At 38.4% G+C, this 72089-nt stretch overlaps 1 protein-coding gene and 2 non-coding genes across 3 annotated transcripts; 1 reads left to right on the top strand and 2 right to left on the bottom strand.

Annotated features, from left to right (window-relative positions):
* The first annotated feature begins 3270 nt into the window (after window positions 1-3270).
* LOC112761183 (small nucleolar RNA R71) lies at window positions 3271-3378 on the top strand. The gene has a single exon (XR_003181591.1). It is a non-coding gene; the product is annotated as a small nucleolar RNA R71 (small nucleolar RNA).
* Window positions 3379-19931: 16553 nt separating this feature from the next.
* Window positions 19932-20240, bottom strand: LOC112757108 (uncharacterized). Its single transcript, XM_025805712.1, has one exon. It carries the CDS (start codon window positions 20238-20240, stop codon window positions 19932-19934), a length of 309 nt encoding a protein of 102 aa, XP_025661497.1.
* A 6102-nt stretch (window positions 20241-26342) lies between these two features.
* Window positions 26343-26450, bottom strand: LOC112760931 (small nucleolar RNA R71). Its single transcript, XR_003181345.1, has one exon. It is a non-coding gene; the product is annotated as a small nucleolar RNA R71 (small nucleolar RNA).
* Between the last annotated feature and the right edge of the window lie 45639 nt (window positions 26451-72089).

A 72089-nucleotide genomic window follows, 5' to 3' on the forward strand; every position in this document is an offset into this window, starting at 1 on the left:
GAGGTATAATCTCATGAACCTTCACTTCCTCCCCAATCATGATACTCTGGATCATGATGGCCCAGTCTACAGTAATTTCAGACCGGTTGCTAGTAGGAATGCTTGAGCGTTGAATGAACTCCAACTATCCTCTAGCTATAGGCTTAAGGTCCAATCTTCTTAATTGAACCGACTTGCCTCTTGAGTCAACCTTCCATTGAGCTCCTTCTATACATATGTCCATGAAGATTTGGTCCAACCTTTGATCAAAGTTGACCCTTCTAGTGTAGGGGCGTGCGTTTTCTTCCATCATTGGCAAGTTGAACGCCAGCCTTACATTTTCCGGACTGAAATCTAAGTATTTCCCCCAAACCATGGTGAGCCAATGCTTTGGATTTAGGTTCACACTTTGATCATGGTTCCTAGTGATCCATGTGTTTGCATAGAACTCTTGAACCATTAAGATCCCGACTTGTTGAATAGGGTTGGTGAGAACTTCCCAACCCTATTCTTTGGATCTCAAGTCGGATCTCTGGATACTCATTCTTTTTGAGCTTGGAAGGAACCTCAGGGATCACTTTCTTCTTGGCCACAACTTCATAGAAGTGGTCTTGATGGACCTTTGAGATGAATCTCTCCATCTTCCATGACTCAAAGGTGCAAGCAATTGCCTTCCCTTTCCTCTTTCTTGAGGATTCTATGGCCTTAGGTGCCATTGATGGTTATGGAAAAACAAAAAGTAATGATTTTTACCACACCAAACTTAAAATGTTTGCTCTTCCCTGAGCAAAAGAAGAAAGAAAGAAGGAGAAGAAGAGAAAGAATGGAGGAGAGAGAGAAAGGTGTGTATTTGGCCAAGGGTAAGAAGAAAGGGTTATGTTGTGTGAAAATGAAGAAGGAATGAGGTGTTTATATAGGGGTTGGGGAAGGTTTAGGGTTCGGCCATTAGGGGTGGGTTTGGGAGGGAAAAGAGTTTGAATTTTGGAGGTATGTGGGGTTTATGGGGAAGAGGGGATGGATGTGAATGGTGAAGAGGTGATGGGGAAGAGTGATTGAGGTGATTGGTGAAGGGTATTTGGGGAAGAGAGTTATGAAAAGGTGTGAAGAGGAGAGAAGAAGTGGTGGGGATCCTGTGGGGTCCACAGATCTAGTGGGGCCAAGGACTTAACATCCCTGCTCCAATTAGGCGTGTAAAACGCCCTTGCTGTGCAATCCTGGCGTTTAACGCCAGACTGCTGCTTGTTTCTGGCGTTAAACACCCAAATGTAGCCTGTATCTGGCGTTTAACGCCAGGTAGATGCTTGCTTCTGGCGTTAAACACCAGCTTGGTGCTTGTTTCTGGCGTTAAACGCCAGACAGATACTTGTTTCTGGCGTTTAAATGCCAGGATGCTCCTCCTCCAGGGTGTGCTGTTTTTAATGCTGTTTTTCATTCTGTTTTTGATTTTTCAGTAGTTTTTGTGACTCCACATGATCATCAACCTAATAAAACACAAAATAAAAATAAAAATAAAATTAAATATAATTAAATAACATTGGGTTACCTCCCAACAAGCGCTTCTTTAATGTCAATAGCTTGATAGTGAGCTCTCATGGAGCCTCACAGATAATCAGAGCAGGGTTGGAACCTCCCAACACCAAACTTAGAGTTTGAATGTGGGGGTTCAACACCAAACTTAGAGTTTGGTTCTGGCCTCCCAACACCAAACTTAGAGTTTGACTGTGGGGGCTTTGGTTGACTCTGTAGTGAGAGAAGCTTTTCATGCTTCCTCTCCATGGTTACAGAAAGAGATCCTTGAGTTTTAAGCACAAGGTAATCCTCATTCAGTTGAAGGATCAACTCTCCTCTATCCACATCAATCACAGCTTTTGCTGTGGCTAGGAAGGGTCTTCCAAGGATGATGGATTCATCTTCATCCTTCCCAGTGTCTAGGATTATGAAATTAGCAGGGATGTAAAGGCCTTCAACCTTTATTAACACGTCCTATACTTGTCCATAAGCCTGTTTTCTTGAGTTATCAGCCATCTCTAATGAGATTCTGGCAGCTTGCACCTCAAATATCCCAAGTTTCTCCATTACAGAGAGTGGCATTAAGTTTATTCCTGACCCCAGGTCACACAGAGCCTTCTCAAAGGTCATGGTGCCTATGTTACAGGAAATTAGGAATTTACCAGGATCCTGTTTCTTTTGAGGTAAGTTCTGCCTATCCAATGCATTTAGTTCATTGATGAGCAAGGGAGGTTCATCTTCCCAAGTCTCATTACCAAATAATTTGGCATTCAGCTTCATGATTGCACCAAGGTACTTAGCAACTTGCGCTTCAGTAACGACTTCATTCTCTTCAGAAGAAGAATAATCATCAGAGCTCATGAAGGGCAGAAGGAGGTTCAATGGAATCTCTATGGTCTCTAGATGAGCCTCAGCTTCCTTTGGTTCCTCAAAGGGAAACTCCTTATTGGTCACTGAACGTCCCAGGAGGTCTTCCTCACTAGGATTCACGCCCTCCTCCTCCCTTGTAGGTTCGGCCATGATGGTCAAATCAATGGCCTTGCACTCTCTCTTTGGATTTTCTTCTGTATTGCTTGGGAGAGTACTAGGAGGAGTTTCAGTGACCCTTTTACTCAGCTGGCCCACTTGTGCCTCCAAATTTCTAATGGAGGACCTTGTTTCATTCATGAAACTTACAGTGGCCTTAGATAGATCAGAGACTATATTTGCTAAGCTAGATGGATTCTGCTCAGAATTCTCTGTCTGTTGCTGAGTGGATGATGGAAAAGGCTTGCTATTGCCAAACCTGTTTCTTCCACCATTATTAAAGCCTTGTTGAGGCTTTTGTTGATCCTTCCATTAGAAATTTGGATGATTTCTCCATGAGGGATTATAGTTGTTTCCATAGGATTCTCCCATGTAATTCACCTCTGCTATTGCAGGGTTCTCAAGATCATAAACTTCTTCTTCAGACGTTGCCTCTTGAGTACTGTTGGATGCAGCTTGCATTCCATTCAGACTCTGAGAAATCATATTGACTTGCTGAGTCAATATTTTGTTCTGAGCCAATATGGCATTCAGAGCATCAATTTCAAGAACTCCCTTCCTCTGAGGCATCCCATTACTCATTGGATTTCTTTCAGAAGTGTACATAAACTGGTTATTTACAACCATGTCAATGAGTTCCTGAGCTTCTGTAGGCGTTTCCTTTAGGTGAATGGATCCACCTGTAGAATGGTCCAATGACATCTTTGATAACTCAAACAGACCATCATAGAATATATCCAGGATGATCCATTCTGAAAGCATGTCAGAAGGACACTTTTTGGTCAGTTGCTTATATCTCTCCCAAGCTTCATAGAGGGATTTACCATCCTTCTGTCTAAAGGTTTGAACATCCACTCTAAGCTTACTAAGCTTTTGAGGAGGAAAGAACTTGGCTAAGAAAGCCGTGACCAGCTTATCCCAAGAGTTCAGGCTATCCTTAGGTTGAGAGTCTAACCATATTCTAGCTCTGTCTCTTATAGCAAACGGGAAAAGCATAAGCCTGTAGACCTCGGGATTAACCCCATTGGTCTTAACAGTATCACAGATTTGCAAGAACTCAGTTAAGAACTGAAAAGGATCTTCTGATGGAAGTCCATGAAACTTGCAATTCTGTTGCGTCAGAGAAACTAGTTGAGGCTTTAGCTTAAAATTGTTTGCTCCAATGGCAGGGATTGAGATGCTTCTTCCATGTAAGTTGGAATTTGGTGCAGTAAAGTCACCAAGCATCTTCCTTGCATTGTTATTATTTTCGGCCATGTCTCCTTCTTTTTCGAAAATTTCTGTCAGATTTTCTCCAGAGAGTTGTGCTTTAGCTTCCCTTAGCTTCCTCTTCAGAGTCCTTTCAGGTTCAGGATCAGCTTCAACAAGAATGTTCTTATCCTTGTTCCTACTCATATGAAAAAGAAGAAAATAGAAAAGAAGAGAAATCCTCTATGTCACAGTATAGAGATTCCTTTATGTGAGTAGAAGAAGAAAAGAATAGAAGAAGAGAAATTCGAACACCAAGAGGAAGAGAGGGTTCGAATTTTTAGATGAAGAGAAGTGTTAATAGATAAATAAAATAATTAGAAAGAGATGAGGGGGAGAGAATTTCAAAAATTAAATAAATTAAAATAAAAATATTTTTTGTTTTTAAGTTAAAATTAAAATTAAAATTCGAAAATTAAGAAAGAAAAATTAAATCAAATTAAAATTTAAAACAAATAGTTAATTAAAAAGAAATTTTGAAAAAGAGGAAGGTGATTTTCGAAAATTAGAGAGAGAATTAATTAGGTAGTTTTGAAAAAGATAAGAATCAAACAAAAAGATAAGATTCGTTTGAAAAAGATTTGAAAATCAATTTTAAAAAGATGAGAGGTTAGAAAAGATTTTGAAATTGATTTTGAAAAAGATGTGATTGACATTTAATTTGAAAAAAGATTTGAAAAAGAAATTTTAAAAAGATTTGATTTTGAAAATTAAAGTTGATTAGTTGACTAACAAGAAACAAAAAGATATGATTTTAAATTTTAAAGATTGAACCTTTCTTAATAGGCAAGTAACAACTTGAAATTTTTGAATCAATCACATTAATTGTTAGTAAAGATTTTGAAATTATGAAACAAAATAAGAAAAAGATTTTTGAAAATCAAATTGAAATTTTCGAAAATATGAAAGAAAAAATGAAAAAGATTTGATTTTTGAAAAAAATTTGAAAAAGATAGGATTTTTAAATTGAAAATTTGATTTGACTCATAAGAAACAACTAAATTTAAAAACTTTTTGACTAAATCAAACCAAATTTTTGAAAATTTATGGGAGAATGAAGGAAAGATATTTTTTTTTATTTTTGAATTTTTAATGAAGAAAGAGAAAAACACAAAAAGGACACAAGATATAAAAATTATGAATCAAAACACACAATGCATGCAAGAACACTTTGAATGTCAAGATGAACACCAAGAACTTTATTTTTGAAAACGTTTAAGAAAAAAGAAACATGCAAGACACCAAACTTAGAAATTGACAATGTTTAGTCACTAACAAATTGAAAATGCATATGAAAAACAAGAAAAGATACAAAACATGAAAACTAAAGATCAAACAAAGACAATCATCAAGAACAACTTGAAGATCATGAAGAACATCATGCATGAGTTTTCGAAAAATGCAAGAAAGAGATAAACATGCAATTGACACCAAACTTAAAAACTGACATAAGACTTAAACAAGAAACATCAAATTTTTGGTTTTTATGATTTTATAAAAATTTTTTGTATATTTTTCAAAAATTATTTTGAAAAGGAAAATAAGGATTTCAAAATTTTTAATAGGAATTCCAGGAATCCTTGCAGTGTTAGTCTAAAGCTCCAGTCCAGGAATTAGACATGGCTTACTAGACAGCCAAGCTTTCAGTGGAAGCTCTGGTCTAAAACACTAGACGTGGCCAATGGCCAGCCAAGCTTTAGCAGACATTGCCTACCTCCCATGTATACAACAGCTATGTGTGTAACTGCCAAATGGGTAAAGATAAACGAGCTCTTGTGATGATAAGTTGAAACCTCGGTCCAAAAGATTAGACATGGCTTAACAGCCAGCCAGGATTCAACAAATCATCATGAAACACTAGAATTCATTGTTAAAAATTCTGAAGCCATAGAATAAATAATTTTTTTTCGAAAACAGAGGAAAATTTTTGAAAGATTTTTGAAAAATTTTTGAAAATAAAATAAAAAGAAGATTACCTAATCTGAGCAACAAGATGAACCGTCAGTTGTCCAAACTTGAACAATCCCCGGTAACGGTGCCAAAAACTTGGTGCACGAAATTGTGATCATCAACAATGGCACCAAAGACTTGGTGCTCTCAAACGTGAATCACACTTTGTCGCAACTTCGCACAACTAACCAGCAAGTGTACTGGGTCGTCCAAGTAATAAACCTTACGTGAGTAAGGGTCGATCCCACGGAGATTGTCAGCTTGAAGCAAGCTATGGACACCTTGTAAATCTCAGTCAGGCGGATTCAAATGGTTATGGTGAATTGATAATACAAATATAAATAAAATATAAACTAGGATAGAGATACTTATGTAATTCATTGGTGAGAATTTCAGATAAGCGTATAGAGATGCTTTCGTTCCTCTTGAACCTCTACTTTCCTGCTGTCTTCATCCAATCATTCCTACTCCCTTCCATGGCAAGCTTTGTGTAGGGCATCACCATTGTCAATGGCTACATCCCGTCCTCTCAGTGAAAATGGTCCAAAATGCGCTGTCACCGCACGGCTTTTCATCTGTCGGTTCTCGATCATACTGGAATAGGATTGAGTCATCCTTTTGTGTCTGTCACTACGCCCAGCACTCGCGAGTTTGAAGCTCGTCACAGCCATCCCTTTCCAGATCCTACTCGGAATACCACAGATAAGGTTTAGACTTTCCGGATCTCAAGAATGGCCGCCAATAATTCTAGCCTATACCACGAAGACTCTGATCTCATGGAATGGAAGGCTCGGTTGTCAGGCGAGGCAACCATGCATCATGAACCAGAAGGCTAAGAGATATGCACTTAAGCGATTGCAAGTAGAACAGAGGTGGTTGTCAGGCACGCCTTCATGGGTGAGAATGATGATGAGTGTCACGGATCATCACCTTCCTCAGGTTGAAGAACAAGTGTATATCTTAGAAAAGAAATAGGCTTGAGTTGAATAGAAAAACAATAGTACTTTGTATTAATTCATGAGGAACAACAGAGCTCTACACCTTAATCTATGGTGTGTAGAAACTCTACCGTTGAAAATACATAAGTGATAATGGTCCAGGCATGGCCGGATGGTCAGCCCCCATAAAGGTCTAAGATAGCATAAAACTGATTAAAGATAGATCCGAAGATGTAAATACAATAGTAAAAAGTCCTATTTATACTAAACTAGTTACTAGTGTTTACAGAAATGAGTAACTGATGCAGAAATCCACTTCCGGGCCCACTTGGTGTGTGCTTGGGCTGAGCATTGAGCTTTACACGTTTAGAGGCTTCTCTTGGAGTTGAACGCCAGTTTGTAACCTGTTTCTGGCGTTTAACTCCACTTTGCAACTTGTTTCTGGCAGTTAACTCCAGAATAGGGCAGAAAGCTGCCGTTGAACGCCTGTTTGCATTATCTAAACTCGGGCAAAGTATGGACTATTATATATTTCTGGAAAGCCCTGGATGTCTACTTTCCAACGCAATTGAGAGCGTCCCATTTGGAGTTCTGTAGCTCCAGAAAATCCACTTTGAGTGCAAGGAGGTCAGAATCCAATAGCATGTGCAGTCCTTCTTCAGCCTCTGAATCTGATTTCTGCTCAAGTCCCTCAATTTCAGCCAGAAAATATCTGAAATCACAGAAAAACACACAAACTCATAGTAAAGTCTAGAAATGTGATTTTTATTTAAAAATTAATAAAAATATACTAAAAACTAACTAAATCATACTAAAAACTATGTAAAAACAATGCAAAAAAGTGTATAAATTATCCGCTCATCAGCAGTGCATATAACTTGCTAGATGAATGCTTGTGAAAGCCAGGAACAAGGAGTTGAGCATCGAACCCTCACCGGAAGTGTGTCCACTCTATTCGCTCAAGTGTATAGGGTTCGTCACTCAATCCTCTCCTAATCATGCTTTCCAAGATTTGTCTTTCATCTAACAATCAACAATTACTTAATGCTTGCATACAAGTATCATGAGGTCTTATTCATGGGTTGTAATGGGGCTAGGGTGAAGGTAAGGATGTATATGGTCAAGTGAGCTTAAAATTCGAATCCTTGATTAACCTAAGTTCTCACTAAACACATAGAACAACCTATATAACTCTAATACAATACCTAGCTACCCATGGGTTTCACTTTTTCGCATACTCATGCATTCTTTTCAATTTACATCCCATACGCATTGTTATTATTACTTTGTCTTGGGGCATTTTTGTCCCATTTCATTGCTTTCTCTTTTATCCATATTTTTGTTTCTTCTATTTTTTCTATTTCTTTTTCTTACATTCTCATATATACACATAAAATTTTTCTTTTTGGTCCCCTTTTTCTTGGGGTTTCATGTACAAAAGTTTCAATGCGTATGGTTCAATCATTCAATACATGATTATGTTCCCAAATCCCAGAATTCTCAATTACAACTACAAATACACACCTTTACATCTACCCAAGTTCCCAAGTATACCCTCCCATTTGAATGATACACACCCTCACTTACCTAAGCTAATCAAGGATCCAAATCTAAGGACATTCATTGTTTTTCACTTAGGGTTATTGATGTGCTCTATTTAAGAACAAAAAGGGTTTATCATGGGCTCAAAATTAGTTAGCAATGGTAGATAAAAGGGTTAAGGCCATTTGGGCAAAGTGACTATTGAAATGATGGCCTCAATCATGTAAATACATTCATACACAAAGTAATGGACATATAGAATCAGACAAAGCAAGGATTATAGTCATAAAGAGAGAATAATGCACACAAGAATGGAAAATAGTGGTTAGAAGATATAACTACACAATAGGCTCAAAAATCACATGCTTGTGTTCTTAGCTCAATCACTATGTTCCAAAATACATTCTTGAAGCAAGTTTGCCGCAAAATTTTTTTCAAAATTGGTAGGGTATCCCAAAATTACAGTTTCTTGGGGAAGAAGTCATTATTTTGACCAAGTAACTCTATAGGAACTAACTATCATGCAAGGGGTATGTACAAGCAAGACTAACTACACATGCAATGTACTAACTACTAAGCAAAAGATAAATCCATGGGTGTTGAAAGGAAGAGATTGTTACACATGGAGATCGGTCGAACGACCTCCCCACACTTAGAATTTAGCACGGTCCTCCGTGCTACCAACAATGCGCAAAGGGCGGTCAGGACCGGAACCTTCACTATCCCCTTCATCAGAGCCCCCATCACTTGGGTTTGAGGTGGACGTGAATATCTCGGGTTCCTTCATGCTAGGGGTAACACAACGCAAGAGCTTCTTGATGTAAGTGTATCAGTGTTGGTTACGCCACTCATATCTATCAATCTTCTGGTGTAGATCTTCTATTCTTTGATGGGTGGATCTTTGCTGTGGTGGTGACGATGAGGTGGGAGGAATAGTAGGCTGAGGGGCTATGTCAAGGCTTGGGTTGTTCATAGGAAGCTGTAAGTATTTTCTGCTTGGGACCACATCACCCTTAGCCGGAGTGATAGCCTTCATGTCGATGGCCTCCCAAGGAATACCCGCAGCAGCAACTAAATCAGATACCAATGCTGGAAATGGCAAATTACCCCGAGCGTGGATTTGACCCATCGCTTGCTTGATAAGAAGCGGAATGTTCACCGGTCTCTCCGTGAGAACACACCAAACAAGCAAGACGAGATCCGCCGTGAAGGACGACTTGTGGGTGCTAGGTAGCACATAGTGGGATAGGATCTGGGCCCAAGCTCTAGCTTCTAGAGTGAGGGAACGTGCGTCAATGCACTTGGGCCGCATCCGGAGTCGACCTTGGGTCCAAAATGTCTCTGGTTTAGCAATGACTCGGAGAATCGAGTCCCAATCAAACCCAAACTCTTCTCACTGACGTAAGACCTCTTGGTAGCCATCCATTTCACTTGGTACCGGTAGGACATTAAGCACTTGCTGAATAGCCTCTTCTGAAATTGGGACTTACTTCCGGCGTACGTATACCGATTGAAGAGAGGGAAGATGGTAGTTAGTGTAGAATTCTACCAACCATGAGAGGTTGACCTCCTGTGGTTTTCTCAGAAGAAACTCCCATCCTCGCCGTTCAATGCGGGGTGGAATACAATGAGCAACCTTGTCCGGCGGGGCGAGTAGATGCTCGGTGATGATGAGATTTTGTCGTGTCGGTTTAGAATTTCTCTTATAGAAATAAGAACTTCGTTGTAAGCATAGCTCCAAACCAACAAACAATTCTCACATAAAAAATTTTGGTTGTCACTAGTACAAACCCCAAATAAGAATTAACCAAAGTATTTGAACTCCGGGTCGTCTCACAAGAAATTGCAATGAAATGAATGATTATTGGCTATGAAGGAACAAAGGGGTTTGATTTTTATATTTTTACAAGAAATTAAATGACAAGAAAGTAAAATAACAAGAACTAATAAAATAAGGGAAAAATTACTCTTGGCTAGACATAGGCAATTGAGATCACCATCCTTGTCTACAAACCAAATATTGATAATTATGAAGAACCAAGCTCATTAAGTTTACTTCTATACTTGAAGTATATCAAATGGCTTAATCAACATCAAACCATGAGTCCCAACCTATCTATTAATTAGATTAGTAGTGGGTTAGTGTCAATGGGTATCAAATTGACCACCAAGGGTTCTCAAATCACCAATTCAATGAGACCCAATGACTCAAGGTCACTCAATTCCCTTAGCCTACGCCAAAAGTCAAGAAAACTACTCAAAAACTAAAGGAAACATTCTATCAAACACCTAGTGTGCAATAAAAGTAAACATCACAAAATGCTAAAATTAATGAAACCCATAACTATCATAAGCAAGAAATCAATAATAGCAAGCAAGATCAACAAAAAAGAAACATAGAAACATGAAATTGCATTAAAAGGAAATTAGATCCAACAATATTCATCAACATAAAAGAGAGTAAAATAAGAAATTAACAAGAGAAACTAAGAAGATTAAGACAATAGAACACTAAAACATAAAGAGAATTGAAATCAAAACAAGATTTGAAAGATGAATCTGAGATTGATTAACTTAAACTATCCTAAATTCTAGAGAGAAGGGAGAGCTTATCTCTCTAGAATTCTAACCTACAACATGATGCAAAAACTAAACTATGACTACTTAGTTTATTCCCCCCTTAATCCTTGGGTTCAATAGCATAAAAAATGAGTTGGATTGGGCCCAAAATGAGCTACAAATTGCCCCCAATAAGTTTCCCAAAATGGACCCACGCTGATCCTTCAGCGCGTGCGCGTCATGTGCGCATACGCACCCCTATACGTCAGGAAACTATGAAAAATTTTGTATCATTTTGAAGTCCCGGATGTTAGCTTTCCAATGCAACTGAAACCACCTCATTTGGACCTCTGTAGCTCAAGTTATGGTTGATTGGGTGCAAAGAGGTCAGACTTGACAGCTTTGCGGTTCCTTCGTTTCTTCATGAGTTCTCCCACTTTGCATGCTTTTCTCCCCACTTCTTCCATCCAATACTTGCCTTATGAACCTGGAATCACTCAACAAACATATCAAGGCATTCAAATGGAATTAAAGTGAATTGAATTTAGCTATTTTAAGTTCTAAAAAGCATGTTTTCACACTTAAGCACAAATCTAGGGAGAATTGCAAAACCATGCTATTTCATTGAATAAATGTGAGAAAAGTTGATAAAATCCCCCAAATTAAGTACAAGATAATCCACAAAATCGGGGGTTTATCAAATCTTCCCACACTTAAACTAAGCATGTCCTCATGCTACGAATAAAGAAGGACAAGAAAAGGGGTATGAACATTTATTCAATGCAAATAAACTATATGCTCCTATCTACATGCATGCAACTAAATGCAAGATGATTCTACCTACTTGGTCAAAAGCAAATCAATCTCCAAGAGCATGTATGGACAAGTAGGGCTAAGTAGTATGATGATTCATGAATCCTACCAATTTGAATATCAAAATAAAGCATAAATAGACTTACAAGAAGAAAGCTCATGAAAGCCGGGAACAAAGAATTGAGCATCGAACCCTTACCGGATGTGTATCCACTCTAGTCGCTCAAGTGTATAGGGTCGATCCACTCAATTCTCTTCTAATCATGCTTTCCATGATTTGTTTTTCATCTAATAATCAACAATTATTCAATGCATGCATACATTCATCATGAGGACTTATTCATAGGTTGTAACGGGGCCAGGGTAAAGGTAGGGATGTATATGGTCAAGTGAGCTTGAAATTTGAATCTTTGATTAACCTAAGATCTCACCAAACACATATAACAACCTATATAATTCTAATACAATACCTAGCTACCCATGATTCTCACTTTTTCACATACTCATGCATTCTCTTTAATTCACATTCCATATGCATTGATTTTTATTGAACTTTACTTTGGGCATTTTTGTCCCCTTTTTATTTCTTTTTTCTTTTTTTTCTTTTTCTATATATTTTTTTCGTATATATATATATATATATATATATATATATATGTTCTTTTTCTTTTTCTTTATCATTTTTTTAAAATTATATACAAACATATCAATGAATATGGTTTTACATATAGTACATGAATATGTACCCAATTTCCAATATTTTTAACAAAAATAAAAATTACACTTTTACCTCATCCAATGTCCCAAGTTTCCCATACCCAAATGATACACACCCTCACTAGCCTAAGCTAATCAAAGATCCAAATTAAGGGACATTTATTGTTTTTCACTTAGGGGTAGTGATGTGCTAAAGTTAAGAACAAAAGGGATTAAATAGGCTCAAAATTGGCTAGCAATGGTTGATGAAAGGTAGGCTACTTGGGTAAGTGAGCTAGATGAAATGATGGCCTCAATCATTTAAATGCATGTATTCATGGAACAATGGACATAAAGAATCAAACAAATCAAAGATTACAATCATAGAAAGAGAATAATGCACACAGGAATGGAAATAAGTGGTTATATGATGTAACCACGCAATTAGGCTCAAAACTCACATGCTTGTGTTCTTAGCTCAAAAACCATGTTCCAAAATAAATTCTTCAAGCGAGTTCACACAAAAAATTTTTTCGAATTGGTAGGGTGCCCTAAAACAATTTCTTGGAAAATAAATCATCATCTTAACCAAGTAGTCCTAAAATAAGTAGGAGTGGTAAAATATGTACAAATTTTAACTATCATGCAACCTATCATGCAATGCAACAACTAACTAACAAAGATAAAAATTGAAAAATTGGTGTTGAAAGGAAATTGTTATCCATGGAGATCGGTCGGACGACCTCCCCACACTTAGAAATTTGCACCGTCTTCGGTGCATGCAAAAAAAGAGCAAGGTGGATGGGTTGCTACAATTGATGAGCTCCTTCAAAAGGTTGTGCGAGTGAACTTGTTTGTTGCCCCATTTAGAAGATTTTCCCGCCCTTTCCTTCTTGGTGGCCAACCTAAAAGGAAAGAAAAAGAAAGAGAATTAAGCCTACAACAAAGATAGCAAAGCAAGTAGAACATAGGCGGGGGCTAATGCCAAATAAGAGTAAGATTCTCACTACATGTTAGCTACGCATGTAAGTGAGAGAGCAATATAGGCAAAGGGCATATCAATTAATACTTGATGCAAGAGTAATGTCAAAGCATGAAGAGAACTCAAAAGCATCAAGTTCGACTAGAAAGAGTGGGTAATGAAAGACATGCAAGTTCATATCAATGCGCAAAGAATATTAGAGTCATACAAGATTAAGCATTGATTTTAAAATTTCATCACCCAACAATATCAAACAAGTCAAGAAGCACCAAGATTAACCAAGAAATTCTCAACAATTGAGTAAGAAAATTCAACACCATTATTCAAATAAGTAGCTCAAAAAAAAAAAAAAGAAGGTAAAAACAAGCTATAAAAACAAAATGAAAATGCAAAGAATAAAAGTATGCGAATGCAATGGACAAAAGAAAATGGAAGATGAGAAAAAAACTCTTTTATTTTTATTTTTTTTTTGCGACGCAGACGCGTTATGCACGCCCACGCGCCGATGCGCAGATTGGCAGAAGGACGCGTACGCGTCATGCATGCTTACACGCGGATCACCTGGCACAAAGTAGGCATAAAGTGGGCACAACTCTCGGGTTTTAGTACTAGGAGATGTGAAACCACGCCGACGCGCGCGCACACAGCGCGCTTGCATGCCAATGCCCCCTTTTTTTTTAAATGCTTAGAACAAAAACAGGGTACTTTCCTAATCTACAAGAATTCTAAAACAATCAAAAATCAAATTTAACAACAAATCTTTTTGGTTTTTGAAAAATTTTTAAATACACTAAAAACAAAACTTATACTAGAAGCAAAATGCAATCTAACAACAACTATTCTAATCAAAGCATGAATGCAACAAACAACCTATCAATAAAAGCAAAATGCATAAGAGTGTAGAAAATAAGAAGAACTACCTATAATGGCAACTCAATTCATTCATTGATTATATATACAAGAGAATGGAAAGAGTTTACCATGGTGGGGTGTCTCCCACCTAGCACTTTTAGTTTAAGTCCTTAAGTTGGACATTTGAAAAGCTCCTTGTTATGGTGGCTTATGCTTGTACTCATCTTGAAACTTCCACCAATGCTTGGACTTCAAGTAAGCTCCAAAATTCAAAATCAATGGCACCAAGCTTTGATGAAGTTCCACACAAGCTAAGGGCTTCCAAAATCGGTCTTCATATATTCCCGGATCCCAAATCTTGTTTCTACACCCATCTTCAAGTTGATCATCACAATTCCAATTGGGTGAGAAGTGATCCGAATTCTCAAGTAAACACCAAAGCATCTCCCTAGACCCCTTTAGTTGAGAACTATACCAACCATTGCACTTAGACTTTAAGCTTCCAACCATAAGGAACCTTGATTGGCATTTCCACCCACTACTCAATTTCCTTTTGTTCTTAACCCCACAAAGAGCTCTAAGTTGCCCATCATTTTCAATCAAACCATATTCAAGTGGGAAAGTAAAGATTAGAGATAAGAATTTTCCCCGGCAATGGCGCCATTTTGATGATGAGATTTTGTCGTGTCGGTTTAGAATTTCTCTTATAGAAATAAGAACTTTGTTGTAAGCATAGCTCCAAACCAACAAACAATTCTCACATAAAAAATTTTGGTTGTCACTAGTACAAATCCCAAATAAGAATTAACCAAAGTATTTGAACTTCGGGTCATCTCACAAGGAATTGCAATGAAATGAATGATTATTGGCTATTAAGGAACAAAGGGGTTTGATTTTTATATTTTTGCAAGAAATTAAATGAAAAGAAAGTAAAATAACAAGAACTAATAAAATAAGGGAAAAGTAATCTTGGCTAGACATATGCAATTGAGATCACCATCCTTGTCTACAAACCAAATATTGATAATTATGAGGAACCAAGCTCATTAAGTTTACTTCTATTCTTGAAGTATATCAAATGGCTTAATCAACATCAACCCATAAATCCCAACCTATCTACTAATTAGATTAGTAGTAGGTTAGTGTCAATGGGTATCAAATTGACCACCAAGGGTTCTCAAATCCCCAATTCAATGAGACCCAATAACTCAAGGTCACTCAATTCCCTTAGCCTAGGCCAAGAGTCAAGAAAACTACTCAAAAACTAAAGAAAACATTCTATCAAACACCTAGTGTGCAATAAAAGTAAACATCACAAAATGCTAAAATTAATGAAACCCATAACTATCATAAGCAAGAAATCAATAATAGCAAGCAAGATCAACATAAAAGAAATATAGAAACATGAAATTGCATTAAAAGGAAATTAGATCCAACAATGTTCATCAATATAAAAGAGAGTAAAATAAGAAATTAACAAGAGAAACTAAGAAGATTAAGACAATAGAACACTAAAACATAAAGAGAATTGAAATCAAAACAAGAATTGAAAGATGAATTTGAGAGTGATTAACCTAAACTGCCCTAAATTCTAGAGAGAAGGGAGAGCTTCTCTCTCTAGAATTCTAACCTACAACATGATGCAAAAACTAAACTATGACTACTTGGTTCATTCCCCTCTCAATCCTTTGGTTCAATAGCATCAGAAATGAGTTGGATTGGACCCAAAATGAGCTACAAATTGCCCCCAATGAGTTGCCCAAAATGGACCCACGCTGATCCATCGGCATGTGCGCGTCATGTGTGCATACATGCCTATATACGTCAGAAAACTATGGCAAAATTTATATAATTTTGAAGCCCCGGATGTTAGCTTTCCAACGCAACTAGAACCGCCTCATTTGGACCTTTGTATCTCAAGTTATGGTTGATTGAGTGCGAAGAGGTCAGGCTTGACAGCTTTGCGGTTCCTTCGTTTCTTCATGAGTTCTCCCACTTTGCATGCTTTTCTCCCCACTTCTTCCATCCAATACTTGCCTTATGAACCTAGAATCACTCAACAAATATATCAAGGTATCAAATGGAATTAAAGTGAACTAAATTTAGCTATTTTAAGGCCTAAAAAGCATGTTTTCACACTTAAGCACAAATCTAGGGAGAATTACAAAAGCATGCTATTTCATTGAATAAATGTGAGAAAAGTTGATAAAATTTCCCAAATCAAGTACAAGATTAACCACAAAATCAGGGTTTATCACTCGGCATGATAGTTCCTCTCAACCATGGCGGAGAACACAAGTTCACAGAAGCGGTTGGGGAACCTTGAAGAATCCTTTGCCGGTTTGCGCTTCTCTTTTTCATCAATAGGAGCGGATGCCTTCACCTTCTTAGATAGGGGTTTGGCTCGTAGTATAGGGTGTGCCTTGGAGGTTGACTTTTGGGGTGCCCTCCTTTTGGCCGATTTCCTTGAAGCTTTCTCCTTGCCTTTCTTGGTGGCCATCCTGAAAAAGGAAGGGAAAAAGGGAAAACATTAAACCCAAAGAATCATCTCAACGAAAATATACAAGTGAGAGGTAGTTCCCAAAAGAAATTGTGCAACAAAATGATTATAGAGGCATGGGTCACAACACTTGGCATGGGATGCAAGAGTGAGTAAAGCATGCAATTTGGCATGAGAAGAATAATCTCAAGCATCCATAACAAAGAGCAAGTCATGTTCAATGAGTATCTAATTAGCAAGCATAAAGCAAAGTGGATTCAGTGCACTTAGAAGAGAGCAAGTGAATGAGGATGAAGCACCAAATTGAAGGTATATGACTAAAATAAACCAAAATGGCATTCGTGCATTTCCTCGAACACTTGGCGTGCAGTTATCAAGCAATGAGCAATTTTAGAGGCCCAAAATAAAATATTAATCATCACACAACATCACCTACTTACAAAGATAATGAAAGAAAACAAGAAGATCTAACAAAGCAAATTAAAACTCAAGTCCAACGTCCATGGAAAAGAAAGAAAAGGAAAAGTAAACAAGCGAAAAAGCAAGTAGTATAATCATGCAACTAAAAGAGAAATTACGAGAATCAACAAAAAGAAATATGTAACTAGAAGAAGAGAGCAAGAAATGAGATGTAGAAGAAGTAGAACCTTGAGAAGTGTAAAAGAACAAGGTGGAGTTTTCTTTGTGAAAAAAAAAATAAGAAGGAGAAACATGAGATGTAGTGCCACCGGAGGTGGTGGTGGTCGCCAGTGGGTGGCCGGAGACGGTGGTGGTGGATTATGGAAGAGGAAGAAGAGAGAAGAGGTGGTGGAAGAAAGAAGAAGAAAGGAAAAGAGGTGAGAGAAGGAAAGAAGCAGGGTGCGCTAGCTTTAAAACTAGTTCGCGCAACAGACGCGCGCGCATGGTGCGCTTGTACGTCGGTGAGGGTTGGGCGAGGGATGCGTGCGCGTCAAGGGCACGTACGCGTGAAGACAGTTGGGTTTCTGGCACAGAGTTGGCACAAAGTAGGCCTAACTCTCAGGTTTTTTGTACCAGGGTTGGCATGCAGCACAGGCGCGTGGACGTGTCAAGTACGCTTGCGCGTCAATCACGGGCACAGAATAGGCACGAAGTTGGCATAACTCTCTGGTTTTTGTACCAGAGTGGTCAGAGTGCACAACCGACGCACGCGCGCAGTGCGTTTGTGCGTCGATGGCTAAGTTACAGAGGGCGCGCAGGCGTCATGCACGCTTGCGCGTGGGTGCCTAGCACGAAGTGGGCACAGGGTGGGCATAACTCTCGGGTTTTTGTACCAGGAGTGTGAAATGTGCCACCGGCGCGCGCGCACACAGTACGCTCGCGCGCGGATGCCTTCGTTCCCTTTTTTTTTCAAACAACATAGAAAGGGCTATTCTAATACATTCTTGGCAGGTGTTTAAGCTAGATAGTCAAGGAAACACTCACAAATTCATGCACTATTCGAAACAAAGCATTTTCTCCAACTTCAATAATTCATCCATACCAAGAATGATGGAATCTATATGAACATCCTAATAAGTCAACAAAATCAACAAAAATATCATTCCTAAGCAATCAACAACATCAAGAAGTCACAAAATGTACAAGAATCTAAAGCTAAAAGCAAGAAGGTATACACAAGAAGGATCTTACCACAGTGGGGTGCCTCCCACCAAGCACTTTTCTTTAACGTCCTTCAGTTGGACGGTCCTTTGCTTAAGCTTCCTCTCCTCTTGGTGCATCCTCAAGTAGGAGCACTTCCACTTCTCTTGGTGACTTGTAGCCATGGTACTTATTCACTCTATGTCCATTGATGCGTGGCAGAAGTTAACCAATTTAGAGATTTTAATTAAGAGACAGTGTTGCACGTATAGCTCTTAATCGGATAAGATCCGTCTCACCAATTTCAAAAGTGTTGTCACAAAATTTTAGAAATAAAATACTGGGAGTATGAGTCCCAGGTCGTCTCCCAACGAGTTGCAGGAAAAAGTGCTAATTTATTAATCAGAAAATTCCCAGAAAGTTGGGTTTGATAATGAATAATTAAAATAACTGTGAATTAAGGCAATAAAAATAAACCAAAAATAATTATTGATATTCTGAATAAAAGGGCTTGACTAGGGGAATAATTAAGTGGAACTTCTATCCTTATTGGGATCTTCTCAAGTGTGGTGTAAAAAGGTTGTTGTTCTCACTCGATTACCCCTTACTAAATAAGGGAAAGTATGGTGATTGAACTAACTCTTACCCTCAGGTCCTAGTCCTCTCCCTTAGGGGAGGTCTAGTGTTAGTAGGTATGGAATTAGCTAACAACGTCCAATTCAACCAAGCACTTGAGCATTCTAACTCAAGTATCACCTCTTAATCAACCCCCATGTCAAGTAGAAATTCTACTCCATTGACATGAAATAAATAATCATAAAAATATGAGAAGACATAATTAAATAAATTAAAATAGAGAATTAAAATTAATTAAAATAAAAATAACTTCATATATTAATAATTTCAAAATGTAACATACTTATTTGAATAGAGTCAATGAGTAACTAATTAAAAATAAGGGAATAAGGAAACAAACTAAAGTAATATCTTCGACGGAGGTAATGACCTTCAGCATCCAAAAATCCAAGTAAAAGCATAAAACTATCAATGTAACGCAACTCTAAAAACTCAGATCGGAAACTAAGTGTAATCCTAATGTGATGAATCTGAATGTGTGTGGATGCCTCTTGAGTCTCTGCATGTTCGCTAGGTTTAGTCTGTGTTTTTGGGCAAAAAACTGGGTCAAAAAGTGGCCCGAAATCGCCCCCAGCGTATTCTGTTATTTTTGCAGATCGCGCAGGTCACTCGTACGCGTCGTCCATGCGTTCGCGTTAGTCAGTGATTTTCCTTGTCACGCGTTCGCGTGGTTCACGCGTTCGCGTGGTTCACGCGTTCGCATCACTCGTGCAGACTCTAATCCACGCGTTTGCGTCAGGCACGCATCCGCGTCATTGCGAATTCTCCATTTCGCATGTCCGCGTGGGCCATGCGCTCGTGTCATTCCTCGCTGGTCATCTCCTTAGTTTCTTGTGTTCTTTTCATTTTTGCAAGCCTCCTCTCCAATTTCCAAGTCATTCATGCCCTATGAAGCCTGAAACACTTAACACACGGATCACGACATCGAATGGGATAAAGGAGAATTAAAATACATAATTAAAAGTCTCTAGGAAGCAAGTTTTCAACCATAGAGTAATTTTGGGAAGGAATTGTAAATACATGCTAATCATATGAATAAGTGGGTAAAGAATTGATAAAACCACACAATTAAACACAATATAAACCATAAAATAATGGTTTATCATCCATTCACTTTGAAAGTTGTGTCACTTTGAGGGTCAGACAATTCCACTACTCCATAGGGCTTTATCTCCTTCACCTTGAAGGCTCCTTCCCATATAGAGCGGAGCTTTCCAGGCATAAATCGAAGCCTCGAGTTGTAGAGGAGGACCTCATCACCTTCTTGAAAATCTTTCCTTCGGATGTGGTGATCATGAAAGCCTCTAGTCTTTTCCTTGTAGATCTGGGCATTCTCATATGCCTCCATTCTCAAGCATTCAAGCTCCTCTAGTTGCAATTTCCTCGCCACACCTGCCTTGGTGAAATCCATGTTACACTGCTTTACCGCCCAATAGGCTTTATGCTCAATTTCCACCGGAAGGTGGCATGCCTTACCATAGACGATCCGGAAGGGACTCATCCCCAACGGAGTCTTGTAGGCCGTCCTATACGCCCATAGTGCATCTCTCAGCCGGAGGCTCCAATCCTTCCTTTGTGGATTTACCACTTTTTCCATGATTCTCTTAATCTTCCGGCTGGACACTTCCGCTTGTCCGTTGGTTTGTGGGTGATAAGCAGTGGCAACTTTATGCAATACCCCATAGCGCTTGAGCAGTGCCTCTACTTTCCTGTTACAAAAATGGGATCCTTGGTCGCTCACGATTGCTCGTGGCGACCCATAACGGCATACGATATTATTTCTAATAAAAGAAATGACGGTATTGGCGCCATCAAGGCGGGTAGGTATGGCTTCTACCCACTTTGACACGTAGTCAACCGCTAACAGAATATATAGATACCCACTTGAGTTGGGAAACGGTCCCATAAAGTCAATGTCCTATACATCAAATATCTCACAGAACAACATAGGTTGCTGAGGCATCTCATGCCTTTGGGACGTATTTCCCGACTTCTGACATTGATGGCACGGCTCACAGAACCGGTTAGCATCCTTGAATAAGGTTGGCCACTAGAATCCACAATCCAACACCTTTTTAGCTGTCCTCTGTGGGCCAAAGTGGCCACCATATTCGGACGAATGGCAAGCTTCAAGAATGGGTTGAATTTCAGATTCTGGGACACATCTTCGAATTACTTGGTCCACTCCCTTCTTCCACAAGTGAGGGTCATCCCAAATGTAGTATTTGGAATCACTCCTCAACTTGTCTCTTTGGTGTTTAGAAAAGTTAAGAGGGAAGATTTTTGCAACCAAGTAGTTCGCCATTGGTGCAAACCAAGGAAAGCTATCCAACACAGCATGCAAACTATCCAATGGGAATGAGTCATCGATCAGAAATGGGTCAAATTTTAAATTCTCAAGGCAACTTAAATGATCTGCAACCAAGTTTTGAGATCCACTCCGATCCCTAATCTCAATGTCGAATTCTTGGAAAAGCAAGATCCAACGTATGAGTCTAGGTTTTGACTCATTCTTTGTCAATAAGTACTTCAAAGCTGCATGATTCGTGTATACCACTATCTTGGACTCTAGCAAGTAAGACCTGAATTTATCTAAAGCATGAACAATAGCTAGGAGTTCCTTTTCTGTAGTGGTATAGTTGGATTGTGCTGCATCCAATGTTTTAGAAGAGTAAGCAATGACATAAGGAAGTTTACCATCGCGCTGTGCAAGCACGGCACCTACAGCATGGTTTGACGCATCGCACATTATCTCGAATGGCTGCGTCCAGTTGGGGTCTCGCACAATCGGTGCTGTGGTAAGAACTCTCCTTAACTCTTCAAACGCATTCACACATGCACTGTCAAACTCAAAGTCCACATCTTTTTGGAGGAGGCGCGACAATAGCAAGGCAATCTTGCTGAAATCCTTAATAAAGCGCCTGTAAAATCCTGCATGTCCCAAAAACGAGCGGACCGCCCTCACAGATGAGGAGTGAGGTAAAGTGGTGATAATATCGACCTTGGCCGGGTCTACAGAAATGCCTTCACTAGATACTACATGCCCCAATACTATACCTTGTCTTACCATAAAGTGGCATTTTTCAAAGTTCAAGACAAGGTTAGTGTCAACACATCTAGCTAAGACCTTGGCCAAGTTCTCTAAGCAACAATCAAATGAAATTCCATAAACACTGAAGTCATCCATAAAGACTTCCAGACAATTCTCTATCAGATCGGAAAAGACACTTGTCATACACCGCTGAAAAGTAGCAGGTGCATTGCATAGTCCGAATGGCATCCTTTTGTAGGCAAAGGTGCCAAAAGGACAAGTGAATGTGGTCTTTTCCTGATCTTCAGGGGCAATGTGAATCTGGAAGTAACCAGTGAATCCATCAAGAAAGCAATAATGGGATTTTTCCGCCAAACGGTCCAACATCTGATCGATAAAGGGTAAAGGGTAGTGTTCCTTCCTTGTAGCAGCGTTCAATCTTCTATAATCGATGCACACTCGCCACGCATTTTGTACTCTCTTGGTGACCACTTCACCATCATCCTTTTTAACCGCAGTGATGATTGATTTCTTGGGAACAACCTGGACCGGACTCACCCACTCACTGTCAGAAATTGGGTATATGATACCCGCCTCAAGTAGCCTAGTGACTTCCTTCTTTACCACATCAAGGATGGTCGGGTTGAGCCTCCTTTGCGGTTGCCTAACCGGCCGAGCTCCCTCTTGGAGAAATATACGATGCATGAACTTGCGGGGTCAATCCCCACAATATTGGCTAGGCTCCAACCAATTGCCTTCTTGTACTTTCTTAGAACATCTAGGAGCTTCCCTTCTTCTTCACTAGAAAGCTCACTAGTAATAATGACCGGAAACCTTTGGTTGTCCTCTAAGAAAGCATACTTCAAATGAGATGGAAGAGGCTTCAGTTCACTCTTTGCCTCAAGCTGAGGTTCCTTTTCATCAAGCTCACGGAGTTCATTCCTAACAACTTTCTCTTGTTCACCCTTTTGGTCATCCGTCTCTTCAACAATAGAGTAGCATAACTTGTGGTTTTCTTTTCGCACTTCCACTACCACTTCTTCGATTACATCACATCGGAGAACGGAATGCTCTTCGGAAGGATGCTTCATGGCTTCTTCCAAATTAAACTTGATAGTCTTGTCTCTGACCTCAAAGGAATATGTGCCGGTGAAGGCATCTAACTTGAATTTAGAGGTCTTAAGGAAGTGTCTACCAAGTAGAACGGAGGATGAGCTTCTATTTTCTATTGGAGGCATTTCACGGATTAAAAGTCAACCGGGAAGACCAAGTCCTTGATCGCCACAAGTACATCTTCTGCTATTCCCATCACAGTGATCACACTTTTGTCGGCTAAGGCAAACTTCACCGCCGACTTCTTTAATGGAGCTAAATTCAACCGCACAAAGATAGAAAGCGGCATGATGCTTACGCAAACCCCTAGATCACATATACAGTCATGAAAAGTGCTCCCACCAATACGACAAGACACCAGACAAGGCCCATGGTCACCACATTTTTTTGAAATTGGCTCCATCAAGGAAGAAATTGAACTACCCAAGGATAATGTCTCCAACTCTCCTATCCTATCCTTGTGTGTATGATGAGCGGATAATTTATACGCTTTTTGGCATTGTTTTTAGTATGTTTTTAGTAGGATCTAGTTACTTTTAGGGATGTTTTCATTAGTTTTTATGTTAAATTCACATTTCTGGACTTTACTATGAGTTTGTGTGTTTTTCTATGATTTCAGGTATTTTCTGGCTGAAATTGAGGGACTTGAGCAGAAATCAGATTCAGAGGTTGAAGAAGGACTGCTGATGCTGTTGGATTTTGACCTCCCTGCACTCAAAGTGGATTTTCTGGAGCTACAGAACTCGAAATGGCGCGCTTCCAATTGCGTTGGAAAGTAGACATCCAGGGAAAGAAAGAGCGATGAATTTTACATAGTTAAAGTGTAATCACAATTTCTGCGCACCAAGTTTTTGGCGCCGTTGCCGGGGATTGTTTGAGCCTGGACATCACAATTTCATGCACCAAGTTTTTGGCGCCGTTGCCGGAGATTGTTTGAGTTTGGACAACTGACGGTTCATCTTGTTGCTCAGATTAGGTAATTTTCTTTCTCAGATTAGGTTATTTTCTTTTTATTTTATTTTCAAAAGAAAAAAATTTTCAAAAATATTTCTAAAAATTTTCTCATCTGTTTTCGAAAATAATATAAAAATGTTTTCCAAAAAATTTTAGATTCAAAATTTTTAAGAATGAATTCTAGTGTTTCATGAAGCATGTGAAGCCTGGCTGGCTGTAAAGCCATATCTAAATTCTTTTGGACTGAGGCTTCCAACCATCAGCTGTTTTACGACTGTAGGGTATGTCAGGCATGTCATGTCTGATTTACATGCTGAAGCTTGGCTGGCCATTGGCCATGTCTAGTGTTTTGGACCGGAGCTTTCATTGAAAGCTTGGCTGGCTCATGAGCCATGTCTAATTCCTGGAATGAAGCTTTAGACTAAGAATGCAAGATTCCTGGAATTCATGTTAAAAATTTTGGAATCCTTATTTTTTCTTTTTCATATAATTTTCGAAAAAAATACCAAAAAAATTAGAAAATCATAAAAATCAAAATCATTTTTTGTGTTTCTTGTTTGAGTCATGAGTCATGTCATAAGTTTGGTGTCATTTGCATGTGCATCTTGCATTTTTCGAAAATTTCCATGCATTCATAGTGTTCATCATGATCTTCAAGTTGTTCTTGGTAAGTCTTCTTATTTGATCTTGATGATTTCATGTTTTGTGTCTTTTCTTGTTTTACATGTGCATTTTTCGTTTCTTAGAGTCTAAACATGAAAGATTTCTAAGTTTGGTGTCTTACATGTTTTCTTTGCATCAAAAATTTTTCAAAAATATGTTCTTGATGTTCATCTTGACATTCAAAGTGTTCTTGGTGTTCATCTTGACATTCATATCATTCATGCATGCATTCATGGTTTTGATTCAAAATTTTCATGCATTGAGTCTTTTTGTTGTTTTTCTCTCTCATCATAAAAATTCAAAAACCAAAAAAATATCTTTCCCTTTTTCTCTCATCAAATTCGAAAATTTGGATTGACTTTTTCAAAAATTTTTAAATCAAATTGTTTCTTATGAGTCAAATCAAATTTTCAATTTGAAAATCTTATCTTTTTCAAAAATCAAATCTTTTTCAAAGTTCTTAGTTATTTTTGAAAGTTTCAAAAATATTTTTCAAAAATCTTTTTCTTATTTTTATACCAAATTTCGAAAATAACATAATCAATTAATGTTTTGATTCAAAAATTTGAAGTTTGTTACTTGCTTGTTAAGAAAGATTCAAACTTTAAGTTCTAGAATCATATCTTGTGATTTCTTGTGAATCAAGTCATTAATTGTGATTTTAAAAATCAAATCTTTTTCAAAAACAATTTCAATCATATCTTTTCAAAAAATATCTTCTTATCTTTTTCAAAAATTTGATTTCAAAATATCTTCTCTAACTTCCTAACTTCTTATCTTTTCAAAATTTGTTTCAACTAACTAACTAACTTTTTGTTTGTTTCTTAACTTTTTCAAAACTACCTAACTAACTCTCTCTCTCTCTCTCATTTTCGAAAATATCTTCCCCCTTTTTCAAAATTTCTTTTTAATTTATTAATTATTTTAATTTTTAAATAAAAATTTTCGAAAAATACTAACATTTTTCAAAAACCAATTTCGAAAATCACTAATTCTTTTTCAAAAATATTTTTTGAAAATTCTCCCTCTCCCATCTTATTCTATTTATTTATTCATTTACTAACATCTCATCTCACATCTCAACCCTCCTCACAGTTGTTTCTTCCATTACATTACATTCTTTGTCTCCCCCTCTTCTTCTACTCACACAGGGATCCCTATACTGTGGTATAAAGGATCTCTATTATTATTATTATTTTGTGCCCTCTTCTTTGTCATATGAGCAGGAGCAAGGATAAGAACATTCTTGTGGAAGCAGATCCAGAACCTGAAAGGACTCTGAAAAGGAAACTAAGAGAAGCTAAAATACAACAATCCAGAGATAACCTTTCAGAAATTTTCAAACAGGAAGAGGAGATGGCAGCCAAAAATAATAATAATGTAAGGAAGATGCTTGGTGACTTTACTGCACCTAATTCCAATTTACATGGAAGAAGCATCTCTATTCCTGCCATTGGAGCAAACAACTTTGAGCTGAAACCTCAATTAGTTTCTCTGATGCAGCAGAACTGCAAGTTTCATGGACTTCCATCTGAAGATCCTTTTCAGTTCTTAACTGAATTCTTGCAGATATGTGATACTGTTAAGACTAATGGAGTAGATCCTGAAGTCTACAGGCTCATGCTTTTCCCATTTGCTGTAAGAGACAGAGCTAGAATATGGTTGGACTCTCAACCTAAGGATAGCCTGAACTCTTGGGATAAGCTGGTCACGGCTTTCTTAGCCAAATACTTTCCTCCTCAAAAGCTGAGCAAGCTTAGAGCTGATGTTCAAACCTTCAGACAGAAAGAAGGTGAATCCCTCTATGAAGCTTGGGAAAGATACAAACAGTTGACCAAAAAGTGTCCTTCTGACATGCTTTCAGAATGGACCATCCTGGATATATTCTATGATGGTTTATCTGAGCTATCAAAGATGTCACTGGACACTTCTGCAGGTGGATCCATTCACCTAAAGAAAACGCCTACAGAAGCTCAAGAACTCATTGGCATGGTTGCTAATAACCAGTTCATGTACGCTTCTGAAAGGAATCCTGTGAGTAATGGGACGCCTATGAAGAAGGGAGTTCTTGAAGTTGATACTCTGAATGCCATATTGGCTCAGAATAAAATATTGACTCAGCAAGTCAATATGATCTCTCAGAGTCTGCATGGAATGCAAGCTGCATCCAACAGTACTCAAGAGGCTTCTTATGCAGAAGAAGCTTATGATCCTGAGAACCTTGCAATAGCAGAGGTAAATTACTTAGGTGAACCTTATGGAAACACCTATAACTCATCATGGAGAAATCACCCCAATTTCTCATGGAAGGATCAAAAGCCTCAACAAGGCTTTAATAATGGTGGAAGAAACAGGTTTAACAATAATAAACCTTTTCCATCATCCACTCAGCAACAGACAGAGAACTCTGAACAAAATACTTCTAATTTAGCAAATTTAGTCTCTGATCTATCTAAGGCTACTGTAAGTTTCATGAATGAAACAAGGTCTTCCATTAGAAATCTGGAAGCACAAGTGGGCCAGCTGAGTAAAAGGATCACTGAAATCCCTCCTAGTACTCTCCCAAGCAATACAGAAGAGAATCTAAAAGGAGAGTGCAAGGCCATTGACATAAGCATCATGGCCGAACCTGTGAGGAGAGGAGAGGACATGAATCCCAAGGAGGAAGACCTCCTGGGACGTCCAGTGGTCAATAAGGAGCTTCCCTCTGAGGAACCAAAGGACTTTGAGGCTCATCTAGAGACCATAGAGATTCCATTGACCCTCCTTATGCCCTTCATGAGCTCTGATGAGTATTCCTCTTCTGAAGAGAATGAGGATGTTACTGAAGAGCAAACTGCCAAGTTTCTTGGTGCAATCATGAAGCTAAATGCCAAATTATTTGGCATTGATACTTGGGAAGTTGAACCTCCCTTGTTCATCAATGAACTAAGTGATCTGGATCAACTGACATTGCCTCAGAAGAGACATGATCCTGGAAAGTTCATAATACCCTGTACCATAGGCTCCATGATCTTTAAGGCTCTGTGTGACCTTGGCTCAGGAATAAACCTCATGCCCCTCTCTGTAATAGAGAAACTGGGAATCTATGGGGTGCAAGCTGCTAAAATCTCATTAGAAATGGCAGACAGTTCAAGAAAATAGGCTTATGGACAAGTAGAGGACGTGTTAGTAAAGGTTGAAGGCCTTTACATCCCTGCTGATTTCATAGTCCTACATACTGGAAAGGAAGAGGATGAATCCATCATCCTAGGAAGACCTTTCCTGGCCACAGCAAGAGCTGTGATTGATGTTGACAGAGGTGAAATAGTCCTTCAATGGAATGAGAACTCCCTTGTGTTTAAAACTCAAGGATCTCCCTCTGTAACCATGGAGAGGAAGCAGAAAAAGCTTCTCTCAAAGCAGAGTCAACCAGAGCCCCCACAGTCAAACTTTAAGTTTGGTGTTGGGAGGCCACAACCAAACTCTAAGTTTGGTGTTGAACTCCCATATCCAAACTCTAAGTTTGGTGTTGGAGAGTCTCAACAAAGCTCTGCACATCTGTGAGGCTCCATGAGAGCCCACTGTCAAGCTATTGACATTAAAGAAGCGCTTGTTGGGAGGCAACCCAATTTTTATTTATCTAACTATATTTTCCTTAGTTATATGTCTTTGTAGGTTCATGATCATGTGGAGTCACAAAATAAATATAAAAATTGAAAACGGAATCAAAAACAGCAGAAGAAAAATCACACCCTGGAGGAGCATCTGTCTGGCTCAGCGCCAGAACAGAGCATGGTTCTGGCGCTGAACGCCCAAAATGGGCAGCTTCTGGGCGCTGAACGCCAGAACAGGCATGGTTCTGGCGTTCAACGCCAGAATTGGCACACAAATGGGCGTTGAACGCCCAAAATGGCCACCAACCTGGCGCTGAACGCCCAGAGTTGGGTGCAAAGGCATTTTTACATGCCTAATGGGTGCAGGGATGTAAATCCTTGAACACCTCAGGATCTGTGGACCCCACAGGATCCACTCAGGATCTGTGGACCCCACAGGATCCCCACCTACCTCCATTCACTTCTTCTCACCACTTTCTTTCACACAACCCCATAAACACTCTTCCCTGAAAACCCTTCACCAATCACCTCAAACTCTCTTCCCCATCACCTCTTCACCACTCACATCCATCCACTCTTCCCCATAAACCTACCTCATAAACTCCATCTACCTTCAAAAATTCAAAACCAATTCCCCACCCAAACCCACCCATATGGCCGAAACCTTTCCCCCTCCCTTCCCTATATAAAGACCTCCATTCTTCATCAAATTCACACAACACATCCCTCTACACTCCCCTTGGCCGAAACCACATCTCCCTCTCCCTCTCCATATTTCTTCTTCTTCTTCTTTTATTCTTTTGTTTATTGCTCGAGGGCGAGCAATATTCTAAGTTTGGTGTGGTAAAAGCATAAGCTTTTTGTTTTTCCATTACCATTGATGGCACCCAAGACCAGAGAATCCTCTAGAAAGGGGAAGGGGAAGATAAAAGCTTCCACCTCCGAGTCATGGGAGATGGAAAGGTTCATCTCCAAAGCCCATCAAGACCACTTCTATGATGTTGTGGCCAAGAAGAAGGTGATCCCCGAGGTCCCTTTCAAACTCAAAAGAAATGAGTATCCGGAGATCCGACATGAAATTCAAAGAAGAGGTTGGGAAGTTCTAACAAATCCCATCCAACAAGTCGGCATCCTAATGGTTCAAGAGTTCTATGCTAATGCATGGATCACCAAGAACCATGATCAAAGTTAGAACCCGGATCCAAAGAACTATATTACAATGGTTCGGGGGAAATACTTAGATTTTAGTCCGGAGAATGTGAGGTTGGCGTTCAACTTGCCAAACATGGAAGAGAACGCATGCCCCTACACAAGGAGAGTCAACTTTGATCAAAGGTTGGACCAAGTCCTTATGGACATATGTGTAGAAGGAGCTCAATGGAAGATTGACTCCAAAGGCAAGCCGGTTCAACTAAGAAGATTGGACCTCAAGCCTATAGCTAGAGGATGGTTGGAGTTTATTCAATGCTCAATCATTCCCACTAGCAACCGGTCTGAAGTTACTATAGATCGGGCCATCATGATCCATAGCATCATAATTGGAGAAGAGGTGGAAGTTCATGAGATTATACCTCAAGAACTCTACAAGGTGGCTGACAAGTCCTCCACTATGGCAAGGTTAGCCTTTCCTCACCTCATCTGCCACCTATGCAATTCGGCTGGGATTGACATAGAGGGAGATATCCTCATTAAAGAGGACAAGCCCATCACTAAGAAAAAGATGGAGCAAGCAAGAGAGCCCAGTCATGGAGCTCAAGAGGCGCAAGAAGCTCATTTCCATGAGATCCTGGAGATGCCTCAAATGCACTTTCCTCCACAAAATTATTGGGAGCAAATCAACACCTCCCTAGGAGAATTGAGTTCCAATATGGGACAACTAAGGGTGGAACATCAAGAGCACTCCATCATGCTTCATGAAATAAGAGAAGATCAAAAAGCAATGAGGGAGGAGCAACAAAGACAAGGAAGAGACATAGAAGAGCTCAAGGACATCATTGGTTCCTCAAGAAGGAAACGCCACCATCACTAAGGTGGATTCATTCCTTGTTCTTATTTCTTCTGTTTTTCGTTTTCTATGTTATGTGCTTATCTATGTTTGTGTCTTCATTACATGATCATTAGTAGTTAGTAACTATGTCTTAAAGTTATGAATGTCCTATGAATCCATCACCTCTCTTAAATGAAAAATGTTTTTAAATCAAAAGAACAAGAAGTACATGAGTTTCGAATTTATCCTTGAACTTAGCTTAATTATATTGATGTGGTGACAATGCTTCTTGTTTTCTGAATGTATGCTTGAACAGTGCATATGTCTTTTGAAGTTGTTGTTTAAGAATGTTAAATATGTTGGCTCTTGAAAGAATGATGACTAGGAGACATGTTATTTGATAATCTGAAAAATCATAAAAATGATTCTTGAAGCAAGAAAAAGCAGCAAAGAACAAAGCTTGTAGAAAAAAAAATAGAAAGAAAAAGAAGAGGCAAGAGCAAAAAAAAGCCAATAACCCATAAAACCAAAAGGCAAGGGAAATAAAAAGGATCCCAAGGCTTTGAGCATCAGTGGATAGGAGGGCCTAAATGAATAAAATCCTGGTCTAAGCGGCTAAACCAAGCTGCCCCTAACCATGTGCTTGTGGCGTGTAGGTGTCAAGTGAAAACTTGAGACTGAGCGATTAAAGTCAAGGTCCAAAGCAAAAAAGAGTGTGCTTAAGAACCCTGGACACCTCTAATTGGGGACTTTAGCAAAGCTGAGTCACAATCTGAAAAGGTTCACCCAATTATGTGTCTGTGGCATTTATGTATCCGGTGGTAATACTGGAAAACAAAGTGCTTAGGGCCACGGCCAAGACTCATAAAGAAGATGTGTTCAAGAATCATCATACTGAACTAGGAGAGTCAATAACACTATTCGAAATCTGAAGTTCCTATAGATGCCAATCATTCTGAACCTCAATGGATAAAGTGAGATGCCAAAACTATTCAAGAGGCAAAAAGCTATAAGTCCCGCTCATATGATTGAAGCTCTGTTTCATTGATAGTTTGGAATTTGTAGTATATTCTCTTCTTTTTATCCTATTTGATTTTCAGTTGCTTGGGGACAAGCAACAATTTAAGTTTGGTGTTGTGATGAGCGGATAATTTATACGCTTTTTGACATTGTTTTTAGTATGTTTTTAGTAGGAACTAGTTACTTTTAGGGATGTTTTCATTAGTTTTTATGTTAAATTCACATTTCTGGACTTTACTATGAGTTTGTGTGTTTTTCTGTGATTTCAGGTATTTTCTGGCTGAAATTGAGGGACTTGAGCAAAAATCAGATTCAGAGGTTGAAGAAGGACTGCTGATGCTGTTGGATTCTGACCTCCCTGCACTCAAAGTGGATTTTCTAGAGCTACAGAACTCGAAATGGCGCGCTTCCAATTGCGTTCGAAAGTAGACATCCAGGGCTTTCCAGAAATATATAATAGTCCATACTTTGGCCAATAATAGACGAGGTAGCTTTCTGCCCAAATCTGGCATCCAGCGCCAGAAAAGGAGCCAAAACCAGAGTTGAACGCCCAAACTGGCACAAAAGCTGGCGTTCAACTCCAAGAAAGACCTCTACACGTGCAACACTCAAGCTCAGCCCAAACACACACCAAGTGGGCCCCGGAAGTGGATTTATGCATCAATTACTTACTCATGTAAACCCTAGTAGCTAGTTTATTATAAATAGGACCTTTTACTATTGTATTAGTCATCTTTGGAACCATCTTTGAATCTTTTGATCATCTTTGGATGCCTGGTTCTTAGATCAGAGGGGCTGGCCATTCGGCCATGTCTGGACCTTTCACTTATGTATTTTTAACAGTAGAGTTTCTACACTCCATAGATTAAGGTGTGGAGCTCTGCTGTTCCTCAAAGATTAATGCAAAGTACTTCTGTTTTCTATTCATTTCATCTTATTTCGTTTCTAAGATATCCATTCGCACCCAAGAACGTGATGAAGGTGATGATTATGTGTGACGCTCATCACCATTCTCCCCTATGAACACGTGCCTGACAAACACTTCCGTTCTACATGAAATAAGCTAGAATGAATATCTCTTAGATCTCTTAACCGGAATCTTCGTGGCGTAAGCTAGAATGATGGCGACATTCAAGAGAATCTGGAAAGTCTAAACCTTGTCTGTGGTATTCCGAGTAGGATTCAATGATTGAATGACTGTGACGAGCTTCAAACTCGCGAGTGCTGGGCATTAGTGACAGACGCAAAAGGAGGGTGAATCCTATTCCAGCATGATCGAGAACCGACAGATGATTAGCCGTGCTGTGACAGAGCACGTGAGCATATTTTTCACTGAGAGGAGGGGATGTAGCCACTGACAACGGTGATGCCCTTGCATAAAGCCAGCCATGGAAAGGAGTAAGACTGATTGGGATGAAGATAGCAGGAAAGCAGAGGTTCAGAGGAACGAAAAGCATCTCCATTCGCTTATCTGAAATTCCTACCCACGATTTACATAAGTACCTCTATCCCTATTCTATTAATTATTATTCGAAAACACCATTATCAATTTATATCTGCGTGACTGAGATTTGCAAGGTGACCATAGCTTGCTTCATACCAACAATCTCCGTGGGATTCGACCCTTACTCATGTAAGGTATTACTTGGACGACCCAGTGCACTTGCTGGTCAGTTACACGGAGTTGTGAACCATGGTCTTGGCATCATGTTTTTTTGGCGCCATTTCCAGGGAAAGAAAGAGCAATGAATTTTACATAATTAAAGTGTAATCACGATTCCGCGTACCAGTGTACACAAGTCTTTCAAAAATTTTGCATACTTCAGAATTTGTTGGATAGCATCAAGAAGTGGTATGGTTACCTCAACTTTCTTGAACACTTGAAGCATGTTTAAATCGAATTCTGGAGTCTTCTTTGCTTTCTTCACCATGGAAGGGAATGGGATAGGAATGGACTCAGCCACTATAGCTTTCCTCTTGGGTTCCTTAAGGCTTACTCCTTCTTCCTCATGCCTTTTGTCTACCTCCCCTTCTTCATGCAGAGCTTCAACAACCACTTCTTCCTCATGATTGTCTTCCATGACCCTAGGAGGTATCTCCTCCAATGTAGTCTCCGACCGCAGAGTGATGGCGTTGAGACCGCCTTTGGGGTTTGGAAGGGGTTGGAATGGAAGGTTAGAAGAGCTTGAGGGTTGGTTGGTGTTGTTGTTGGAGGGGGAGAACATGGACAACCTTGAAATCATGTCAGTGAGATTGGCTAGTTGGGCACTCATGTTACCATATTGTGCATTCAAGTTGCCATATTGTGCATTCAAGGTATTGAATTGAGCTTTGTTGTTCTCCTCTTGTTTCTCTATAGTAGCTCTAAGCTCATCAACTTGATTGTTGGAAGATGAAGAGGCTTGGTTGGATTGTTGTCTATGGTATGGTGCTTGGTATTTGGTGTAGTTGTTTTGGTTTTGGTTGTGGTGATTTTGGTTGGCTTGGTGGTTGTTGTTGTTATGGTGGTATTGAGATGAAGATTAGTTGTTGTTATAGTGAGAAGAAGAGTTGTTCCATCTTTGGTTTTGATTGCTCCCTTGTGCATTATCCCTCCACCCTTGATTTTGAATACCACCATGAGAGTAGTTGTTTTGGCCTTGAGAAGGATAGGGAAGACGGTTGTTGTAATTCACATCGGCCACGGCAAGGGCATGCTCCTCTTGAATTTGATGGCATTGATCGGTGTAATGTGTGGTGCTAGAGCACAAACCACAAATTCTAAGAGGGCCTTCAAGTTGAGCAACTTGGGGTGGGTCTTGTATGGCTTGAATGGAGTAGTATTCCTTTTGATCTTTTTGTATTTGTGTAAGGATATTGGTCATATCCCCAAGCGCCTTGGTTAAGCTTGCTTCGGAGGGGGATGGTTCTACCACACCCTTGAGAGGATTACTTCTCACCCTTACATGTTGTGTAGCCTCGGCAACATCATTTATCAAGCTCCAAGCTTCTCCATTCATCTTGTTTTTTGAAAGGGAACCACCACTAGAAGCGGTGAGCAATCTTCTTTCTTCCGCACAAAGACCTCCGGTGAAGTAACTAATGAGCAAGTGAGTGTTCAATCCATGGTGTGGACAAGATTCCAATATCCTCTTGAACTGAGTCCAATACACATACAAACTCTCTTGGTCTTTTTGCATTATACCTGAGATCTCCTTCCGGATGTAGTCGGTCTTCTCCGGTGGGAAGAATTTATCTAGAAACTCTCTTCTCAAGAAATCCCAATTGGTCACAATCTCATCCGGTTGCGAATAAAACCATGTCTTTGCTTGCCCTTCAAGAGAGAAAGGGAATGCAAAAACCATAATAGCCACCTCATCGGCTCCATGCCTTCGAGCCGTAGAACAAGCAACTTGAAAATCTCTTAGATGTCGGACGAGGTCTTGACCCGGAAACCCATGATACTTAGGAAGTAGATTTATCAAGCTACTCTTCAACTCAAAGTTTGGATCAAGGTTGGGATACCTTGCTTGCAAAGGTTGAAGTATGATATCCGGAGCCCCTTGCTCATGCAAAGTGATCCGTCGCGGCTCTGCCATGTATGGTTCACCTGTGGGATGCAAAGATGTATTAGTAGTACCAACAGAAGAATAGAAAGTAGCGGACTCCAAGTCACTCTCGGTATCGTCTAGTGATTCGGTTTGTTCCTCAAGAGAGGCCGAAGTACTAGCCGTATAGTCCAACCGCCGTCTAGCTTGCCGAGTGTGTAGCAAAGTTCATTTAATCTCAGGGTCAAACTCGGCTAAGCTAGAATTCGGTTGAGATCGAGTCATCAAACTTGGGAGTCATAGCACACATACAAAAGAAATCTAAACTATAGCTAAGTATTGAAAGCAAGTAAACTATCTACACTATTCACATATTCACATAACTAATATCAAGGCATATGTTGCAACCATTCTCCGGCAACGGCGCGAAAAATTTGATGGGAGGAATACCGTCGGTAAGGAATTTCACAAGATTTTTGCGTTGCAAGTATAGCCCTCAACCGAAAAATAATCCGTGAATCAAATTTTGAAGGAATTGGTTGTCACAAGTTCAACCCCAATAAAAGTAATCGAAGTATTCAAACCTCGGGTCGTCTCACAAGGAATGGGCAAACATGTACTTCAACATTGGTTAGAATCCGGGGTTGTAAGTCATGAGCAAGAAATTAAACTAAGAGTCCTAACAAGCAAGTAATCTTAAAATGTAAGAAACTAATTCAAGTAGCTAAGCAAGGTATAAGCAATTCAAACTAATAAGAGGACGAGTAATATAATTCTAATCTAAAACTAACAAGTAACTATGACTAGAATTAAGCAATTGAAATTTTGGTTTTCAAATATGAATAATAAAAGCAACTCTTGGCTACGCATGGGAATTGAGATCGCTATCCTTGTCTACATACCAAATATTGATAATTATGAGGTACCAACCCATTAAGTCTACTTCTCAAAGGCCTTAAGTATGTAGTGTCTACTTCTAGGCTTGAAGTACATCAAATAGGTTTGATCACATCAACCCATAAGTCCCATTCTATCTACTAATTAGATTAGTAGTGGATTAGTGTCAATGGGTATCAAATTGATCACCAAGGGTTCTCAAATCACCAATTCAATGAGACCCAATGACTCAAGGTCACTCAATTCCCTTAGCTTAGGCCAAGAGTAAAGAAAACTACTCCATAATCAAAGGAAACATTTCATCAAACACATGGTAAGCATTATTAAAAGACATATTCAAAATGCAATTGAATTGAAATTAACAAGTACCCACTAACAATTACCAATGTAAAATCACTCAAACAACACAATTAACCATGAAAATCATCAATGTAACATGAACAATTCAAGATCCACAAGATTCATGAAATGGAAAGAAAATGACAATTGACAAGAAAACATAAAGCTAACACAAGATCTAACAAAATTATACTAAGGAATTCAAATTAAGTAATCAAAACTAATAATTCAACAAGATCCAATTCAGAATTCACAAGGGAAGATCAAATCAAACTAGATCTAGAGAGGAACAAGGGTTTCTCTCTCTAGAAAAACAAAAAACCCAAAAACTAGCTAAAAATTATGTCTAAGTGTGAATGAATGATCCCCCCTTTTCCCCTAGCATCCTTGGGTCTTTTCCATGCAGAACCAGTTTGAATTTGGGCCTCTTGAGCCTCAAAAATTACCAGGCACGATTTTCTTTAATGAGGTCACGTGCAAATTATCGTGCGTACGCACCATGCACGCGTGCGCGCTGATTAATTTTGTGATCCACGTGTGCGCACCATGTACGCGTGCGCGTCGGTGGGATTTTCTCCAACCTGCGCGGATGCGCCGAACTTCACGTGCCGCTTTCAGTTGTCCGCACCCACGCGTGCGCGCAAGGTGCGCGTACGCGCCCATACTGAAATTCCTAAAATCCACATCTTCATGTTCCTTCCTCTTGTGTATGCTTTCTTTCTCTCTTCTAGGCCATTCTTGCCCTATAAATTCTGAAATCACTCAGCAAATACGTCACGGCATCGAATGATAATGATAGAGGGTCAAAATATAACAATTCTAAGGCAAAAGAAGCATGTTTTCCATCATGAAGCAATATTAGGAAGAGAACACAAAACCATGCAATTCTTGTGAATAAGTGTGAAAAATATTGACAAAACCCCCCCAAATTCTACACAATATAAACCACAAAATTGGGGTTTATCATGGAACATGCAGCTTCTCTTGTTGGCGTGTGGCATGACATTTATTGGCGTGTAACGGTGATGAATCCACATTTCATAATATTTATTTGCTCTAATTGAGTGGATTTCATCAACTTTCCTTGCATTTATTCAATGAAATAGCATGATTTTGTAAATTCTCCCTAAATTGTGCTTAAAAGTGAAAACATGCTTTTTAGGTCCTTAATTGCTCTATTTTATCCACTTTAATTTCATTTGATGTGTTGATGTGTTTGTTGCATGATTTTAGGCTTACAAGGCTAATATGGATTGAAGAAGTGAAGAAAAAGCATGCAAAAGTGGAGAAATCATGAAGAAATGTAGTTTGGAGCAAATCAGTAAGTGTGCGTACGCACAACCTTCCGTGCTTATGCACAGGTGGAAAATTTAGCAAGTCTGCATCCGCACAGGTGCCAGCACGTGACCTCATTTAATGCAAATCGCTGGCAGCAAATTTTGGGCCCCCAAAACCCAATCCAACTAATTTCTGAAGCTATTTCAACCCTAATTCAAGAAAAGGCAAGGGGGGAGTAGTTAGGGTAGATTAGAAACATGCTTTAGGTCATATTCTAGAGAGAGAAGCCTTCCCTTCTCTCTAGAATTAGGGTAGATTTCTCTTAGATTTGGTTTTATTTCTTGTTTGATGTAGTTCCTTTTACTTTTCCTTGTTCTATTGCTTTGACTCTCCTATTTCTCCTTGTTATTTCTGGTATTTTGTTATGTTATTATTGATGCGCAATTGTTAATTTCAATTTTCATTAATGCAATTCATGTTTTATGTTTCTTATTGTTTAATTTAGTTTTTATTATTGTTTTCTTGTAATTGGTAGTTGTAGAATTTATTATCTCTTGTTATTTTATCATGCTTTTCTTTTATGCCTTTCAAGTGTTTGATAAAATGTTTGGCTTTGTTTTTACCTAGTTTTTCTTCACTCTTGGCTTGGAATTGAGGACTTTTGTGACTCTTGAGTCATTGATGTCCATTCTTGATTGATATATTAGAGTAGTTAGTTGATTTGGTTTCCATTAACTCTAAGTCTTCCATTAGTAGAGTTGGCTAGGACTTGTGGATTGAAATCAATTATGCCTATTTGACTTATCCTCGATGTTAGGGTTGACTAAGTAGGATTAACTCTTCATAATCATCATATGTTTGTGGTTAATGGTTAGGATAGGTAACCTTAAATCTCAATCCTTGCCAAGAGGTTTCTAGCATTTGAATTTCCATTCCTTTTGACTAATTGCCTTGTGTTTAATTGCTTTTGATATTTAGGCATTGCTTGCTCATTTATTCCTTGCTATTTACCTTACTTGCCTCTTGCAATCTCAACCCCATTTTTCCATAGTCAATAATTGAGCACTCTATTGCAACTCCTAGGGAAAACGACCCGGGACTTAAAACTCCCGGTTATTTTGTGTTGATTGTGACTATTCTTTGAATTAAACTTTGATTGAGAAGATTAGTTGTCGGTTCGGGCTATGCTATCAACAAAATTGTTTTGTCTAAATTCCGAATTGGAATAATCTTCTTCATCAAGTTTTTGGAGCCGTTGACGGGGAGTTGCAATGGTGTTATGTTATTGGCTATTGTGTATGTGTGAATATTGTGAATAGCTTGTTTTAGTAGCTTTTGTTTTTATTTCCTCTTTTCTCTATGAATTCTCATCCCTTTGGCTTGGAGTTTGGTTGTTATGATGTTGTAGGAAGTGAGAACCTCAATGATGGAATGCATCATGGATTGTGAGATCAATTGAGTGAGGAGCCATATGCTTCTAGGCAACCCTCTTGGCAAGAACCTCCTCCATGTTCTTATAGCTACTATCCACCTCTTGATGCACACCAATACCAATCAAACCCTCAACACTATAATCAACCTTACTCATAAGTCACATCACACTATTACCAAACACCTCCACATGAGCTTAACCTATACCCATCATACTATCAGCCTTATATGCCTCATGAACAACATTATGAACCACACTCAGAACCATCACGATTCCAATACCAACACCCCACACCACCTCAACAATCTTACCAATACCAACCACCTTCTACATATGAGGACCTCCTCCCACATGATGAACCTCCTTTTTGCCCACAACCTTCAACGGAAGAAGCACTTCAATTCTTCCTTCAAGAGCAAGAAGGGTACCCAAAGAGGCAAGACAACATCATGGCTACCTTAGTCGGAGCCCTATCCCTATCCCACTTAGCCTCACTACACTCTTCCAACAATTCAAGCACCTCCATGGATGAAAGTAAAGAATCAACTTCAATTGAAGCTTGTGGAGTGGAAGAGAGCTTGGAACTACAAGGAAAAAAGAGGAATTGAAGCATGAGTTGCAAGTGGAGAAGGTTGAATTCAAGGAATTAGAAGAAGTGGTTGAAGAATTTGAAGAGGTGGAGATCATACAAGAAGAGAAAGAGGAATTGGACCCCATATTACCAAGGCTATTTGAAGTCTCTTCTCCTAAGTCACTATCTCCTCCTTCATTTAAGTGGGTAACATCCTTAACCTTGAGCTTCATTATTCCACTTGAATATGGTTTAATTGAAAATGATAGTCAACTTAGGAATATTTGTGGATTGGAAAATAAAGGAAAATTAGGTAGTGGTTAGAACCATGATCATAGGTTCATAGAAGTTGAATCTTTGAAGTTTTGCTTTAATGGTTGGTGTAATTCTCAAGTAAGTAGATCTTGGAGGATGTTTGAGTGCTTGAGTGAGAGTTCTAGATGCTTGCCACCCAGATGGAATCATATGAGTCAACAAGAAGATCGGGTGCACAAGATTTGGGATCCCAAAGGCTATTGGAAAAACAAACACTTGTGGGGATTTAAGGAAGAATTCAAGTACAAGCCACCATAGCCAAGGCTCTCCCAATTGTCTATCTTAAAGACAATAAATGAAAGTGCTAGGTGGGAGACACTCCACCATGGTAACACCTTTCTAACCTCCTCTTTGTACGTAGCTTTAATTCATTGAATTTTGTTTCTTGTAGATAGCTTATGTTTAGTTTAATTTCAAGCTTAGTTAGGTTAAATTCTAGTTTGGATAATGTCGTTGTGCAATGTTGGATGATTTGGGGTTGAAACCTTTTTGTTGAGCTCAAGTTTGGTACCTTAGAGCTCTAAAAAAATTTTGAAAAAAATAGAGCATGTGCGTGCGCACAACCCTGTGCGTACGCACACCCACCCCAATTTCTGCACCTTGTGCGCATGCACCCAGCTGTGCGTACGCACAGCCCTTTGCACACCCTCTGTTCGGAGTGCTGGCACGCCTTGTGCATGGGCACACCTTTGAATTTTGCACTCTGTGCGTACGCACCTCCTTGTGCGTACGCACACAACCCTCTTTTCGCACACCCTGTGCGAGCGCACCAACTTGTGCGTCCACACACCAGCCTATACCCCCTGCTGGGAGCGCTGGCATGCCCTGTGCGTGTGCACCCCTATCAATTTTTGTTCTTGTACGTAGGCACGGACCTATGTGCGTATGCACAGATGTCAAATTTGGACGTTTCATATTCTTAAAAAAAAGTGAGCTTTTTGTGCATCACCCCTTCTGCCCAGGGCGCTCGCACCAGCTTGTGCGTGTGCACCCTACCCCTTTTCCCCTTTTGTGCGTACGCAACCTTATCTGCACACGCACACATCACCTTTGTTAAAAAAAAAACTCTCTTTCTGGGCGTGTGCATGATAAACCACTATTTTACAGTTTATTTTGTATTAAATTGAGTGGATTTTATCAACTATTCTCACACTTATCCATATAAATTGCATGTTTTTAAGTTTCCTTCCTAATTTTATGCTATGATTGAAAATATGCTTTTTTGGCCTTAAATTTGCTAATTTTAATCCTCTCTTATTACCATTTGATGCCGTGATATGTTTGTTAAGTGTTTTCAAGGTTTATAGGGAAGGAAAAGAAGCATGCGAAAGTGGAAGGAACGGCTTAGAGGATAGAAAAGAAGCATGCAAAAGTGGAAGGAACACAAGAAATTAAGGATTTTAGAATCTGGTAGTGACATGCACGAATGGACGACGCATACGCGTGACTGGTGCAGCAGACAAATGACGCGCACGCATGGCTGACGCCTATGCATGGCCAGTGCAGTGCCCACCGACGCGTACGCGTGGCTGACGCGTACGTGTGACGAGCGTCACGTGCTGCACTTAACAGAAGTCGTTGGGGGCAATTTCTAGGCTGATTTGGACCCAGTTTCAAGCCCGAAAATGCAGACTAGAGGCTGGGATAGATCTGAGACTGAAGACACTTCACTTTCACTTTAGTTTTTGATTAGTTTTGAATTCTAGTGAGAGAAACTCCTACTTCTCTCTAGGGTTTTTGATATTCTTATTTTGGCTTCGAATTGGATCTTGAGAGAGTTGCTGCTACCTTCGTTCCTCAACATTATATTTTAGTTTCTTCTTTAATTCCCTTAAAACTCTTTTCCATTTGATTATATTGAATTCATGGTTGGATCTTGTTACTCTTGATTTTTATTAATGCATTGAATTATTTTTATGTTTATTTTTATTGCTTGTCTGGTTATTGTTCATCATTGTTAGTGCTAATTTTGATTTATTTACTTTCACATAATTATCATGTCTTTTATTTACACCCACCATGTGTTTGTGAAAATGGCATTCAAGTTAATGGAGTAGATCTCCCAACTTGGCTGGGGGTTGAGTAACTGGAACCCCTTGAGTTGTTATACCTGAGTATTAATCTGTAATTGGAAATTGCTGGCTAGTCCGAATCTCACTAACTCTAGTCCTTCTCTATGAGGTGATTGGGACATGTGAGCTAGAGTTAGTAATACCCACTTGACTTTCCTTCAATTGCTAGAGGATAACTAAGTGGGAGCAATAAGTCTTTACTATTACACTTGGGAAAGACAACAAGGATAGAAATACCAATTCTCACCCCTAACCAAGGCCTTTTAATTTAATTAATTATCAACTCTTGTTAGTTATCAATTGCTTTAATTCCTAGTTGTTTATTTTTCCATTCTCAATTTCAAAAAAAAAATATTAAGAAAAATCCTAACCAATAATTTGCATCTTGTGTCAATGGTGCACGAGTCCCCACACCTTCGTATAGCTGTACCAGCAAGTGCACTGGGTCGTCCAAGTAATACCTGAGCGAGTTAGGGTCGATCCCACAAGGATTGTGGTTTGAAGCAAGCTATGGTTACCTTGCAGGTCTTAGTCAGGAGAAATCAAAAGGTTGTTGGATTGAAGCTTAATTGCATTAAAGGAATATTGTATAAATTAAAATCACTAATAGGAATATGGTTAAGGATTGGAGTTGCCTTGTCTTTCTAAATTAACTCTGGTAATAATGTCCTCTTTACTTATGAGTGATCTTTTTGATGCCAGGCTGTACGTGATCAATGCCATTGGCCATGGTCATTAATCTACTCTGCTTCAGATCAAACACCATGGGCCGTGGTCATCCAGTCTGAATGAGGGTGAAACTCTAGCAGTTCATTCTCCTGGCAATCCTACTCAAAACGCCACCACAGACAAGGTCGAATCTTCTGGATCAGAAAATGCTGATTCTTTGGGTTCTAGCCTCTACCACAGAGTCCCAAATCTCCCCGAAAATCGGCTGAACTGGTGTCTCCAGAAGTCCCCAACGAAGTCGTGGATTAGCCGTCTGAGAGATGTATAATCAAGCAGGCGGTTCGCGCTTTCCAGTCACGTATTCACACGAACCCAAGTAGACACGGGTGGTTGTCAGGCACGCGGTCCTAGTATGATGAACAGAGCTGATTGTTACTGATCATCCTATTCACCATATTGAAGAACGAGTATACATCTTAGAAATGAATCAAACACGGATCGAAGAGAAACAGTAATACTTTTTTTAATTCATAGGACACAGCAGGGCTCCTCCCCTCAACCTAGGAGGTTTAGAAACTCATACTGAAAGGAAATACAATGGTGGTAAATGAAAATATTGTGAATGATGGTAAAAAGTGTGATTAACATAAATCTAATCCCATAAATACTAAACAAATGACTAGTAAGGGTAAAATAGTCCCTTTAGTGCTAAAATTCACTTCTGGGGCCCACTTGGTGAGTGTTTGGGCTGAGCTTTGATGAGATCCATGTGCTTTGAGGCCTTTAGGTTGTTGAACACTAGATAGAGGGTCCTCTTTGGGCGTTTGGACGCCGGTCTCCGCTTTGTGGGCGCTGGACGCCTGGAAGGGGGCAGGAGGCTGGCGTTGGACGCCAGTTTTGGGCTTTTTATTTTGAAGCAAAGTATAAACTATTATGGATGGCTGGAAAGCTCTAGAAGTCAAATTTCCATAGTCATTGAGAACGCTCCATTTGAACTTCTGTTGCTCCAGAAAAGCTCTTCCGATTGCAAGGAGGTCAGATCCGGACAGCATCTGCAGTACTTTCTCTGTCTATGAATCAAACTTTTGCTCCAGCTCCTCAATTTTAGCTAGAAATTTCCTAAAATTGTACAAAAACACACAAACTCAAAGAAGAATCTAAAAATGTGAATTTAACACGAAAACCTATAAAAACTTAATAAAAACTAAACAAAACATGTTAAAAACTATATGAAAATAATGCCAAAAAGCATATAAAATATCCGCTCATTACAACACCAAACTTAAACTGTTGGTTGTCCCCAAGCAACAAAAAACAAAGTAGGATAAAAAGAAAATTAAGATACAATGAATTTCTAAGTTTCCAATGAAGCTCAGTTACAATTAGATGAGCGGGACTTAGTAGCTTTTTGCTTCTGAATAGTTTTGGCATCTCACTATCCATTGAATCTTAGAATGGTTGGCATCTTTAGGAAATTAGAATCCAGATTATATTATTGACTCTCCTAGTTTAGTTATTTTTGATTCTTGAACATATATTTTTAGAGTCTTGGCCGTGACCCTAAGCACTTTGTTTTCTAGTATTACCACCGGATACATAAATGCCACAAACACTTTAACTAGGTGAACCTTTTCATATTGTAATTCAGCTTTGCTAGAGTCCCTAGATAGAGGTCTCTAGAGTTCTTAAGCACACTCTTTTTACTTTGGATCACGACTTTAACTGCTCAGTCTCAAGCTTTTCACTTGACACCTTCACGCCACAAGCACATGGTTAGGGATAGCTAGGTTGAGCCGCTTAGGCCAGAATTTTAATCCTTTACGCCCTCCTGTCCACTGATGCTCAAAGCCTTGGATCCTTTTACCCTTGACTTTTGGTTTAAAGGATTATTGACTTTTTCAATCTGCCCTCCTTTTCTTGCATTTTTGGGCAATAATGGATTTTTCTCTTTTATTTAATTTTTTTTGCCATTTTTTTCTTTCTTTTTTTGCATGCATAATAATTTTTTTTCTTTTGCAACATGCTTTTTCTTTTTCTTTTTGCTGCTTTTTCTTGCTTCAAGAATCAATTTTATTAATTTTTCAGATTACCAATAATACTTCATTTTTATCATCATTCTTTCAAGAGCCAACATTCTAAAATTTCAACTTCAAATATGCACTGTTTATTCATACATTCAGAAAAGAAAAGCAATGCCACCACACCAACATAATTAAACTATTCTTATTATAAACTTGAAACTCACGTATCTCTCAATTTTTTTCAATAAAAAATTTTCTTTTAAGCAAGGTGAGAGATAGATGGAACATTTTATAGCCTTAAGACATAAATGCAAATGATCATGCAACAAGAACAAGAGAACAGATAATGCAACATAACAGAAAGCAGAAAAAATACACAAGAAAAAGAGATAAAGAGAATGAATCCACCTTTAATGGTGGCAGCTAGTACTCCTCCTTGAAAATCCAATGTGGTGCTTGATCTCTTCAATGTCACTCCTTTGTCTCTGTTGTTCTTCCCTCATGGCTTTTTGCAGGAGTGGTAGAAATAAAAAAGCAAAGCTTTTGCAACACCAAACTTAAGAGTTTTGCTCATCCTCGAGAAAATATGATAGGTGGGGAGTCTGTGGGATCTACTGGTCCTGAGAGGCTAGGGAATTCAGATTCCGTACCCTTTGCATTGGCGTTTGAACACCCAGGGTCTGCTCCCTGGCTGGCGTTCAACGCCAGCAATACTCCATCCGTAGTGTTCTGTTTTCACTGCTTAACATTTCTGTCTCTGTTCTGATTGATGCACATGATCATGAACCTACAAAAAATAACTTAAAGAAAAACAAAATTAAGAAATTAAAAAATAATTAATTAAGGTTGGGTTGCCTCCCAACAAGCGCTTCTTTAATGGCATTAGCTTGACGGACAACTCCTTTCAAGGAGGAAGATAGTCATAGAGGAATAAATCCTTACTCCTTACTGGGAGCTTCCTTCCTGTGCTCTCATGGATTAGCGTAAGACGCTCAAGAGATAGGATCTTGTTCACTGCATGAGGCAGGGTTGGGCTTGCAGCAATATGCTGGTGTCCCTTAGTACCATTTCCTTCTTACATGGTGAATACCATGATGAGATAAGTGAACATTACCATTTTCCATGGTGAAAAGCCTTCAGTAGGGATGTTTTTGTTTTTCCAGCCCCTAGGTATCTTCCTTTTGGGGCCTTCCTCCTTTGTGGATAGTATACATCCAACACCAAACTTATGTTTGGTCTTAGGAGGGATTTAATTGGTTTCATCCAAGGGAGGAGGCTCGAATGCTGAATCCTTTATGCAAGTGCCTCCCTTGTCAGGGGGTAATGGAGGGTCAAGAACCTTGAACACCATCCAGTCCTTATGCAAGGTAATCCTTGTTTCTTGTGCCTCTTGGATTCCTAGCTTCTCCATTACATAGAGTGGCATGAGGTTTATACTTGACCCTAGGTCACACAAAACCTTCTCAAAAGTCATGGTGCCTATGGTGGAAGAAATAAGGAAGCATCCAGGATCTGGAAGCTTCTGAGGTAGCTTTTGCTGAACCAAAGCATTGAGTTTTTTGGAAAGCACTGGAGGTTCTTCCTCCAAAGGCTTTGTAGCAAATAGCTTGGCATTCAGCTTAATGAGAGCTCTTAGGTACCGAGCAACTTACTTTTTCCTAGTGTCTTCATCCTCATCAGAGGATGAGTGTTCATCAGAACTCATGCATTGCAGAAGTGCATGCAAAGGAACCTCTATGGTCTCTACATGAGCCTTGACTTCCTTTAGTTCTGGGATAGGGGTTTCTTGACTGAGCATCGAGCACTCAGAGGGTGTGCTTTTACTGGCATTCAACACCAGCTCTGTTAGCTCTTTGGGCATTAAACACCCATGCTATGCACCCTTACTGGCGTTAAACACCAGTTCCACTATCCTTTTGGGAGTTGAACTCCCAGCAGAGGTATCCTAGCTGGCATTCAACGCCAGCTTTCCTGGGTGTGTGGGTGTTGAATACCCAGTTAGGGGTTCCTCACTGGCGTTCAGCGCCAGAATGCTTGCCTATCTGGGCGTTAAACGCCCAGTGAGGGGTTCCTCACTGGTGTTCAGCGCTAGAGTTCCTGGCTGGTTGGGTGTTGAACGACCAGTGAGGGGTTCCTTACTGGCATTCAGCGACAGAATGCCTACCTTTTTGGGCGATGAATGCCCAGCCAGTGCTCCCTGACGCCAACTTTGCTTCTAGGATGGGCGTTGAACGCCCAGTGAGGGATTCCTCACTGGCGTTCAGCGCAAGGCTTGCTGCCAAATTGGGTGTTGAACGCCCAGTGATATGTTCTTCACTGGCGTTCAACGCCATCCCATTCTCTCCAGATTCGGCCTCTTCCTTAGTGGAAGGTATCAGATTTAAACTTAAGCCAAGATCATACAGGGCTTTGTTAAAAATGATATTTCCAGTAGTCCATAGGAACTAAAAGCTCCCTAGATCTAGCATCTTCCTTGGCAGCTCATTCTGACTTAGGATACTGTACTTCTCAGTAAGTACCTCTATTTTATCTCCCCTTAGGTCATTCTTTTCAAAAGGAATGTCTTTTAGACATGCCGTATATGGGGTCATTTTTTCCAATACCTTTGCAACAGAGATATTGACTTGCAGGTCCTTAAGGGTTGCTGGGAAATGAGCCAACTGCTCATCTGCCAGTTCTTTCTGCACTCATAGGAAAGATGGCTTTTGAGGCTCTTTCACCTCTACAAGGGCATGCTCTATGGGAGTTACAGGCTCCCCTTGAACTCCTAGAGAAGAATCAACTTAAGGTTCCTTCTCCTTTGTAGGGGCGTGCAACAATGTGCTTCCAGCCTCTTCTTGTGTGCCTTCTTCATTTAGTTCCTCAACAGTGTGTACCATCTGAGGCTCAGCCTCCTTGGTACTAATGAGGGCCAGACACTCTTCTTTTGGATTCACTTCTGTGCCTCTGAGAAGAGTGCTAGGGTGTCTCTGTAGTTTCCGAGGAAGGTTCCTCTGAATGACTGCATTGCACTCCTTAGTAAGAGCTACTGTCTCTGTCTCTCTCGAATACTTCTTATGACTCAAAATGTCCTTCATGAACTTAGCATAAGAAGGTATCCGTTCAAGAGCATCTGCAAAAGGGATCTTGATATCTAATATTCAGAGATAATCCGCAAAGCGGGCAAACTGTTTATTTTTTTTCTCTTGATAGAGTCTCTGAGGAAATGGCATTTTAGCCTTATGCTCATCAATCTTGGTTGATGAAGGCTGAGTGCTGTGTGTGTTAGAAGGGGGGTTACTAGCTTGCTTAAGAGGGTTGTTATCAGTACGTGATTGACCTCCCTTGCTTGGGCGTTGAACGCCCAGGTTGCTGTCCCTTCCCTGGCGTTGAACACCATGGACGCTGCCCCTTTGTGGGCATTCAACGCCAAGGGTGCTGCCTCCTTGGGTGTTTGAACGCCTAGTCTCTGCCCTTTCATGGCGTTCAACGCCAAGAGTGATACTTCCCTAGGTGTTTGAAAGCCCAGAGTTATCTTGTGCAGAGACCTGGTTATCTTCTGCCTGTTGTTCTTTTTCTAACCTCGTGTTGTTCTGAGGTTGGGTATTCAAGGTTTTCCCACTCTTTAGTTGAATGGCCTGGCATTCATCTGCTATCTGCTTAGATAATTGCTGCCTTGTTTGACTCAGCTGTGCTTCTATATTCCTGTTAGAAGCCTGAGTTTTTCCCAAAGCCTTTTGTAATTCCAGTAGTTGCTGGGCAAGGGCATGCAGTTGCTGAGTCAATGAGCCATCCTGTTTTGGAGTTTAGGTTCAGTAGACACTGCCTTAACCTCTCCTTTTATGGAAGTCTCAACAGATGAGTACAGATGTTGATTAATGGCAACTGTCTCAATAAGCTTTTGAGCTTCTTCAATGATCTTTCTCATGTGTATGGAACCACCAGCAGAGTTGTCCAAAGACATTCTAGCCATGTCTGAAAGTCCATAATAGAAGATGTCTAACTGTACCCATTCTAAAAACATTTCAATGGGACATTTTTTTAGCATCCTTCTATTCCAATCCCAGGCATCATAAATAGATTCATTATCTCTTTGTTTGAAGTCTTGGATGTCCAGTGAGGGAAATATTGATTTAAAAACATGTCTACTAACTGTTTCCAAGTTTTCAAGCTAGCTTTAGGCTGGTTATCTAACCACTTCTTTGCTTGGTCCTTTACAGCAAAAGGAAAAAGCAATAATCTGTAGACATCTTGGTCTACTCCCTCATTGTGTACCGTGTCAGTAATCTTCAAGAAATCTACCAGGAATTCTGTAGGTTCTTCCTGAGAAAGCCCAGAATATTGGTAGTTTTGCTGCACTAGAGTAATATGTTGAGGGTTGAGTTCATAGCTACTTGCTCTGATGTGAGGTATGCTAATACTTCTTCAATAGAAGTCAGCAGTGTGATTTGTATAAGATCCCAAAGTTTTTCTGAACTCTTCATTCCTATTTGGGTTCATGATGAAGAAAGGTAGAAGAAGAGAAAGGAGAAAGAGGATAAAAGAAATAGAAGTAGAAATAGAAGTAGAAAGGATAAACAAGAATTAAAATGTTTTTGTTTTTATTTTATTTATTAATTAATTTCAAAAATTAAAGTTAATTAATTAAAAGGAATTAAAAATTAATTATTGAAATTTGAAAAAGAAGAGAGAGAAAGAGAAGAAGAATTTTCGAAAATAGATGAGAGAGGAATTAATTAGGAAGTTTTGAAAAAGAAGAGAGAAGATAAATAACTAATTGAAAAAAGATTTGAATTTAAGATTTAAAATTTGAAAACTAAATTTTGAAATTTTGAAATTTGAAATTTGAATTTGAATTTTAAACTTTGAATTTGAAATTTTATAATTTGAAATTTCAACTTTTGAATTTTGAAAAAGTCAACAAGATAAGATTTGAAATTTGATTTTGAAAAAGATTTGATTTTAAAATTTGAAATTTGAATTTTGAATTTTTAAATTTTGAATTTTGAAATAAGATAAGATAAAATTTTGAAAAAGATATGATTTTGAAAGATTTAATTTTTAAAATTTAAAGCTAAGATAAGATAAGATAAAAATTTTGAAATTAAAATCTGAATTTTTATTAAAAATTTTCAAAAATTAATAAAAAATAAAGATAGAAAAGATTTTTTTTTATTTTTGAATTTAATGAGGAGAAAGAAAAACAAGTAAAACATACGAAACTTAAAATTTTTAGATCTAGCATCCCATGTTTTCAAAAATTTGAAGGAAAAAAAACACAAAAGGACACCAAACTTAAAAATTTTAAGATCGAAACAAAAAAAAAAACACAAGAACACTTTGAAGATTGACAAGAACACCAAGAACAAGACTCAAAAAATTTAAAGAACACAAGAACATGTAAAAGACACCAAACTCAAAATTTTTAGAAAACTAAACACAAATTTTTGAAAAATTTAAAGAGAAAAACAAGAAGACACCAAACTTAATGATTTGACACAATATTTAAACAAAGAAATTATTTTTGAAAATTTTTAGAAAAAAGACTGAAGATTTTTGAAAATTACCATGAACAAAAACAAAAAGACTCAAACCAAAAACAAAGATTTAATAAAGAAATCTAAGGATTCTTGAAAATAAAAATTTTTGAAAAAGGTTTTTGAAGAAGTTTTAAAATTTTTGGAAAAGAAAACAAAAAACAGGTAAGACTCAAACCAAGAACGAAGATTAGACAGAGAAAAGAAAATTATTTTTGAAAAAGGTTTTAATTTTTTGAAAAAGAAGAGGAAGAAAATAAAAACAAAAAACTCAAATAAAATAAAAAAATTACCCGATATAGGAAACAAGATAATCCGTCAGTTGTCTAAACTCAAACAATCCCCAACAACGGTGCCAAAAACTTGGTGCACGAATCCCCACACCTCCGTAAAGTTATACCAGCAAGTGCACTGGGTCGTCCAAGTAATACCTGAGCGAGTCAGGGTCGATCCCACGAGGATTATGGTTTGAAGCAAGCTATGGTTACCTTGCAGGTCTTAGTCAGGCGAAATTAGAAGGTTGTTGGAATGAGGCTTAATTGCATTAAAGGAGTATTGTATAAATTAAAATTACTAATAGGAATATGGTTAAGAATTGGAGTTGCCTTCTCTTTCTGAATTAACTCTAGTAATACTGTCCTCTTTGCTTGTGAGTGATCTTTTCTATGGCAGGATGTATGTGATCAACGCCATTGGCTGTGGTCATCAATTTCCTCTGCTTTAGATCAAACGCCATGGGTCGTGGTCATCCAATCTGATTGACGGTGAAGCTCTAACAGTTCATTCTCCTGGCAATCTTACTCAAAATGTCACAGACAAGGTCGAATCATCTGGATCAGAGAATGCTGCTTCTTTGGGTTCTAGCCTCTACCACAGAGACCCTAATCTCCCCAGAAATTAGCTGAACTGGTGTCTCGAGAACTCCCCAACGAAGTCGTGGATTAGTCGTATGAGAGATGTATAGTCAAGTTGGCGGTTCGTACTTTCCAGTCACATATTCACACGAACCCAAGTAGACACGGGTGGTTGTCAGGCACGTGGTCTTAGTATGATGAACAGAGCTGATTGTCATTGATCATCCTATCACCATGTTGAAGAATGAGTATACATCTTAGAAATAAATCAAACACGGATCGAAGAGAAATAGTAATACTTTTATTAATTCATAGGACCCAACAGGGCTCCTCCCCTCAACCTAGGAGGTTTAGAAACTCATACTGAAAAGAAATACAATGGTGGTAAACGAAAATATTGTGAATGATGGTAAAAATGTGATTAACATAAATCTAATCCCTTAAATACTAAACAAATGACTAGTAAGTGTAAAACAATCTTTTTAGTGCTAAAATCCACTTCTGGGTCCTACTTGGTGAGTGTTTGGGCTAAGCTTTGATGAGATCCACGTGCTATGAGGCCTCTAGGGTGTTGAACACTGGCTAGGGGTCCTTTTTGGGCGTTTGGACGCTGGTGTCTGCTTTGTGGGCGCTGGACGCCTGGATAGGGGTAGTAGGCTGGCATTGGACGCCAGTTTTGGACCTTCTATTATAAAGCAAAGCATGAACTATTATACAGTGCTGGAAACTATGGAAGTCAACTTTCCATATCCGTTGAGAACATTCCATTTGGACTTCTATAGCTTCAGAAAAGCTCTTCCGAGTGCAAGGAGGTCGGATTCGGACAGTATCTGCAGTGTTTTCTCTATCTCTGAATCAGACTTTTGCTCCAGCTCCTCAATTTCAGCCAGAAATTGTATAAATACACACAAACTCAAAGTAGAATCCAAAAATGTGAATTTAACACTAAAACCTATAAAAACTTAATAAAAACTAAACAAAACATGCTAAAAACTATATGAAAACAATGCCAAAAAGCGTATAAAATATCCGCTCATCAGTCAACTATTAGGGAAATGACCTGGGATTCTACTCTCGATTATTTATGTTAATTGTGACACATTTTAAAATTGATAGCCGAAATTCCGTCAGTTAAGACTGTACTTGCAATGTTGACTTGGAAGAATATTCTTGATAATTCTTAACCGGGATTTTTTCGCTTATCAGCACACGCACATGTCGATTTCCACCTTCTGCCTGAAGCGCTCGCACAAGCTTAGGTGCGTGCGCACACCCCCATTTTACACTTTTTGTGCGTACGCACGGAAACTTGTCCGTATGCACGACTCTATTTTCAGACCACCCTACTTCTTTTCTTGTCTTATCTTTATTTCTTTTCTTTTTTCCTCTTCCCCTCCCTTCTTTCTCTTCATCAACCACAATCCACCACTATCATTCATCACCCACTATATTTTTCTTTAGTTAGTTAGTTATTTTGTTAGTTAGTTATTTTGTTAGTTAGTTTAATTTTCTATTTTTGTGATATGTGTTGGATTATTGATATTGTTGCTGCTAAATATTGTTGGATATCTTGGTTGAGGTCATACTTTGTTGTTGGGTATTGAGTTTTGAATGTTGGACATTTGTACATAACAAGTGCTTATGATGTTGCCTTCATGAATCTTGATGGAGTTCTAAATTGCATGTTTTGGCCACCATATGATTTGATTTCATTATCAATTATTAGGCAATTTATTTTTAGTTGATGCATTTTTTTGTTAGGTGATGCGTATTTATGATTGATTTTTATTTACATCACCTAGTTCATGCATCGAGATTGTGGAATTGTGAATTTGAATCATAAGCTCACCTAGTGACATTTTTTTTGAGATTTTTAAGCTTTGTGGACTATGCTTGCCATGTTTTCCACTTCATGTCATTTAGGTATTGCTTCATTATCCAATTCGCAATTGCTTAATACTTGTTGAATGCTTTTATACTTCTTTAGTACTTGTTTGTTTGTCTCAACCTACAAGTCTATTTTAAAGTATCTTAAGCACACTAGAATGAGTGAAGTGCATTCTTATTTTGTCCAATTGTAACATAATCTTCTATGTTAGTGTGTGTGTTCTAAACCGCACAACTTATAATACACACTTCTTTCTTTCATGTCACAAACTAACTCAATCACTCCTTTTAGTGAATACCACCTCATTCTAACAATCTATACTCCCTTGCTTTTGCATCCATTCACCTTACTATCTTATTTTCTTTGTTTCATGAGTGAGTCATCATAAGTAATAAGGGAAGCGAAAGGAAGCACACACAATAGCTGATTGATCCACCAGCTAAAGGTGGCAATCTGAAGTCACCGTACCCCCTTGCTCGCCTTTGAATGCACCGAGGACGATGCAAACTCTTAAGTATGGGGAGGTCATCACCGGTCGGCAATCTAGGGTGATAAAGTCTAATCCTAACACTTTCACATTTTATTTTTTTCCTTAGTTGTATATATTTTAGAGCTTTAGTTGCATTCTTCCTAGTTTATTGTATTTCTTTGCATTTATATAATAAGCTTAGCTAAAATAATGAAATTTTCCAAGAAAACTTCCCATTATATAGGGCATTAATATCTTAATTGAATTGAGTTGATACTTGTTTCGTTGAAACCTGCTTGAACTATATTGTGGAACATGTTTTTGAGCTAAGAACACATAAGCATGTGAGTTTTGAGCCTAATTGTGTGGTTACTTCATATAACCACTATTTCCATTCTTGTGTGTGTTATTCTCTTTTTATGATTGTAATCCTTGATTTGTTTGATTCTTTATGTCCATTATTTGATGTATATATGTATTTATATGATTGAGGCCATCTTTTCATTTAGCTCACTTGTCCCAAATAGCCTACCCTTTTATCTTCCTTTGTTAACCAACTTTGAGCCTATTTCAATCCCCTTTTATTCTTAATTTTTGCACATCACTACCCCTAAGTAAAAAAACAATAAATATCCTATATTTGGATCTTTGATTAGCTTAGGATAGTGAGAGTGTGCATCATTCAAGTGTGGGGATGCTTGGGAATATTGGTTGAAATAAAAGTGTATTTTTATTGAGAATTTTGGGAATTGGGTACATATTCATGCAGTCAATACTTAAACCATATGCATTAGTCTCTTGTATATATTTTATTATTATTTAAAAAGAAAAAGAGAGCAATAAAAAAGGCACAAATGTTAACCCCAAAGTTGAGAAATAAAAATACATATGTGACATGAATTGAAAAAAAAAAAGCATGAGTGTGTGAAAAAGTGAATTATGGGTAGCTAGGTATCGTATTAAGAACTGTATAGGTTGTTATATATGTTTATTGAGAGCTTAGGCTAATCAAAGATGCAAATTTTAAGCTCACTTGATCATATATAACCTTACCTTGACCTTAGCCCCATTACAACCTATGGAAAAGCCCTCATGATATTTGTATGCATACATTGAATAATTGTTGATTGTTAGATGAAAAATAAATCTTAGTAAGCATGATTAGAGGGGAATTCAGTGAATCAACCCTATACACTTGAGTGACTAGAGCAGATACACATCCGGTAAGGGGTTCGATTGCTCAATCACATGTTTTCGCCTTTGATTATCTCTTTTCTTACAAGTTGTTAAACTCTTTTCAATAACTCAATTCAATTGTAGATTTGAGTTGATTGAAATTGCATTAGCCCTTATGTTTATATATGTTTTCTTGGAATTTGATTTATTTTGACTAAGTAGTTGCATTCATTTAGATAGATTGCATATAGATAGTTTCTTTGCATTAAATAAATGTAATACCCCTTGTTTCTTTCTTGAGTATAGTATGAGGATATGCTGTTGTTTAAGTATGGGGATGTGATGAATCTACATTTCATGGTATTTATTTGCTCTAATTGAGTGGATTTCATCAACTCTTCTTGCATTTATTCAATGAAATAGCATGGTTTTGTAAATTCTCCCTAAATTGTGTTTTAAAGTGAAAACATGCTTTTTAGGCCCTTAATTGCTAAATTTTATCCACTTTAAATCCATTTGATACCTTGATGTGTTTGTTGAGTGATTTCTGGCTTACAAGGCTAATATGGATTGAAGAAGTGAAGAAAAAGCATGTAAAAGTGGAAAAAATCATGAAGAAATGGAGTTTGGAGCAAATCAGCAAGTGTGCGTACGCACAAGTATGCGTGCATTCGCACAGATGGAAGTGTGAAGTCGTGCGTATGATAAGAGCAACTATTGTGTCAGTCTAGAATTTCTCAATAAAATCTCGTTGCAAGTATAGTTCTAAACCAACAAACAATTCCTCAATAAAAAATTTGGCTGTCACAAGTACAAACCCCAAGGAAAATTAACTCAAGTATTCAAATCTTGGGTCGTCTCACAAGGAATTGCAATGAAGTGAATGATTATTGGCTATGAAGGAACAAGGGGTTTGATTGATAAAAGGGGCAAGAAATTAAATGACAAGAATAGTAAATCAAGTAACTAAATAAAGCAAGTAATAAAGAGAGACATTCATGGCAAGAATTGAGAATATAGGCTTTCTATCCTAGTCACTAATAACAATAGTTAACAAGAATTTATCTTATTTTGTTATCTCCAACAATGAAAAAAGGTATAATGTTATCTTCACATTGAGAGAAAGTCAAACAAGACTAGCTAATCTCAATCCAAAAATCCTAATCAACTTACTAATCTCTCTTTCAAGCCAAGAATGCTCAAAGATCTACTCTAACATCCTTCCAAGCATTTTATCAAACACTTGGAAGGCATAAAAGGAAATCATAATAAAAGTGCAAGAATAATAAATCTACCAACTACCAATTGCAAGAGAATGACAATAGCAACTCAAATCAACAATAAAAGAACATCAAACATCAATTGCATTAAAGAAAATCCAAATCCAACAAGAGTTCATCAATAACTACAAAGAGGCATAAAAGGAGAAATTAACACTTCAAACTGAGAGAATTAAGATGTAGGAACAAGAAATTAAAGGTAAAACAAAATGAGTACAAGAATTAAACCCTAGATCTAAGATGAAAATACCCAAAGAACCCTAATTCTAGAGATAAGAAGGAGCTTCTCTCTCTAGAACCTAAACTACATGAAATACCCCCGTTTGCTCAATCTTCAATTCTGTATGAAATACCCTCAGAAACGAGTTGGATTTGGGCCTGGGCAGCTCAGAAATCGCTCCCAGCGATTTCACTTTAAGTGAGTCATGTGCCGAGTGTCACGCATACGCGTGGGTGATGTGTGTGCGTCGCTGGCCAAAACTCCTACTCACGTGTACGCGTGGGTGACGCGTGCGTGTGGCTTGCAAATCCTCAATGCATGCGTACGCGTGAATGACGCGTGCGCGTGGCCCTCAATTCTCAAATGCTCATTTCTTCATGAATTCTCCACTTTGCATGCTTTTCTCTTCACTTCTTCCATCCAATACTTGCCTTATAAACCTGAAATCACTCAACAAACACATCAAGGCATCGAATGGAATTAAGGTGAATTAAACTCACCAATTTAAGGGCCTAAAAAGCATGTTTTTACACTTAAGCACAAATTAAGGGAGAATTACAAAACCATGCTATTTCATTGAATAAATGTGAGAAAAAGTGATAAAATCCCCTAAATTAAGCACAAGATAAACCACAAAATTGGGGTTTATCAAACCTCCCCACACTTAAACCAAGCATGTCCTCATGCTAAACTCAAGAAAGAAACAAAGGATCAACATTTATTCAATGCAAACTACCTAGATGCAACTACCTACATGCAATCTATCTAAATGAATGCAATTACTTGGTCAAAATAAATCAATTCCCAAGAATACATATACAAGTACAAGGGCTAAAGCAATAGCAATTAAACCAACCCGCAATTGAGTTGAGTTATTAAAAGATTTTTCAACTTGCAAGAAAAGATGATCATGGGTGGAAGAATGTAATTGAGCGATCGAACCCTCACCGGATGTGTATCCGCTCTAGTCACTCAAGTGTATGGGGTTGATTCACTCAGTTCTCCCCTAATCATGCTTTCCAAGATTTGTTTTTCATCTAACAATCAACAATTATTTCATGCATGCATACAAATATCATGAGGACTTATCCATAGGTTGTAATGGGGTTAGGGTCAAGGTAGGATGCATATGGTCAAGTGGACTAGATTTTGAATCCTTGATTAACCTAAACTTCCCACCTAACATATGACAACCTATACTATTTCAAAGCTAATCTAACTACCCATTCTTCACTTTTTCACATACTCATGTGTTCTCTTTTTGATCACCACACATATGCATTGATTTTTATTGAACTTCACTTTGGGGCATTTTATCCCCTTTTTATTGCTTTTTTTTCTTTCTTTTTCTTTTTCTATTTTTTTATATATTTTTCTTTACATTTTTTTTCTTTTTTTTTGCAATAAAGTATATACAAAAGTGTCAATGCATATGGTTTAAACGTATTAATACATGAGTGTGTACCCAATTCCCAAAATTTTCAACAAAAATACAACGCACTTTTATCTCCACCCAATGTTCCCAACTCTCCCAAAATCAATTGATGAACACTCTCACTAGTCTAAGCTAATCAAAGATCCAAACAAGGGACATTTATTATTTTTCACTTTAGGCTTGTAATGTGCTAAAATTAAGAACAAATGGGTTTAGCATAGGCTCGAAGCTAGCTAACAATGGAAGGTAAAAGGTAGGCTATTTGGGTAAGTGAGCTAAATGAAATTATGTCCTCAATCATATAAATGCATGTATACACAAAATAATGGACATAAAGAATCAAATAAATCAAAGATTACAATCATAGAAAGAGAATAATGCACACAAGAATGAAAATAAGTGGTCATATGATGTAGCCACACAATTAGGCTCAAGTCTCACATGCTTGTGTTCCTAGCTCAAAACATGTTCCACAATGTGTGATTCAAGCAAGTTCTAAATTTTTTTCAATCAATTAGGGTGCCCTATAGATAAAATCCTTGGAAAATCTCACTATTTTGAATAAGCTTATTATATATAGATGCAAAACAAGAAAATACAACTAAAAATTCTAAAAGACCTAAAAATGAAATGCAAAAGTATTGGGATTGAAATTTGTTACCAAAAAACGCCAACTGGTTGGACGACCTCCCCACGCTTAAAAGTTTTCACCGTCCTCGGTGCACTCAAAGATGAGCATGGGGGTACGGCGACTCTCCGAATTGCCACCTTCAGTTGGTGGGTCAATCGGTTGCTAGGTGTTCTTTCTCCCTCTTTCGTCTTTGCTTATGGTGCATTCGGTCATGAAAAACAGAAAATAACACCGTGAGACGAGAAAATACAAAAGCAAGGAAGCTTAAATTATTGGAATGAGGTGAATCACTAGAATGGAGTGAGTGAATTAGAGTGACATTAAAGAATAGTGTGTGGGTTCTAAGTTACATGCGGTACACTAGCATAAAAACTATGCCACAATTGAACAAAATGAAAGGTGTACTTCACTCATTCTAGTGTGCTTGAAATACTTTAAAAGACTTGTAAGTTAAGATACAAACAAGTAATGAAGAAGCATAAAAGCATTCAAGCAACAATCAAGTAATTGTGAAATTGGACAATGAATGGACATTAATTGATGTGTAAGTGAACTTAGTGAACAAAACTGTGTATGAAGCTTACACAAAAATCAATGACACATAGTAAAATTTGTTGCAACACCTAAGTGACATAGAAGTGGAACACCTAGATGCTATGGAACTTTGGAAAATAATATAGAAGTGGAAATCAATCACATAGCACGCATGGTCCACAAACCTTAGAAAGCTAAAAAATATGTCGCTTAGGTAAGCTTTCGATCCAATTCTACAATTCCAAAATCTCAATACATCAAATAGGTGATGTGAATAAAGATCAATTATAAACAAGCATCACCTAAAAAAATGCGTTGATAATGTACAATCGCCTAACAATGGATTATGAATGCATGGTGGCCAAAACATGCAATTAAAAAGAGTTAAGATGCTAGAAGGCAATGTACAAGTACTTGGTATGCACAAATGTTAAGCATGAAAAGTTCAAAACCAAGTAACCAAATATAACCTCAACAAAGAATCCAATAGGGAATATAAACAAAAATGATGTTAAGATAACATCCTATCAGTAATCAGCAGCAATAAACAGTAAACAAGATTAGGAATCCAACACTTATCATGAAAAACAAAAATTAAACTAACTAAATAACTAACTAACTAACTAACTACTAAAAGAAGTGGTGTTATATGGTGCTTGGTAGTGTTAGATGATGTTTGAAGGGTGGAAAGAAAAGAAGAGATGAGAGAAGAAAGAAAGAAATGGAAAGAAGAGAAGAAAAGAAGATGTTTGATGTAGGACAGCCCACGCGTGTACGTGAAACGACGCATGCGCGTGGTAAGGTGAAAGGGGATTGACCCGTACGCGTGGGGTACGCGTACGCGTGATGGGTTATTCAGTGAAGGTGATGCGTACGCGTGAGGTGACTGATGAGCGGATAATTTATACCTTTTTTGGCATTATTTTTAGGTAGTTTTTAGTATGTTTTATTTACTTTTTATTCTATTTTTATTAGTTTTTATTAAAAAATAACTTTTTTGGACTTTACTATGAGTTTGTGTTTTTTTCTGTAATTTCAGGTATTTTCTGGCTGAAATTGAGGAACCTGAGCAAAAATCTTATTCAGAAGCTAAGAAAGGACTGCAGATGCTGTTGGATTCTGACCTTCCTGTACTCGAAGTGGATTTTTTGGAGCTATAGAAGCCCAATTGGTGCGTTTTCAATTGCGTTGGAAACTAGACATCTTGGGCTTTCCAGAAATATATAATAGTTCATATTTTCTCGATATTTGATTGCCCAAATTGGCGTGTAAAGCTAGCCTAAAAGTTTCTGCCGTAAAACGCCATAACTGGCACCTGTTTCGGCGATAAACGCCAATTTTGGCACCCAGGGTGGCATTTAACGTCAACTTGGAGTATATGCACGTGTAAGCTTGAAAGCTCAGCCCAAAAACTCACCAAGTGGGTCCCAAAAGTGGATTTCTGCACTATCTACACTTAGTTACTCATTTTCTGTAAACCTAAGTTACTAGTCTAGTATAAAAACTACTTTTGGAGATTTATTTTGTACCTCATGAAATTTTAGATTGGATATTGTATCTTCTACGGCATGAGTCTCTAAACCCCATAGGTGGGGGTGAGGAGCTCTGCTGTGTTTCAATGGATTAATACAATTACTACTATTTTCTACTCAATCATGCTTGATTCTATTCTAAGATACTCACTCGTACTTCAATATGGAGAATGTGATGATCCATGACACTCATCATTATCCTCAACCCTATGAACGTGTGCCTAAAAACCACTCCGTTCTATTTGAGCTCAACGTAGTCATTGGGTGACAGCTTGAGTGTGTATTGGTGCGGAATTTCTAACCACAAACTAACCGGTAAGTGCACTGGGTCGTACCAAGTAATACCTCAGGTGAATGAGGGTCGATCCCATGAGGATTGATGGATCAAGCAACAATGGTTAAGTGAATTACTTAGTTAGGCAAACAGAAAATGGTGTTTAAAGGTTCAAAAGCATTAACAGTAAATTTAGAAAATTAATAAAGCAAGCAGTAAACAAATAGTGAAATATGTATGGAGAAACAGTTAAGGCTTCAGAGTTATCTATTTTCTGGACTGACTTTTCTTACTAACTATTTTAATCATGCAAGATTTAATACATGGCAAACTATATATGACTAAGCCCTAATTTCTTAGACCTTCTTAGTCTACTCTAACTTTCATCAACCGCCAATTCCTTGGTCACTTACTTCCAATTAGAGGATGAAGTTCAATTCTAGTTTATATGCCACAAAAATCCTAATTACCCAAATATAAGAGGATTATATATCACGTATCCCGTTAAGTCCAGATAATTAGAAATTTGGGAGAATATATTTTCAAGCTGTTGTTCAAGTAAAGAGCTTTTCCAAGTTATACAAGAACTCAATTAGAAAGAGGATCATACTTCCGTTCCACCCTAATTTATAAGATAAAGAACGAAAAAAATTCTTGAAATATAAATCAGTACATAAATTAAAATAGAAAAATAATATTATCAATCCATACAATAGACAGAGCTCCTAACCTTAACAATGGAGGTTTAGTTGCTCATGGTTCCGAGAGAAAATAAGGATTCTCAAAAACTGTAAAGTACGGAATGTGGTAGAAGAGAAGAGAGAGCCCGAAGGGCTGATTCTTTTCTCTTTTATATCTAATCCTAATTAATGTAAAATATATTTTCTAAAACTAAAATAATATCTTTTCCTAATTGTAAATAAAATAAAAGTTGAATCAAAATTAATTTGATTGATCCGTGCAGGGCTTGAGGAGTGTGGGGACCATTGGATTCATTAAGCTCCACGCTGAACTTGGCTTTTTCCAAGTTCAACGTGGAGAAGGTAGCAAGTGCTTCAGCGTGTTCCTTTGAATCCACACTGAACTTGGCTTTTCCCAAGTTCAGCGTGGAGAAGGCAGCAAGTTCTTCCCTAGAAGTTCTCCAATCGACGCTGAACTTGGCAGGAACCAAGTTCAATGTGGAGAATGCAGAGGTTGCTGGAGGAGAAATGTGCACTATTATATATCGGTGGGAAGCCCTGGAAGTTAACTTTCTAATGTCATTGGAATCACGTCAATTGGACCTCTGTAGCTCAAGTTATTCCAGTTTGAGGGCAAAGGAGGTCAGGATTAACAGCATCATTTGCTTTCTCTCTTTTCTGCTACAAAACTCCATCAAATCCATCCGAATGCTACCTAAAATAAATAGAATTATGCAAAACTCAAAGTAGAATCTATAGTGGCCAAAAGATATTTAAATTTTGATTAAACTTAGCAATTCAATTGCAAATTCACAAGGAAAAGATAGATAAGATGCTCACGCATCACGTATCTCTTGGGTTTCTGATCTGCGGACCGAGTCCAGAGGTTAGAACCTTCGTGGTATAGGCTAGAACCAATTGGCGGCATTTCTGGGATCCGGAAAGTCTAAACCTTGTCTGTGGTATTCCGAGTAGGATCTGGGAAGGGATGATTGTGACGAGCTTCAAACTTGCGAATGTTGGGCGCAGTGACAGTGTGCAAAAGGACAAGGGTCCTATTCCGACGCTAGTGGGAACCGACAGATGATTAGCCGTGCGGTAGCTGTACATGGTATTTTTCATCTGAGACGAGTAATCTGACAGTTGATTAGCCATGCAGAGATCTTACCTGGTATTTTTCATCCAAGAGGATTATACAGCTTGCCATTGAAGGAAGCCATGCGTGTTTGGAGAAGAAGACAGTAGGAAAGCAGAGATTCAGACGACAGAGCATCTCCGGAACCTTAGCCTGTTTCTCATTACTAAATCACAAGTACTATTTATTTTATGTTGTTCATTTTTCATAGATACAATCACTCTTATCATTAATCTCCTGACTAAGATTTACAAAATAACCATATCTTGCTTCAAGCCAACAATCTCCGCGGGATCGACCCTTACTCACGTAAGGTATTACTTGGACGACCCAGTGCACTTGCTGGTTAGTTGTGCGGAGTTGTGAGAAGTGTAATCACAATTTCGTGCACCAAGTTTTTAGCGCCGTTGCCGGGGATTGTTCGAGTTTGGACAACTGACGGTTTATTTTGTTGCTTAGATTAGGAAAAATCTATCTTTTTGGTTTAGAGTCACTAAAATTGAGTCTTCTATTATTGTTTTTGGTTAAAATTTTAAAATCCTTATTTTCTTTTTCTGAATTGTTTTCGAAAATTTTTAAAACCAATAACCTCATAATTTAGTCTTCTGTTTGAGTTTAGTTTCATGTTTTAAGTTTGGTGTCAATTGCATGATTTTATTTTTCTTTCAATTTTTCGAATTATATGTTCTTAGTTCTTTCTTAATTTTCAAGTTTTTCTTGATTATTTTCGTTGTTTGATCTTTAGTTTTTCTTGTTTTGTGTCTTTTCTTGTTTTTCTTGTGCATTTTCAAATTATTAGTGTCCAAAGTATAAAAATTTTTAAGTTTGGTGTCCTTTGTGTTTTTATTTTCTTAAAAATTTCCAAAATTTGTTCTTAGTGTTCATCTTGACATTCAAAGTGTTCTTGGTGTTCATCTTGACATTCAAAGTTTTCATGTTTGCTTTCTTTGTTTTGATCTAAAAATTCTAAGTTTGGTGTCTTTTTATTATTTTTCTCTTTCCTCATTAAATTCAAAAATTCAATAAAATATCTTTTCCTCTATTTTGTTCATTATTTTCGAATTCCTTAGGTTGACTTAGTCAAAATTTTTTAAAATTTGATAGTTTTTTTGTTAAGCAAGTTAAAAATTTCAATTTCAAAAATTTATCTTCTTAAATCTTTTTCAAAACAAATTCTTTTTCAAATTTCTTTTACTTTTCGAAAATCTTTTATAAAATTTTTCAAAATCTTTTTCTTATTCATAATTTTCGAATTACTTGTACTATTTTATTATTTTGATTGAAAAATTTTAAGTTTGGTGTTTCCTTGTTGAGAAAGTTTCAATCTTCAAATTTTAAAATCATATTTTTTTCAAATCTTTTCTTTTATTTATTTATTTTTACAAGTATCTTTAAGTTTAGGACATATCTTTTTCAAAACTTCCTAACCACTTCCTCTGTCTTCATTTTTTGAAAATCATATCCAAACTTTTTCAAATCTTCTTAATTATTTTAGTTTTTGAATTTCTTTTTCTTTTTCTTTTAGTTTTCGAAATTTATATTCTAATTTTCCAATTATTTTAAATTCGATTCATTCATAATTAAATAAAGTAAAAACAAAAATATTTTAATTTCTCTTTTATTTATTTTTCAAACAAAAGAACAAAATTTTTATTTGCAATCCACATCATCTCCCTTTCTCCATCATGGATCTAAGTGGAAATGAACAGTCCAGAAGGACTCTGGGGTCATATGCTAACCCCACTACTGCTGCACATGGGAGCAGTATCTGTATACCTTCCATCAGAGCCAGCAGTTTTGAGCTAAACCCTAAGCTAATTATCATGGTGCAGCAAAATTGGCAATATTCCGGCCTTCCACAGGAAGAACCTACTGAGTTTCTGGCACAGTTCTTACAAATTGCTGACACAGTACGTGATAAGAAAGTAGATTAGGATGTCTACAGATTATTACTGTTTCCATTTGCTGTAAAAGATTAATCTAAGACGTGGTTAAATAACCAACCCATAGCAAGCATAAGAACATGAAAGCAGTTATCAGACAAATTCTTGAATCAATATTTCCCTCCAAAAAGGATGACACAGCTAAAGCTGGACATCCAAGGCTTTAAACAAGAGGATGATGAATCCCTTTATAATGCCTGGGAAAGGTACAGAGGGATGCTAAGGAAATGCCTCTCTGAAATGTTTTTAGAATGGGTGCAGTTAGACATCTTTTTCTATGGGCTTACAGAAAAAGCCCAAATATCTCTAGACCACTCAGTTGTTGGATCGATACATTTGAGAAAGACAATTAAAGAGGCTCAAGAGCTCATTGATACAGTTCCTAGAAATCAACATCTGTATTTAAGTAGTGAGTTCTCCATGAAAGAAGAGGCTAAAGCAGTATCCACTGAACTTAGTCCTCAAGAACAAGTTGCTGAACTCAATCAGCAATTGCTTATTATAACAAAACAGTTAGCAGAATTTAAAGAGATGCTGCAAGAAACCAAAGATGCTAATGAGAATATGGAAAAACACTTGAATCAGACAAGACAATAGCTATCTAAACAAATAATAAAAGAATGCCAAGCTGTTCAATTAAGGAGTGGAAAGACATTGAATGTCTCAATTCAAAGTAGCAGGAAGCCAAGAAAGGAACAACTAACAGAAAATATCCAAGCCACTGCTCAAAATCCCTCTGAGGACAGTAAGAGCCCAGAGAGGAATGATTCTGGCATTCAAACGCCAGAAAAAGGGTGAAGAATTGGCGTTAAACGCCAAAGGATAGCCAATTCTGGTGTTCAAACGCCAGAAAAGGGTGGTGAAGAGAGAACTTTTGCGTGGTTTAGAATTCAGAATAAATTCCTGTTGCAAGTATAGCTTCTAAACCAACAAAAGTTCTTTCTTACAAACGTTTTGGTTGTCACAAGTAACAAACCCCTAAATAAATTGATAACCAAAGTATTTAAACCTCGGGTTGTCTTCTCAAGGAACTGCAGGGAAGTATGTTCTTATTATTGGTTATGAAGATTATAAATTGGGGTTTTGAAGGTAAGGAGCAAGTAATTTAAATGACAAGTAAAATAAATAAATAACTGTAAAATAAACTCTTGGCAAGGTATGAGAAATCGGAAGTCCTATCATAGTTATCCTTATCAATGGAGATGAAAATTAAATCTTAATCCCACTTAGTTAGCCTTTATTAAAGCAAGGGAAGATCAAGTAGATTAGTTAGTCTGATCTTCAGGTTCTAGTCAATTCCTAAGAAAGGACCGGAATTATTGAAGTTCAATTCAATTAGAAAAGATGACAATTATCAATCACGTTGAGTTTGATAACTCCTGAGTTACCGATTTCTTAACCGAGACCAAAAGGGAAAAGTAAATCTACTGGAATAAAAATGTCTTTAGATTGGAAGCAACAGTAACATAAATAAAAGAGAGCAATAATAAACTGAAATACCTCAAATAACATTAATTAAAAGAATCATCTGTAACATAGAAAAGTTCATAAGTCAAATTGAGAAAATAATTAATTAAAAGGAAAGTTGAACCTAATAAAAAGGGGCAATCATGAAAGCAAGAAAAATCCTAAATCCTAATCCTAAAAGAGAGAGGAGAGAACCTCTCTCTCAAAACTACATCTAAATCATGAGAAGTGAATAATTGGAGACTCTCCTCTGAATGGATGCATTCCCCTACTTCATAACCTCTGATCTGTGCCTTCTGGACTTGGATTTGGGCCAAAAAGGGCTTCAGAAATCGTTGGGAGCGTTTTCTGTAATTTCTGGTGCGTGGCCTCTGTCACGCGTCCGCGTGGGTCACGCGGTCGCGTCATCTGGAGTTTTCCTTATCACGCGTTCGCTTCCATCATGCGTCCGCGTCATCTGCATTCTACTCAAGGTGCGCGATCGCGTCAGTCACGCGTTCGCGTCGATGTCTTTTCGTGCTGGGCATGCGGCCGCGTCGTCCACGCGTTCGCGTCGCTGCCAGTTTCTTCAAAAACTCCATTTTGTGCTTTCCTTCCATTTTTGTATGTTTCCTTTCCATCCTTTAAGTCATTCCTGCTTTAGAAGATCTGAAACTATTCAACACACAAATCACAGCATCGAATGGTAATAAAGGGTAATTAAAATAATTATTCTTAAAGCATAGAAAACATGTTTTTCATATATATCACATAATAAGGAAGGAAAAGTAAAACCATGCAATTAACATGAATAAGTGGGTGAAGGATTGAATAAATCACTTAAATTAGGCACAAAATATATCATAAAATATGGGTTTATCAACCTCCCCACACTTAAACAATAGCATGTCCTCATGCTAAATCCAAGATAAAGAGTAAGGTAAGGTTGAAGTGGTGGAATCTCATGTAATGCAATCTATTCTAAATGTAACTACCTAAATAAATCATGCAATTCTAATTGTTATTCACTTGTATATAAAACTTACATGTAGTTAAATTAATTAACATTCTCAAGGAATCATATATGCATAGCCAAACCTTAGATAATGATAAATAACCTTTACAATTTAGATGGGAAAGAGAAATATTTTATAAACTTGCAAGACAATTAACAATTTAAGCAGAGATATATGTTGATGAGCTATTGAACCCTCACTGGATTTCGTGTTTACTCTCTAGTCACTCAGTGTTTATTGGGTTAATCACTCTATTCTTCTTTTTATCCTTACTTTCTATAATTTTGTTCTTCATCTAACTAATCAACAATTATAGAATATAGGCATACAAAAATCATGAGGTCTTTTCCAAGGTTGTAATGGGGCCAAGGTAAAGGTAAGGGTATATGTATAAGGCTAAGTGAGCTAATAAGTGAATCCTTGATTAGTCTAAGATCTCACCTAACATACATATTTTGTAATTCAAAGGTTTCTTTATCTATTTACCCAATTTTTCCCACTTTTTATGTTACATGCTCATGCCTTAATTTTAATTTTTTATCCCATGTGCATTATTTTTTTTTTTTGTTACATTTGGGGAATTCTTTTGTATACCCTTATTTGGGTACTGAAATAAAATATATAAATTTTTTTTTGCACATGGTAATTTAATTGCTTTGATTTCACATGAGCATGCTTCCCAAAATTATTTTGAAAAATTTTTATTCTTTTTAACTTTCTACCTTTGTTTCTATCATCCATGTTCCCATAAGGTTCCCCACACTTAAACAATTGCACAATTTCTATCTTAAGCTAACCAAGGATTCAACTTGGGATTTTTGTTTTATTTTCTGCTTAAGGCTAGTAATGTGGTTTATAGAATAGGAGGGGTTTTAAAGGCTCAAGGGGGCTAACAAGGGTGATGTAAAAGGTAGGCAAATTTAGGATAAGTGAGCTAGAATCAAACAATGGCCTTAATCACTTTCTTGGTATGTATCTATATTCTATAATCGGACATATAGATTAAAACAAAGTAAAGAACACCAGTATAAAAAAGAAAGACGAAACACACAGGAATAAAATATTATGGTTTGAATGTAACCATACAATTAAGCTCAAAACTCACAGGCTGTGTGTTTTCTAGCTCAAAAATCATATATCAGTTATGTATGTCATGCAAGTAAAAATTAAGAGTTCCCATTATTCTCAATGTAAATCTTAGGGTGGCTTTAAAGTTTTAGTATTTCTCCTTGATGAAATGTTGTTAACTAACTAACATGTAATGCTATATATACAAGGTGTATGGATTGTTTCTGTTCTGTTCAAGTCTCTAGTTTACTTCCTTTTTGTATTTTCAATTCGAACTAAGCTATCTTATGCTAAAAAGGGTAAACTATACTAATTAATCCATATTTTCTATAACTAATAAGTTAGAATTGCAACTAAACTAAATGGCTAAAATATGAACTAAAGTGCAAAATGCAAAAATAGAGTAAAAATACATGAAAAGAGTAATGTATAAGTACTGAGAAATAAAAATAAAGATCAAAATACAGAAAAATAACAAAATAAAATAAAAAGAGTCTGTAGTGGTTCACCAAGAAAAATACGCCAGAGATGGCGACCTCCCCACACTTAAAATAAAGCATCGTCCTCGATGCTCACTCAAGCAGGGTGTGAAGGAGTGTCATCACTGGAAGGATGGGTGGCTGGAGTCTCTGTAGTGGTGGTCTGAGGATTTGTCTGCTGCAGAGGAGGTGCTGACTGAATAGGAACCTCTGGGTCTACAGCCTGAATCTGATGCGGGGACTCCTACTGTGATGCAGCCTGCTCCGGGCCTGCCTACTCAGCCTCTCTCTGTGGATAGGTCTCTGCCTCATGATCATCCGCCTCATGATCATCCGCCTCCTCCTCAGATGGCTCTGATGGTGTGTCAGGCTCAGAGGAGATGTCGCTGCCAGAACGGATCATCAGCTTCAGGTGCTCATAGCGTCGCTTACTGCGACGCTTAGATTTCTCATATCGGCGCCGGTTGCGGCGCTCCATCTGGTCTAGCTGCTGAAACAGGTGGTGTACGAGGTTATAAACAGGCTCTGAGGCAGGTGGATGTGCAGTGGTGGTAGCTGGGGTAGCTGTAGATGAAGAAGGTCCAGCGGAAGGTGCGACTGTCTCATCAGTAGCAGTGAGGAATGGAGGTCTATAGCCCAAAGCCAGAAAGTTCCTACTATGAGGGATAATCTTCTTGCATTCTGCAATAGGTGGCTTCTCATCAGCATCCTTCCAAGGCACGTCAGCTCGACGGCCGAGCTGGGTAATCAGATATGAGAAGGGGAGAGTGCCTCTGACGTGGACCCGGGCCATGTAATACCGGATAAATCGTGGTAGGTACAGGTCTTTACCCTCCATCACACACCATAGGAGGGTGATCATAGCGGCAGGTAGCTCAGTCTCGTGAGTACTTGGCATAACAAAGTTGCTCAGGATCTGGTGCCAGAGCCGAGCCTCATCGTTCAAGTATATCCGCTTGATTCTCTAAGGCATGGTGGTGTTCTGACCCATGACCCAGGGGACAGTTGGGTCAAGGGCTATCCTTGCCTTAACCGCATCCCAGTCAAACTTCATGAAGCGCATGTCCTCCTCAGCCTTTTGGTAACCATCAAGCTGATCGGATTTAGGCTAAAGCTGCAGAATATCCTCGATGGCCTCTTCAGTGACCAGTATCTGCTTCCCTCTTAGGTTCACTGCATCTAGGGAAGTTTTGAAGTAATTGCAGTAACACTCTCTTACCCAAGAAGCATTGACCTCTGTCAGGTTTCTCTCCAGGAAGAACCAGCCTCTTTATTTGATCTGATCGGAGGTGTATTGTTGGAGTTCTTCTGGAATTTTCAGAGTCCGCTCTAGGTATAGGTTCCTGGAGATTGCAAACACCGGATACTTCAAATCACAGTATCTGTTTGCAAACTTAGTGGGATCAGTGGCAGGGAGTAGCTGGTCAGCCTTCTCCTGCGGGGTAAAGTGTTTCTCCCGCTAGGAGTCATCATGCATGATGTCTAGGATGGACATAGAGGATTCTCCTCTTTTCCGTTTGCCAGTTGTTGCCTTTCTTCTTCCTTTTCTTTGAATGTCAGACATCCTGAAAAACAGAAATCTAATATATAATAAAAACAGGAAAACAAGTAGGCAAATAACAAAATAAGCACATAGTGGCAAAGGAGTAGTAGAATAATGAAATGAGTTGAGTAAATGTGCATTATGGATTGTATAGGAGTTAGAAATCGGAGAAAAAAAATTCACAATCCAAAATGTGATATAAATAGAAATCATGTTAATTAGGAAAAATTATCATCAGGCCTTAGTTAGAAGGTTAGAGAGAATAGTGAAAAACCAAGAAGGGATGTTGTGAAAGTTAGGTTGGTTAGGGATGAAAAAGAGATTAGAAAGTTGAAATCAGTGAGTTATTAAAAAGAGGGTTAGAGTAAGTGGCATGATGATCATTTTCTAAGTAACAAGAATTTACAATTAGAAGCTACAGTCAACTCATATACAAACAAGGAAGTTGGTGATGATTCATATAGATATGGAAATAGCAAAAAGTGGAATTGAAGCATCCAAAATGCAATTTATTAACTAGGAAATCGAAAAGAATAAGAAAGCTTGCCCGTGCATACATGAATTGGTTTGGTAAAAGCTGAGTAAAGCAGAATTCAAATTGCCAAAACCAAAACATGAATGAAAATCAAAATAGTTTACAGAAATTTGGGCAGCATTCCGGCTAAAATTGGAAGTTCCCGGAAAATAAACATCAAGCAGAATAGTTCATGTGAATTAAAATAAACTGCAAATAGATAGAAATAATATGAACATGAAAGAGCAGTCGCAATAGCAACATGAACAGTAAGAATATCATATGAACAATACTTAGATCACAGCAACAGCAGAATTGCGAAAATTAGAAAACAAATAGCAAGAACAGCGCAATTAAACAGGCCTAAGTCCACTAACCACATCCTAGGCTACCTAAAAACCTAGAATCTACTACAAACATGCATATCTAACTAGCCTAATGTTGAACGTAAACGGAAAAAAAAATGCAATGAACTACGAATTGAAAGAGCGGCGTTTGGCGGAACCTGGTAGGCGTATGAATGAAAGTAGGGTAGAGAGATGGTAGGAGGGTGGTGGTGGTGGTGACTGACGCGGCGGTTGAGGGGTGGTTGGTGCGGCGGTGGTGGCTGTTCGGTGGCAGGGGTTCGGGTAGGATTAATGGGAGGGGTAGGGGTGAAGGGGAAAAGATGGGAGGGGGTGTGGGTGATTATGGGTGGTGCGGCTGTGATGGAACGGTGGCGGTGGCTGTGCGGCGGAGGGAGCAGCGGTGGTGGAGGGGGGAATAGAAGAGAAAGGGAAGAAATAGAAGGAAGGGAGGAAAGGGGTGTGGCGTCGCGGTCGTGGCTGGGTGGCGAGGGAGGTGCGGCAGTTGAAGGTGGTTGGCTAGGGAGGTGGTGGTGGTTGGGGGTGGTTTGCAGAGAAGAGAGGGAGAAGAAGGGGTTGGGGGGGGCGTGATAAACCCATATTTTATGATATATTTTGTGCCTAATTTAAGTGATTTATTCAAACCTTCACTCACTTATTCATATAAATTGCATGGTTTTACTTTCCCTTCCTTATTATATGATGTATGTGAAAAACATGTTTCCTATGCTTTAAAAATAATAATTTTAATTTCCCTTTATTACCATTCAATGCCGTGATTCGTGTGTTGAGTAATTTCAGATCTGGGCGCGACAGGGTAGGGTTCGCGTCACTAGGGGGTTAATGAATTTGAATCCACGCGATCGCGTGGGGCACGCTGTCACGTGGCTGGGGTGGATTAGGGGTCGACGCGATCGCGTGGGTGGTACTATCGCATGGAATGGAAAAAAAGGATGAATGGCGCGACCGCGTGAGGCACGCGATCGCGTCGCTGGAAGTTGTGCTAAACGCATAGTTCCAGCGTCGTTTCAGCGCAACTCTTTGTCTCCACTGGGGGTTCTATGATATCCGCGCGACGCGATCGCGTCGCTCACGCTGTCGCGTGGGATGGGTGTTGTACAAATGACGCAATCGCGTCTGGGACGCGACTGCGTGGGCCGTTTTGTGCTAAATGCACAACAGCAGCACGATTCCAGCCCAACTTTCTGGGCATTGGATCTTTACGCCGATTTCCAGATCACGCGGCCGTGTGAATGATGCGGACGCGTGGGAGGTGTTTTTCGCAACTGACGTGATTGCGTGAGTGATGCGGTCGCGTCACACGCCCTTTTTTTTATATATGCAATTATGCAATTATGCAGTATGCAATGCTAATGAATAATATTCAAGTTCAATTAAAAAAAGAAGAATAAAAATGAATAACACGAAATAAAACTAAAAAAGAAACGACGATACCATGGTGAGTTGTCTCCCACCTAGCACTTTTATTTAAAGTCCTTAAGTTGGACATATGGTGAGCTTCCTGTTATGGTGGCTTGTACTTAAATTCATCCAGAAATCTCCACCAATGCTTGGAATGCCAACAGCCTCCGGGGTCCCAAACTAGGCCTGTAAAGCTTCTGAGCATCTTCAAAACAGGTTCTCAGGCTCCTGGGGTGATGAATGTCAGAATAGATTCCAGGATCCCAAACTTTTCTTTTAAATCTGCCTTCGTCTTGATCTATATTTTTCCATACGGGCGGCTTAGAAATTGTATTCTCACCAAGATGACCAAATGTCTTCCGTGATCCATTCGATT

The sequence above is a fragment of the Arachis hypogaea genome, chromosome 16 (assembly GCF_003086295.3).
Source record: "Arachis hypogaea cultivar Tifrunner chromosome 16, arahy.Tifrunner.gnm2.J5K5, whole genome shotgun sequence".
In the NCBI taxonomy this organism is placed as follows: domain Eukaryota; kingdom Viridiplantae; phylum Streptophyta; class Magnoliopsida; order Fabales; family Fabaceae; genus Arachis; species Arachis hypogaea.

Bases quoted from the DNA above. Each gene is read 5' to 3' on its own strand.
- LOC112757108 (XM_025805712.1), bottom strand. From the start codon at position 20,240: ATGGATTTCACCAAGGCAGGTGTGGCGAGGAAATTGCAACTAGAGGAG.